Source organism: Ornithorhynchus anatinus, chromosome 2 (genome assembly GCF_004115215.2).
Source record: "Ornithorhynchus anatinus isolate Pmale09 chromosome 2, mOrnAna1.pri.v4, whole genome shotgun sequence".
Taxonomy (NCBI): Eukaryota; Metazoa; Chordata; class Mammalia; order Monotremata; family Ornithorhynchidae; genus Ornithorhynchus; species Ornithorhynchus anatinus.
Window position 1 is genome coordinate 65,084,240 of NC_041729.1, and position 72,089 is coordinate 65,156,328.

Genomic DNA, 72,089 nt, shown 5'->3' on the forward strand with positions numbered 1-72,089 from the left:
TCTCGCCTATTCCGCCGTTGACCCCTGGGCCACGTCCTCCCGCGGTCCTGGAATGCCCTTCCTCCTCACTTCAATCTAATTCTCTTCCCCTCTTCAAAACCCTACTTAAAACTCACCTCCTCCAAGAGGCCTTCCCAGACTGAGCTCCCCTTCTCCCTCTACTCCCTCTACCGCCCCTTCACCTCCCTGCAGCTTAACCCTCTTCCCCCCCCATTTCCCTCTGCTCCTCCCCCTCTCCCTTCCCATCCTCTCAGCACTGTACTCCTCTGCTCAACTGTATATATTTACATTACCCTATTTATTTTGTTAATGAAATGTACATCGCCTTGATTCTATTTAGTTGCCACTGTTTTTACGAGATGTTCTTCCCCTTGACTCTATTAATTGCCATTGTTCTTGTCTGTCTGTCTCTCCTGATTAGACTGTAAGCCCGTCAAATGGCAGGGACTGTCTCTATCTGTTGCCGACTTGTTCATTCCAAGTGCTTAGTACAGTGCTCTGCATATAGTAAGCACTCAATAAATACTATTGAATGAATGAATGAATGAATGTGGGAGAGTTGTTTGGTCACATACATCAGTGCTTTTTGTCCCATTCGCACCCATGGATAGGAAGGATCTCACAGTTAGTAGCAGGATCAATTTTAAAAACTAAGGACAGCTAGTAATATACATAGTAAACTATAGAAGTAATGGAGAAGGTCTAAATAGCTATTGTGGAAGAAAACTGACTTGATAGTTTTCTGCAGAATCCTTAGTTGGCTTCATAGCGGCTTTCCTCTGTCTTTCTCTTATGAGAAGTAGCATGGGCGTAGCAGGTAGAGCACAGGCCCGGGAGTCAGAAGTCATGGGCCCTAATCCCGGTTCTGCCACTTGTCTGCTATGTGACCTTGGACAAGTCACTTTACTTCTCTGGGTTTCAGTTACCTCCCCTGTGAAATAACTGTGAGCCCCTCATGGGACAGGGATGGTGTCCTACCAAATTTGCTCGTATTCATCCCAGAGCTTAGTACAGTGCCTGTCACATAATAAGTGCTTAACAAATACCACAATTATTATTCTTATTCGTCCCATCAGATTTCCCAGTTCTTGCTTTCTAAGTGCCAGAATTGTTCCTTATTTTATTTATTCATTATTCCTTTATTTCAGGGAAGCATCTAATAGATGTCCTTTTGAAAAGCCACTCTTGGGCTGTGTTTGTAGAGTGAAATCTCTTGTGGGCAGGTATCACATCTCCCAATTCCATTATATTGTCCTCTCTCAAGCGCTTAATATCCTGCTCTACACATAGTAAGCACTCAATAAATGCCATTTATTGACTCAATCAAGATAGTCCACCACATCGACTTGGGGGTGCTCTTATCATCATCTGCCATGTGAGCTGTGATAGACTTGTAGCCAAGGTGGGATTCTCCAGCACACCTGTGTCATTCTATAGAACTTCTCCCTGCCTGATTATTGGTGAACAAATGTCACGGTTTCCCATAAATCGCACCATCTGCTAGTGACTATCATCATCATAATTCATTTAATCACATTTATTAAGCACTTACTGTGTGCAAAGCACTGTACTAAACACTTGGGGGAGTACAACATAACAATAAACAGGCATTCCCTGATAATTGTGGTATTTTTCAAGTACTATGTGTCAAACATTTACTAAGGGTTATATAAAAGATATTCAGGTCTCACAAGGGGCTTACAACCCAAGTAGGAGGGAGAACCTGCCAGGTTTCTTGTGAAAGTGTTTCTGAGGAGATGATCTAAGTGCTGTTGGATCAGATGGGTATGTTGGGAGGACTTGGGGATACTTTTTCAAGGTCACCCATTCCCATGTTCTTACAAATTTTCATGTCAGATTTGGATTAAGAGAATGCCGCCATCTAGACTCAACTTACTGTGGAAGGGGAACATGTCTACCAACTCTGTTATATTGTACTCTCCCAAGTATTTAGTACAGTGCTCTGCAAACAGTAAGCACTCAATAAATACAATTAATTGATGGATGTCCAAAAAATTGCTGATGCAATCCAGCCATTTCACCAAAATGTCCTGCCCTGCTTTTGTAGCAACATCCCTGATTAATAATGTTGTCTTCCCTCTAGTTAGTAGAATATTTTATTTCATATTTACTTGGTTTAAAAATTTGGTCTTCCTTGCCATAAAGTGTTGGAACCAATCTATAGCATGTAGTGAATTTTCCAAAGATTCCTTTAGATTTTTAGAAAAGATGCACATATTAATGTAGGGTACTTTGCCATTAAAAAATAGTGTATATTCTCAGTTAATATAAAGTACTATCATTCGTATGGTATTTGTTAAACACTCACTATGTGCCAGAAACTGTACTAATTGCTGTACCAAGCATTAATGTCCAAATCAACTTTGGATTATGATTTAACATCATCCAGGACATTTTTCCTTTTCTCCATAAAGAGCTTGGTTTAAGGGCTACTGTAGATTTGAGCTCTTCTAGTCTCCAGAATAAAACTAACTTCAACTAGAGTTCATAAGGCACATAAGCTCTGAAATGCAGTTCATTTTCAAGTGAAGAAAATGACTACACAGACTACATGAACTACATAGGAAACATTTTTGTAGGATGATAGATAATAAAATCTCCTACTTTGTAGTTAAATATGAAATGTTTCTGGTGCAGTGAGAAACATTCTAGAAGCAGGTGAAAGAGTATGTGCCTGGAAGTTAGAGTACCTGTGTTCTAATCCTGACTCCGCCACTTGCCTGCTGTGTGACCTGGAGTAAGTCACAACTTTTCTGTACCTCATTTACCTCATCTGTAATATGGGAATTTAGCCTGAGAGCCCCATGTGGGACATGGATTGTGTCCAACTTACTTTTCTTGTATCAGAGCTTAATACAGTGCCTGGCCCATACTAAATGCTTAACAAATACCATGAAAAACAACAACATTAAAATGTGCACATGGAATGATTTAGCATGCTGATTTCAAATTACTCCAAGAGCTACCCCCACCTCTAAACTACCATTGCTTCTTTTTCTTATGGTATGTGTTTACTCTGTGCCAGTAATAAGCCTTGGGATAGATTCAAGATAATCAGTTTGGACACAGTCCATGTCCCAAGGGGCTCACAGTCCTAATCCCCATTTTATAGATAAGGAAACTGAGGTAGAGAAAAGTTAAGTGATTTGCCCAAGGTCATACAGCAGACAAGTGGCTTCTTGTGTAGCTTAGCTGCTGCCTTTTTGAGGCTCTTCAGACTCCATTCTCAGGCTATACCAAGGTGGTCCTTTATGCATGGAAAAAACTGTTGTGCTTTTCTCCTACTTCCTCCTTTCTTTCATGGCCCACCTCCGCCAGGGAGCTTTCCATGACTAAATGCATCCATTCTCCTCCTGAGCTCTAATCCTGACTTTTCCACTGCTGTATGACTTGGGCAAGTTTTGCTTAACTTGTCTATGACTGAGTTTCCTCATCTGTATAAAATGAAAAATAAGTACTCGTTCTCCTTCCCTTTTTGATGGTATTTCTTATATTTCTTATTATGCATCAAGCACTGTTCTAAGTTTTGGGATATATACAAGTTAATCAGGACAGACACAATCTCTATTCACCTGAGGACAGTCAAGTAATAGGGAGAACAGGAAGTGAATTCCCAACTTACACTTGAGGAAACTGACACAGAGAAGTTAAGCGATTTGCCCAAAGCCACACAGCAGACAAGTGGTGGATCTGGGATTAAAACCCACCTTCTATGGCTTCCAAGTCCATGCTTTATCAACCAGACCACGTTGCTTCTCTTAAGCTATGAGTCTCATGTGGGATAGGAATTGGATTTGATTTCATTACCTTGTATCCACCCCAATGCTTAGCACATAATAAGTGCTTAACAAATCCCATTGTCATTATTATCATTGTTATTATTTTCTAAACCACCATTACAATCTATGGCCCTCAACTAATCTTCTTGTAACTATTTCTTATTATTTATGCTGGTTGTCTGTCATCTTCCTTTTCAATCTACAAACGCTTTGGGACAAGGGCTGAGTCTTTCGTGTCTCAAATAGTAAGTACTTTGGACCCTGAGGCCTCTCAATAAATTCCCTTAACCGAATGACTGAGTTTAAATTCATTGAGGGCTCTGTAAGCAGCTGAGTTCACTCACAGTCAAAAGTTCTCCCTAAGCATAAAATAGAATGTTATAGTGACTATTTTATAGTGGCCTGCACTGTGAAAACAGTATTACACCTTTGGAATGCTGGATGATCTGAACATAGGTTCACTTTAGATGGAAATGAGCAGGGAAAAGGAGAGGTTGTCAGTTGTAGCCACTATCATTTGTACAAACTTGTGCATAAAAGATATGTGAAGTATATACAATTACATTTTACAATCAGTTTCCGGGAATATGAAGATTGTTTTACTAAAAAAAGTTCATTTGGAGTAAATATATTAGCAAATGACAACAATTTCTTGTTGTTGGACCCTAATTAATTTGCCACTTAGGTTCCTTATTTTTTCTGGTTGCTCTCTTTCTGTATAATGATTGTTTGGACTCACTCCCTTTGCTCTAACCACCCCCCACCCCCAGCACTTGTGTATACATGTAAATATCCATTACTCTATTTATATTAATGTTTTGATGTTTATTTTTCTACAATTCCATTTATATTGATACCTGTTTATTTGTTTTGATGTCTGTCTCCCCACTTCTAGACTGTAAGCCGGTTGTGGGCAGAGATTGTCTCTATTGCTGCACTGTACTTTCCAAGCCCTTAGTACAAAACTCTGCACACAGTAAGTGCTCAATTAACACGACTGAATGAATGAAAAGTTTGCCAAGTCACATCTGGTTTACTCTACATAGACAATACATTTTACTGAATGCTGGTTTAGCTTTAAGGGAAATACATTATTCAGAACCAAAACCTGTGCAATCCTTCCTGACACTTCACTTTCCTTCCTTCCTTCCTTACTTTCTGTTTCTCTCTTTCTCAGAGGCAGGTCATGGGCAAGGGGTTGAAGGGAGATAAATGAGAGAGAGGGACAGTGAGTTGAGTGGCATTGGATGATGGAAGTGAGTGTGCTGAGTTCTAGTAGAAAATCAGTCAGGTATAATAGGAGAGAGGAAGGTGATGAAATGCTTTAAAGGTGATGATAAGGAGTTTGTTTGATGCAGAGGTGGATGTACAGCCACTGAGAAATTCTTGAGGAATGGGGGGAACTGATTTTTTTTTTTTAAGAAAAATGATCTGGGTAGCTCAAGTGTGGACTGGAGTGGGGAGAGAAAGAATGCTGGGACATCAAGGAGGCTGCTGCAGAAATCAAGGTGGAAATGGACCCGTGCTTGGTTAAGTGTAGTAGCAGTTGGGATGGAGAGAAAAGGGCAAGTTTTGGCAATGTTGTGAAGGTAGAACTGAAAGGATTTGCTGGCAGATTGAATGTGTGGGTTGAGCGAGAGAGATGAAATGAGGATAATGCCAAGATTACAGGCTCGTGAGATAGGGAGGATGGTGGTGCTGCCCACAGTGACGGGAAATTCAGAGGGAAGACAGGGTTTGGGTGGGAAGATGAGAAATTTTGCAGCAATTGAGGTGCTATATGACAAGTGCTTAGACCAGCATGGTGGAAGCTTGGGTAGCAAGGAAGGTGTAGATTCTAGAGATGTTGTGAATGTAAAACTGACAGAATTTGATGACTAATTGAATATATGAGTTGAATGAGAGAGTTGAGCTGAGTTAAGGCTTGTGAGACCAGGAGGATGGAAGTGTTGTCAACAGTGATGGGAAAGTTGTGGGGAGGAGAGAATTTGAGGTGGGGAAGATGAGTAGTATTTTGGTCTTGTTAAATTTGAGGTGTTGGTGGACCATTCAAGTAGAGATGTCTTGAAGGCAGGAGGTCAGAGGGGACTGAAGAGAAGGAGAGAAGTTGCGGCTGGAGAGGCGCAACTATGAGTCATCTTTGTAGAAGCTATGGGAGCAAATGAATGCTCCAAAGGGAGTGGGGGAAGATGAAAAATAGAAGGGACTGAATTGAGGTACTCCTATTGTCAGAAGGCGGGAGGCAGAGGAGGAACCTGTGAAAGAGACTGAGAAGGAATGGACAGAGAGAGAGGAGGAGAGCCAGGAGAGGTCAGTGTCAGGGAAACCAATATTAGAAAACGTTTCCAGGAATAGGAGGTGTTCTGCAGTGTCAAAAGGCAGTTGAGAGGTCTAGGAGGATTAGGATGGAGAGGAGGTTGTCAAAGCTGGTGAGAACAAGGTCATTTGTGATCTCAGAGGGGCCTGTTTCCAAGGAGTGAAGGGGGAGGACACCAGATTGGTGAGGATCAAGGAGGGAACTGGGGGATAGGAAGTGGACAGTGGTTGTAGACAACCCTCTCAAGGAGTGTGGAGAGGAATGGATGGTAGGAGGGAGATGGGGAGATAACTGGAAGGTTCAGTGAGGTCAAGAGAAGATATTTTTTATAAGGGGTAAATAGGCATGTTTGAGAGCAAAGGGGATGGAGTCATTGGTTTTATGGAACGGTTCTCACAGCCAAGAGGAAACGTGATTGTCTGGAGGAATTTTAATTTGAGACAAGAGGCAATCCTTGGAACTGTTGATCAAAAGCCAACCTCATCTGCTTTGCTAGACAACTCACATATCAAAGAGGAGATAAAAATATGTATCTTTCAAAAATTTAACAATGTTAGGATGCTTGGCTGAACTCACACAGAAAATTAAGGAGAATTAATCATAGAAAGAATTAGGGAAGGGGGTGTGAATTAATCAGTACAGGAGATTAGGGAAGAATGGTATAAAAATAGAATTTCAGATCACACGATCTTCCACTGAGAAATTTGCAGACCCCGAGAAGGAGGAACTAAAGCTCACTGAGGAATGATGACCCAGAATAGGTACTGGCCAGGGACCCCAAATTTATTCATTCATTCAATGGTATTTATTGAGTGCTTACTGTACACAAAGCACTGTACTAAGTGTTTGGGAGAGTACAACAATAAACAGACCCTCCCTGCCCACAACAGAGCTTACACTGTAGAGGAAGGGAGACAGACAATATAATTAAATAAATGACATAAGACATAAGTGCTGTGGGGCTAGGAGGGGATATCAACAAAGGGAGCAAGTCAAGGCGAGGCAGAAGGGAGTAGGAGAAGAGGAAAGGAAGGCTTAGTCAGGGAAGGCGTCTTGGAGGAGATGTACCTTCAACAGGTTTTGAAGGGGGGAAAGTAATTTTCTGTCAGATTTGAGGAGCGAGGGTGTTCCAGACCAAAGGGAGGACATAGTTGAGGGGCTGGCGGTGAGATAGATGAGATCTAGAAGGTTGGCATTAGAGAAGCGAAATGTGTGGGGTGGGTTGTAGTAGGAGAATTAAAAAGAAGGTGTAGAGAAAGCAATAATGCTAACGGAAGACTGCAAGAATGATGGCAGCAACAGAAAGCATTTTCTTATCCTTAATTCGATCTTAACTGGTCTTCACTTAGGCTGCCGAGTCATTTCTGACCCATGGCGACTCCCAGAACAGCCTGCCTTCATCGGCAAAAGTTCTGGTAGTTTAACGACTGAGCTTTAAGTAGCACCTTTAAAAAAAAACACCAAAAACTGGGAATGCGCAACAACATGGCCTAGTGCGGGGACCCTGTATCTAGGTATAAGATGACCTGGGTTCTAATCCTGATCACTTTCCTGCTGTGTGAACTTGGGCAAATCACTTAACTTCTATGTACTTCAGTTTCCTCATCTGTAAAATGGAGATTAAATTCCTGTTCTCCCTCCCATTTAGAATATGAGCTTCAAATAGGGCAGGGATTTTATTTGACCTGACTGTCACATCTATTTCAGCTCTTAGTTCAGTGCCCAACATATAGTAAATGCCTCAAAAATGTCATTATCTTCAAAATCTTGAAATTAAAATTTTTGTGTAAAATGAGAGTAACATTTCTAAAAGTTTCAGTGGAGTGCTTTTTTTTTCCCCATGGAAATTAGGAAGAGCCAAACTCTAGAAGGAATTGTAAACCTTATTTGTCTGTTTCCTAAGGTTTATGTTATTTCCTTTGCTATACTAATTGAATTATTTTATCTCTTGTTGGGGTGATTTGTTTTTTATTGAATTGAAATAAGTGCCACTGGGCTCCTTCCTATGAATTAGCATTCAGCTACAAAGTCTGCAACATCTGGGTGGCGGATAAAGTCTTCCCTGTTCTCCAGACACCTATCATAAATATTTAACAAATAAAATAATTAAAGAATAATTGGATTTACCAACCTTAGTCATTCCCCAGCAGCACGTTCCTAGGTGATTACCTTATTTTCTTCCAGAACAGACCTGTTCTCTAATTACCCAGGGTGCAAGCCCATTTAACTCATGCTTATGATCCAATAATGCACCAACTGCAGCAGTTAGAACCGCAGCATCGACAACAATGGAAAATCCCAAAGTAAGGTCATTTTCACATTGCTGTTTGGCATGGCTGCCTGGAAATGGGAGTTCTCTAAATTCCAAAATTACAAGAGATTGGTAAAAATTTCGATTATGGTTCTCTGGGATCTTCGTTGGAGAGCTCTGAAATGAACTCAAGCCCCTGACTATAAAGACCTGTCTACTACAGCGTGGCTCAGTGGAAAGAGCATGGGCTTTGGAGTCAGGGCTCATGAGTTCGAATCCCAGCTCTGCCACTTGTCAGCTGTGTGACTGTGTGCAAGTCACTTAATTTCTCTGTGCCTCAGTTCCCTCATCTGTAAAATGGGGATTAAGACTGTGAGCCCCACGTGGGACAACCTCATTCCCCTGTGTCTACCCCAGCGCTTAGAACAGTGCTTGGCACATAGTAAGCAGTTAACAAATACAAATACCAAAATACTATTAACAAAACAGACATTTTTACAATTCAAGCATTTGTCACTTGTGTATGTGTGAGAGAGAGAGAAAGACAGAGAGAGAGCATGCAAATGTATGTTTTTACACACGCATTCATGCACACACAAAAGCATATTTATTTCTGGCTAGTCTCCATATTTCAAAATGACATTTCAGTACATAGTTGGAAGACAGTCTCTTACATTCCGTACCCATTAAAATAAAAAATAAAAAAATGGTGGTATTTGTTAAGCGCTTACTAGTAAAAAACAGAGTAGGACATATTTCCTAAGTCATTGTCCCATCTGGGTGCACACTGTGACTCTTTTATGGTATTTGTTAAGCTCTGACTATGTGCCAGGCCCTGTTCTAAGCACCGGGTTGATACAAGCTCATCAGGTTGGGCACGGTCCCTGTCCCAAATGGGGCTCATAGTCTTAATCCCCGTTTTGCAGAGGCAGTAACTGAGGCACAGAGAAGTGAAGTGACTTGCAGACAAGTGGTGGAGTCAGGACTAGAACCCAGATCCCTAGGACTTCTGGGCCCGTGATCTATCCATGAGTCCATCCTACTTTTCTTCTGCATTTCTATCCAGGTACCGATGAAGATGCCAAATGACACTTCTGCCTCTTTGACCAGGAGACTAACATGGGACTGTATATTCCCACATGTTTTTGCTTTAGGATTTGGACAAAAGGGGAAGAATATCTTCTCTCCCCTTCTAGGTTTACAACTCAATGAGGGGCAAGGAACTTGTCTACCAATTCTGTTTTACTACACTCTCCCAAGCTCTTAGTATGGGCCTCTGCACACAGGAAGCGCTCATTAAATAGCATTGATTGATGTCTGCCAACAGGAAGTAGTTTTCAGTCATTTTTTGCTACAGTAGGGAGGGATTATGCTGAACCAGTCAGCATTCACTAGGAGGAATCTGGAAGGGGTGGTGGCTACATATTTGTGGTTGTGCAACAGAATAGCTGTGGGAAATTCTTCATCAGCAGTCCTTGGGTTATCCTCCCCCAATTCAAAAGCCATTATTAAATGTGGCACTTACCAACCCATCAATTGTATTTATTGAATGTTTATCATGGACAAAACAGAGAACTGTATATCCCATTCCATAAAAGGTTTTGCTATTATTTTAATAATAATAATTATGGCATTTGTTAAGTGCTTACTATGTGCCAGGCACTGTACTAAGCACTGGGGTGGGTACAAGCTAATTGGGTAGGACACAGTCCCTGTCCCACAAAGGGCTCCCAGTTTTGATCCCCATTTTACAGCTGAGGGAACTGAGACCCAGAAAAGTAAAGTGACTTGCCCAAAGACACATAGCAGACAAATGGCAGAGCTAGTATTAGAACTTATGACCTTCTGACTCCCAAGTCCATGCTCTATCTACTACATCATGCTGCTTCCCTATGCCAAGCTGCTTCCCTACTATCTCACCATTATGTGATTATTTTTGACTCCCCTCTGCTCCCTGCTTTCTACTTTTGCCTTATGACAATTTAGGAATAAAGGTAAAACTATGTTTTGGGTCTCATTTAGTTAATAATATCTCCACGTTCATGTTATTGCTGTCTTCTTCAGTCAAACCTCCCCATCACCTTCCACATACATACATACCCACACACCTCTTGTAATGTTCTATTAATTGAGGCTCCCAGGCCTTTGTGATATGTAAAAGTAGAGGGAACGGTGATTTTCAATGACAAGCCACCTTCTTGAAAGTTAGACTCTGTACGGAATGGAAAACAAACCTATTATATGTCTCTGATGTTTCTTATCCAGAACAAAAAAGGACAGGCACTCCTAACTGAAGTGATGGCCTGAATATGAACGTGAACAGCTGGGTAATAATGCATCAGATGGCAAAATGCTGATTTCTGCATTGAATACCATAGATGTTTTATTTCAAGCTACCCTCTCTAAACAGAAAGCTCGAGGTGGTCAGGGAACATGTCTACCAACTCAGCTATACTGTCCTCTTCCAAGTGTTTAGTGCAGTACTCTGCACATAGTAAGTGCTCAATAAATAGAACTGATTAATTTATTGATTGACAAACTATGTGAACAGCCACTGCTACTAAATATGAAAACTTTGGTGAATGCGTTAGCACATTTAGTTCTCACACTGTATGCTAACTGCAAACAGTGATCATTCAGTACAGTTCTGCACGCTTTGGGAGATGAATTCCTTTATTTTCAGATTAAACACACAATTTATTAGTTTTTTGGTTTGTTACTTTTAGCACCCAAGCTGCAGTGATCTATATACAGGTCTCTACTCCCAAGAGGGATAAATGGATTATTTATTCCTACTGTATATTTACTTCCTTTCATCTAAGAGTGATGAAAGGAAATAGGAATTATAATAATGATACAGTGATGTCAGTTCTGTCATTCTAACAGCTCTGAGCTAGAAATACCTTCCATGAATAATCCAAGCTGACTGCTTGTTTCCATTTGATCCCTTTACATAAGACCCATTCCTCTTGTAAAAAATTAAAGAAAACTCTACATATTCCAAATTCCAAATCCAGCGGGGTACAGTCTACTGTGCATTTTAAACAGAAAATCTACGTGTTTAACAAAATACCATTTCCTTCCATCAACACTTAGTGCTTCCTAAGACAAGGATGAGGATTCCTTGATTACCTAAGCAAAGAAAGGATGTAGAAAATAAGAGTATGTTAGAATTTTTTTTACAGTTGGTACTTCAAACTACTCCTGCTTAGGGGACATCAAGGAGCTTGCCATCTCCCACATAATCTTCCATTTAACCAATAAGAAAAAGACATTGACTGTGCCTCACTCTCTCCCGTCCAACCGTCAAACCCTGGCCCACTTCAAACCTCTGGCCTGGAACGCCCTCCCTCCTCAAATCCACCAATCACACTCCCCCACTTCAAAACCCTACTGAAGGTTCACCTCCTTCAAGAGGCCTTCCCAGACTAAGGCCCTCTTTTCCTCAGCTACCCCTCCATGTCGTCCCAACTAGCTCCCTATTGCTCTATCCTTCTTCCCTCTACAGCACTTGTGTATATACTTTTAATTCCATTTATTTAAATTGATGCCTATGCACTTGTTTTTATGTCTCTCCCCCATTCTAGACTGTAAGCCTGATGTGGGCAGGAATTGTCCCTGTTTATTGCTGAATTGTACTTTCCAAGTGCTTAGTACAGTGCTCTGCACACAGTAAGCACTCAGTAAATATGATTTAATGAATGAATGAGTCTCACTGACCCTAGTAGAGGATGACCATAAGACATGAAAGATCTTCATATTACTGCCACTAGGGTGGTCCCAATAGAAGACATGGCCCTGGGAGTCAAAGGTCCTGGGTTCTAATCCCACTCTGTCAGAGTCTGCTGTGTGACTTTGGGCCAGTCACTTAACCTATCTGGGTCTCCATTTCCTTATCTGTAAAATGGGAATCCAATACACCTGATCTGATTACATCGACTCCAGTACTTAGTAGAGTGCTTGGCACACAGTAAACAATTAGCCAACAGTGCAGTTATATCATCTGTTGATACACTCCAAACTTTAGTTTGTGATAAACCATTGCCTATGATTCACAGAATAATACAATCTAGGCTTCTGAATTATCAAACTTCTAGTGAATAAAAGCATCTGCAAGAAGTTTCACAACAAAGTCAAAGTAGTCTTATTGCAGCTGGAGCCTAATCGGCAATCATTAAGACTACAATAAAATTAACTAAGTCAATAAGGATCAGTTTCACATGAATAGTAAGTTCATAATCACAGAGCCATACATAACCACAAATGAGGTAACTGAGGCACAGAGAAGTTAAATGGCTTGCCCAAGGTCACACAGCGATAAGCGATGGAACCCGGATTAGAACAAATATCCTCTGACTCCCAAGCCCATGGTTTTTCCACTAAGCTATGCTGCTTCTCTATTTACTATGTGCCAGGCACTGTACTAAGTGCCGGGGTAGATAAAAGGTAATTGGGTTGGCCACAGTCCCTGACCCACACAGGGTTTCAGTCTTAATCCCCATTTTCCAGATGAGGTAGCTGAGGCTTAGAGAAGTGAAGCAACTTGCCCAAGGTCACACAGCAGACAAGTGGCAGAATCAGAATTAGAACCCAGGTCCTTCCGACTCCAGAATCCATGATCTATCTACTAAGCTAAGAGTTCATTCAACTGATTAACCGGATGGTACTAATGTGTGTATTTCAGTTTTCTGTGTCTCCGGTAAGATAAATGTATATAATGTGTGTATAGTGATTTACAGAATAAACTAAGGACCATGTGAAATAAGTGGTTGAGCATTAAAATAGAAGAGATGCCAGATTTCACAGAACAAACCAAAATGGTCACCAAAACTTATTTATTCCAGGATTGTCTGTCTCCCCCCTCTAGCCTGCAAACTCACTTCGGTCCTGGAATCTGTCTACCAACTCTGTTGTACTGTTCATGCCTAAGAGCTTAGTACAGTCTTCTGCACACAGTAAACCCTCAATACATACCATTGATTAACTGATCGATTGAGGTATATCTGAAACATCTGTTGAGACTCATTCATTCAAGCACAGCATCATGGAAAGAAGGAGGTGATTTTGCTCTTATAGACCAGGAAGGAATCTGAAAGAGTGGAAAATGATACTTCAGTAATAATAATAAATATATTTATTAAGCACTTACTGTGTGCCAGACACTGTACTAAGGACTGGGAGAAGCAATCTTGTAAGCTTTCTGTGGGAAGGGAGCTTATCTACTAATTCTACTGTATCATACTCCCCCAACTTCTTAGTAGAGCATTCTGCACACCATAAGCACTCAATAAATACCACTGATTAATTAATTGAATGAGATCTGTCTGGAACATTTGTTAAGACCCATTTACTCAACCATGGCATCATGGAAAAAAGAAGATGACAGCTCTTCTTTTAGGCAAGGAAGGAATCTGAAAGAGTAGACAATGATACTTTAGCGATCCTTTAAGCTTGTTGTGGACAGGGAACTTGTCTAACTCTGCTATATTGTACTCTCCCAAGCTCTTAGAACAGTGCTCTGCACATAGTAAATGTTCAATAAATACCATTGAAGATGATGACTTATAGCCCCAGCCACATGTTTCACACACAGGGGCTGTCCCTACTTGCGTTGCCTGCTTAGTGTTTGCAGTTCCTCATACTGTTTTCTCTTTCGCCTCCTTGCCTCTCATTCCTGTATGATTATTATCAAATGTTGTCAAGTAGTTTCCAATTCTTAGTGACTATGGATATATTTTCTTCAGAATACCCCATCTTCTGCCACAATCCCTAACCTTGCTAATGGTTCTTCTGTTATTGTTGTAATGGTTTCTATCCATCTGGCTGCTGGTCTCCCTCTTCCACGTTTTCCCTAGACTTTTCCTAGCATTAATATCTTCTCCAGAGAATTAGTCCTCCTGATGAAGTGTCCAAAATATGCTAATCTAAGCTTTTCTGGTAAAAGAATCACCCTTCTTTTGATAGCCTACTGGTTTTTGGGAAGCAGCATGGCTCAGTGGAAAGAGCCCGGGCTTTGGAGTCAGAGGTCAGACTCCCTGCTCTGCCACTTGTCAGCTATGTGACTGTGGGCAAGTCACTTAACTTCTCTGTGCCTCAGTTACCTCATCTGTAAAATGGGGATTAACTGTAAGCCTCACGTGGGACAACCTGATTACCCTGTATCTACCCCAGCGCTTAGAACAGTGCTCTGCAGATAGTAAGCCCTTAACAAATACCAACATTATACTCCACAACTGACTCCTAGTTTACAGCTGGGGTGCAGCATTGTCTGAGACTGTTTTACTGCGTCCTTAAAAAGAATTTTATTTTCAGTGGTATTTGTAAAGCACCTCCAGTGGTTGCCCACCCACCTCCACATCAAACAAAAACTCCTCACCATTGACTTTAAAGCACTCTAATCATCTTGTCCCTTCTTACTTCACCTACTCTCCTACTACAACCGAGTCCATACACTTGGCTCCTCTAATGCCAACCTACTCACTGTACCACAGTCTTGTCTATCTTGCTGCCAATATGATCCCCCACTTTCTGCCTCTGACCTGGAATGCCCTCCTTCCTCATATCCTACAGACCATTACTCTTCTCCACTTCAGAGCCTCCCTGAGCCAACTCTAAGAACCATATCTTCCCCCATAGCCCACTAATCTCTCATCCAGGCCTGGATGTAGAAAGCAAGAATGCTAACACCTTTGCAGTAGAGAATAACTGTGGAATTTAAGCACCTACTACATGCCAACACTGTATTAAGCACTGAGGTAGATAGAAGGTCATCAGGTTGGACACAATCCCTGAAACACAAGGAGATGACAGTCTAAAGGAGAGAAAGAAAAGACATTTCCCCATTTAGCAGATGAGAAAGTTGAGGCACATAGAAATCAGATGTCTCCTCCAAAATCACACAGCATTCAATCATATTTATTGAGGGTTTACTGTGTGCAGAGTCTTGTATTGAGCACTTGGGAAAGTACCATATGGCAATAAACAGTGACATTCCCTGCCCACAAAGAGTCTACAGTCTAGAGTGGGGGAGGCAGACATCAATACAAATAAATAAAATTATAAATATGTGCATCAGTGCTATAGGGCTGGGAGGGAGGAAGAGAAAAAGGAGCAAGTCAGGGTGACACAGAAGAGAGTGGGAGATGAGGAAAGGAGGTCTTACTCTGGGAAGACCTCTTGGAGGAGATGTGCCTTCAATAAGGCTTTGAAGTGGGGCAAGAGTAATTGTCGGAATAGAGTAGGGAGGGTGTTCCAGGCCTGAGGCAGGACAAGGGCTAGGGGTCGGTGGCCAGACAGGTGAGATTGAGGCACAGTGGGAAGGTTAGCACTAAAGGGGCAAAGTGTGGAGGCTGGATACTAGGAGAGAAGCAAGGTCAGGTAGGAGGGGGCAGGCAAATGACGAATAGGGAATAGAACCCAGATCCCCTGATTCCCAGGCTCATGCTCTTTCTACTAGGCCACCCTCCTCCAGTACACCCCAAATTTGAATGGGATTGCAGCACCAAAAGAACACAAGGCAACCTGTCTTGATTATGTGATTCGAACTTGAGTATCTACATTGCCTTTCATTCTCTGATGCCCTCTGCACACACTGTCTTTGCCAGAAATTAATGTTGATTTAAACCACAGGCAAGCTAGGGCTTTGGGGCTGCTGTCTTGAGTCTTATAATTATAGGTAATAAATCTAACATCATTAAATTATGAGTATCCTACTCTCTAATGTGAAGTAACGTCAGTGGAAAATGCTCTGTGATTTACAAGGATGTTTGCATTATGGGGTGCGAGGCTTTCTGCCTCAGAAAAGAAAATTGGAGTTTCACTCCTCTGGAATCTAAATTGTGCAAAGGGACTGTAATTATCCACTGATCATTAATTGCTCTCCCCCATTTTTCATCACGATTAGTCTCTTCACCTGTGAAAATCAGGGTTAAGGTTCTGTCACCCGTCGTCTGGGGACAGGTTCAAGAATCGGCCCGTTGTGAGTGAGAGACCGGAGTCGGAAAGACAGAGTCATGCAAGATTTACTCCGTGTGTCAAACTGAACTTCCCTCTTGGGAGGAATACGCTTATTTAGTTACTCACACTTGGACAGGCACCTAGCACCCGCCCCACAAATGTTTCCCACTAAGGAGGAATACACTTACGTGACCAACTTCTAGCAGCTGGTGGACTGGCAAAGGAGACACCAGTTAGCTCAAATCACCCAGCGACTGAGCTCCTCCTCCCAGGGGATATTCACTTGTCCTTGTTTTAGCAAGGAGGGTGGATGGGTCACTTGGCACAACTCAGGGTCCGCCAAGTTGGGTATCCCTGACTCTGGGTAGAGGAGATTCGCCATGTCGGAGTGACAGAATTCCAACCTACTATCAGGAATTCAGAGAGACCCCTCCCTGGAGATACCCTGTTACTTCCTGATCCTCTTTTCTTCCGTTGGCCATATTTTTGGATGGGGCAGGGAAGGACTGTGTGACAAGACCCATCGGAATCTTCTCATTTCTAATTGTTTGGTGCTTTAGTTCAACCAATCCTCCAGGGTGATAAAGCACTGAGAGGTATGCCATGTGTTTGTTTAGCCAACTAAATTGTAAGCTTGCACTGGGCAGGGAATGTGTGTTTATTGTTATCGTGTATTCTACCAAGTGCTTAGCACACAGTAAGCACTCAATAAATATGACAGAATGAAGGAATGAACTGCCTCCTGTTGTTCCCAAATAACCCCTCTGATGTTAATGAGCTTAATCTTTTTAGCCTGTTCAAGGTCTGATGGGTCACAGGTTCTAGGCAATATTTTCTCATATTGTTGAGTGTCAACATAGGGGTTACAGGAATTGTATCATTTAATTTAATATTCTTTATCCAAGGAACCCTAAGTTGTGTTCTGAATGCCATATTCTTCTCATCCTACACTTACTTTCTCAGGAAACTCATCTTCTTCTATGGTGTCAGCTACTTACTCTAGATACCCAAATCTCTCTCTCTATTCCTGACCTCTCATTTCACTTGTCAATTTTTTTTTAAATATTTGCTATGCACTTATTATGTGTCAAGCACTGTTTTCAGTACTGGTGTAGATACAGGTAATCAGGTTGGACACAGTCCCTGTCCTACATAGGGCTCACTAGTTTAAGTGAGGGAGGAGAATTTAAGCCCATTTTATATGTCAGATAACTGAGGCACAGAGAAGTGAAATGACTTGTCTAAGGTCACACAGTAGACAAACAGTGGAGCTGGGATTAGAACCCAAGTCCTCTGACTCTCAGGCTGAGGGTCTTTATTCTAGACCAAATTCCCTCTCCCCTCCCAGACAATTCCACTTGGGTGTCCCACAAGCTCCTCCAATTCAGTAAGTCTAAAACAAACTCTCTCATCCTCTCCATAAGCACACACTTAGTCCTAAATTTCAATCAATCAATTGTATTTAATGAGCGCTTATGTGCAGAACACCATACTAAGCACTTGCAAGAGTACTCAATAACAGAGCTGGTAGACATGTTCCCTACCCAAAACAAGCTTATAGTCTAGAGGAAGAGACAGACATTAATATCAATCATTCACATTTGTTGAGCACTCACTGTGTGCAGAATAAGTGCTTGGGAGAGTATAACAGAGTTGGTAGATACATTCCCTGTCCACCGTGAGCTTACAGTCTAGAGGGAGAGACAGACATTATCAATCAACCGTATTTACTGAGTGCTTATTTTGTGCAGAGCACTGTACTAAGCTCTTGGAAGAGTACATACAATATAAGAGAGTTGGTAAACATGTTCCCCACCCACAGTGATCTTATAGTCCGAAGAGGGAGAGATTTTTTAATCTCAGTCAGTAACACCACCACCTTCCTAGTCCCCAAAAGCCCACAATCTCCTTTCCAGTCCTGACTCCATGAGCTTTCTTTCTCTTAATTTTTTTAATGGCATTTGTTAAGTATATACTATGTGTTAAACACTGTTCTAAGGGCTGGAATAGCTACAAATCAATCAGGTCAGACACAGTCCCTGACCCTCACGGGGCTCACAGCCTAAATAGGAGGGAGAACAGGTACTGAATCCTGATTTTAGAATTGAGAAAAACCGAGGCACAGAGATGTCAAGTGACTGGCCCAAGGTCAAACAGCAGGTAAGTGGATGATCCAGGATCAGGACCCAGGTCCTCTGACTCCCAACCCCAGGATCTTTCCACCAAGCAACGCTGCTTCCAATTAAAATTTTCCCATTCAGCCGGTTTACCAACAAATTCTGCTGGTTCTCTTTTATAGCATCTCTGAGCTCTGTTCTCCCTGGTACAAGTTCTGGTCATATCCTGGCTAGACCTTACTGGTCTCCCTGCCTAAGACATGTCCACTCTCCAATCTATATTGGTCAGAAGGATCTGGGTTCTAATTCCTGTTCTGCCATTCATTCATTCAATAGTATTTATTGAGCGCTTACTATGTGCAGAACACTGTACTAAGCACTTGGAATGTACAAGTCAGCAACAGATAGAGACAGTCCCTGCCCTTTGACGGGCTTTCAGTCTAATGGGGGGAGACAGACAGACAAGAACAATGGCAATAAATAGAATAAAGGGGATGAACATCTCATTAAAACAATAGCAAATAAATAGAATCAAGACTAAAATCTAGGGACTTAATCTCAACCATAGAATTATTAGGTAGTTTAAATACCCAGCAGCGTCATATAATAAAACCACTGATGCAGTTTGAAATCAGTTATTTCAATAATTTTTTTTTACAATAAAGTGTAATTTGGTTGCTTTCAAGTCCTTGATATAATATGTCTAAACTTTCCAGGTCTCTTTAAAAAAAGCAACACAAGTGTGAAGGCAAACAAATAAACATTCGGCCCTTTCTCTTCCTTCCTATTTTTATTATTAGCCTGTGGGTCCTTTTCACCACCACACATGGTCAATTCCATAGCGAATATCTCAAAGCAGGATTCCTTACTCAAACTGTCATGTTAGCAACTGGGTCGCCATCCCTTTAGGCCTTCTTGCGGGGGGGGGGGGGGGGGGGGGGGGGAAGGAGAGGGGGAGAGGGGGAGAGCAAATCACCGCTTTTGCATTTCTATACCTTAGTTAATGGCAACTAATCCATCCAACTAGGAGATCCACATTTCATAGTAAGGGAGTTAACCATTTGCTTTAGGGAAGCTTCTTCCCTCAAATTCCCCTTTTCCCTCAAATGAGAACTCCTGAACTGTGGAGCTACGTAGTTTTCCCCTTAGGGATTTCTCTCACCATGCACAATCCCCATTTTGAAAGCTCTTCGCCACCTTGGACAGTTCATCTAACCACAACTTTTCCTGTACACACTTTCACACAGATGAGCAAGTGCAACCCCATCCCAACACATTCATACAACCCTTTTGCTTCTTAAAACCCAATGGAGATGGTTTCAGGTCACCAACAGGAATGGTAAGGATCAGGGTTCATCCCTAGAGATCTGTCTCATAGAGGTTGATGGAGTTCGAGTTGCAGGTACCCAAACTTGAGTTAGTACCTCTTTGCAGATGTATTTCATGAATAGTAATAATTATAATAATGTTGGTATTTGTTAAGCGCTTACTAGGTGCGGAGCACTGTTCTAAGCGCTGGGGTAGATACAGGGTAATCAGCTTGTCCCACGTGAGGCTCACAGTTAATCCCCATTTTACAGATGAGGTGACTGAGGCACAGAGTAGGTAAATGACTTGCACACCATCACACAGCTGACAAGTGCCAGAGTCGGGATTCGAACCCATGATCTCTGACTCCCAAGCCCGGGCTCTTTCCACTGAGCCACGCTGCTTCTCTATGAATGGAACGTCCTGGGGATCTGATGGGAAAAGAAACTATTTTAGGAGTCGGGGTCCTAACTCCGGGACTAAGGGTCTCCCCTCGAGACCTCCCAAATCCACTTTTTGTTTTTCAGGCTTCCAGGCAAAGGCAGAGGGAAGCAGAATGACGGTTCCTGGCTGCTTGCTACCTGGATGTTTGGCTTTTCTTCCTCTCTTCCCCTTTATTAGGGTCCGGGAGATCCCTTTTAAGACCCAATCTGTACCGTCCATATTCTCAGGTCTAAGAGTTGGCACCCTACTGTCCTGCGGTGTGGGTTAGAGCTAGGGGCCCATCCTTGTCTGCTGCCACTTGACTGCTGTGTGAGCTTGGGCAAGTCACTTTACTTCTCTATTCCTTGGTTATCTCCTCTGTAAAATATGGATTAAGACTGTGAGCCCCATGTGGAACATAATTACCTTGCATCTACCCAAGTGGTCAGAACAGTGTCGGGCACATAGTAAGTGCTTAACAATTACCATTAAAAAAATAAGTCCATAGCAAATGGCAAAGTCTGAATTAGAACCCAGGTTCCCCGAGTCCCAGGCCCCTCCTCTTTCCACTAGATCACTGATGCTAATTAGGGGTCAGAAGTTCTCTGTTGAATCAGACCTTTAAATGCACAATTTATAATGCAATAAAGCAGCCTGCTTTCACAGCTTTCTCTCCAGAACTGAACTTTGTGCTAATGAATGAATGAATCTCTTGGGAGAGATGAATGGTGTGACTAAAATCTGAATTCCATGACTTTCCCCCTTCTTCGCTTAAACTGACAAACATGATCAAACATCTTTTTTTTTAATGCAAGATCCATTAACCAGCCCTGCTCTGGCAATCTGCAAATGGGTGTTCTAATCAAACTGGATTTCTTTTCTTCTCTTTTGGGTCCTTCCCAATGAAAGGTTACTTCGAGTCTCTACATCTCCCTAGTTTAGCTTTATAGGTCATTCCTTCTCCCCATTCCACCTTAAAGGCAAATGGTGCAGTAGCCCAGTATTCAGATCAATACTACCCCTCTAGACTATAAGCTTCTTGTGGGCAGGGACCATGTCTATTGTACTCTCCCAAGTGCTTAGTAGAGTGCTCTGCCCGCGACAAGAGCTCAATAAATACCGTTCAGTGATTGATCAATAGTGGGATATCTATAAATCAACTGTGGGTAGCATTTTTTAATAACTTGTTCCTGTTCAGGATAACTCATATTTATTCTTCTGTATTGATGTTGTAATACACATGCTCATTGATTTTATAGATAGATGATCACAAACTCCGATTCAGAGAAAGGGATAAAGATGTGAAACCCAGGGAAGAAGGCGAATCCTTAGAAAAACCCTAGTAAATCAAAAGCCTGACTTGTTATATCTCCTCCAGGAAACCTTCCCTGACTAGCTTCTCATCTCCCTTCTCTAGTCTCCCTCCCTACTGCATAGCCTAGGAATATCAATCTGTACCTCTTGAGCACTTTGGTTTTTTTTAAATGGTATTTAAGTGCTCACTATGTGCCACGCACTGTACTAAGCACTGGGGTAGATACAAGGTAATCAGGTTGGTCATAGTCCCTGTCCCATGTAGGGCTCACGGTCTTAATCCCATTTTTCAGATGCGATAACTGGAGCTCAGAGAGATTGTTATTTGCCCAAGGTCACATAACAGACAAATGGCAGAGCTGGGATTAGAACCCAGGTCATACTTTGATACTCATCCCTCCCCACAGCTCAGGAAAACTACTCACTGTACTTCAATCTTGTCTATCTCAGTGTCTACAGTGTGGTTTAGTGGAAAGAGCCTGGGTTTAGGAGTCAGAGGTTGTGGGTTCTAATCCCAGTTCCTCCACTCATCAGCTGTGTGACTTTAGGCAAGTCACTTAACTTCTCGGTGCCTCAGTTACCTCAACTGTAAAATGGAGACTAAGACTGTGAGTCCCAAATGGGACAACCTGATTACCTTGTTTCTCCCCTAGCGCTTATAACAGAGCTTGGCACATAGTAAGTGCTTACCAAATTCCTTCATCATTATTATTATCATTCCTTGCCCACGTCCTCCCTCTGGCCTGAAGCTCCATCCTCTTATTTATGACAGTCCACCACTCTCCCCACCTTCAAAGCCCTCTTAAATCACATCTCCTCCAAAAGGCCTTCCCCCAACTAAGTCCTCATCTTCCCTATTTCCACTCCCTTCTGTGTTGCTTATGCACTTGGGTCCATATCCCTTAAGAGCTTATTATTCAGCACACCCTCAGCCCCACAAACCCCATGTCCATATCCTTATGGACATACTAGGGCAACTCATCCACCTCCGCATCAAACAGAAAGTCCTCACCATTGGTTTTAAAGCAGTCTATTACCTTGCCCCCTCCTACCTCACTTTTCTACTCTCCTCCTACAACCCAGCCCACACACTTTGCTCTTCTAATTCCAGCATTCTCACTGTACCTCCATCTTTTCTGTCTCACCTCTGGCCTCTCACCCATGTCCTGCCTGTGGCTTGGAAGACTCTCCCTCCGCGTATCCAACAGGTAATTATTCTCCCCCCATTCATAGCCTTATTGAAGGCACATCTTCTCCAAGAGGTCTTCCCTGACTAAGCCCTCCTTTCCTCCTCTTCCACTCCTTTTGGCCTCTCCCTGACTTGAACCCTTTATTCATCTCCCCTCCCAGCCCCACAGCACTTACGTACATATCTGTAATTTATTTATATTAATGTCTGTGTCCTGCTCTAGTCTGTAAGCTTGTTGTGGGCAGGGAATGAGTCTGACATATTGTACTCTCCCAAGCAGTTAATACAGTGCTCTGCATTCAGTAAGCAGTCAATAAATGTGATTGACTGCCTGAATTAAACGCTGCCATTTTTCCTACCTGTATTTCATTTCAGTGACTTTCTACCCTACTATATTGTAAATTGCTGGAGAGCAGAGTTCATATCTACCAACTCTATTGTGCTTTTAGTATAGTGCTCTGCCCGCAGTAGGCACCCAATAAATACAATTGGTAGATAGATCAATCCATAGTGAGATGAGACAGTACCACAGTTTCCTGGTTTCACAGTTGCATCTTTCTCTTCACAGAGGGGGTTATTTGCAATTGCTACTTCTTGACTCATTCTGTTAAGGGTCAGGATGTAAAAATCCCTCTGCATTTCACTGAAAGTTTACATTGGCCACAGGGATACTGTGAAAGAGCTCCAGGCCACATCAGATGGAATCCATTCATTCAATCGTATTAAGTGCATACTGTGTGCAGAACACTGTGCTAAGCGCTTGAGACAGTATAATATAGCAATATATAAGTACATTTCCAGCCCACACAGACGTTAATATAAATTAACAGATATGTATTTAAGTGTTGTGGGGCTGTGAGGGGGGAGGAGATGAATGGAGGGTGCAAGTCGGGGTGATGCGGAATTGAGTGGGAAAAGAGCAAAGGAAAATAGTCAGGGAAGGCCTCTTGGAGGAGATGTGCCTTCAAAAAGGAGTCACAAACATATATATCCTTTCCCCATTTTGATTAGCCAACTGCTTCAAAACTGCTTTTGATTTTCTTTCCCATCAACTAACAATCAGAAGTAAATTACAGATATTAACATAAATGCTGTGGGGCTGGGATTGGGGGGGGGGGGCGAAGGGGGGGAGCATGAACAATGGGAACAAGTCAGGACCACACAGAAGCGAGTGGAATAAGAGGAAAGGAGAACTTAGGGAAGGCCTTTTGGAGAAAATGCACCTTCAGTTAGGAATCACACACAAATATAGCTTTTCTGAAACTGGTTTTGATTTTCTTTCCCTTCACCTAGAAATCTGTCAATCAAAAGGATTTAATAAGTGCTTCCTATGTACAGACCAGAGGCCTAAGCCCTTGGGAGAGTACCATAAACCCAAGCCTCAAGGAACTGACACTCATGTATGAGACTGACCAACAAAATTATGAACATTTAGGAGCAAAAGACAAATACAATCAGTCAATCATACTGATTGAGTGCTTACTGTGTGCAGAACACTACACTAAACACTTGGGAAAGTACAACTGTAGAGTTGGTAGACACGTTCCCTGCCCACAGTGAGCTCACACCAGAGGATTGATTATTCAAGAGAAGGAAAGAATGTTAAGTTGGTAAGTGAATCAGTGCCTAAGTAGTAGAATTTATCAAACTACCAGTTGTATTCTTTCAGCGACTGCTGGGTGCAGAGCAGTAACCTCTGTTGGACTTGGAAGAGTACAATTGATTACAAACACAGGCAGTTTACCATCAATTGAAGGAGACAGACATGAAATACATTATAGCTATTAGGAAGAAAAAAAGGGAAAGATGGAGGAAGAAGTCCTTAGTAAAGTATGTAAATCAATACCTATGGAAATGTTATGGGCGATTTTAGCACAAAGATACAGGTGTGGGGCAAAAGCACTGATGTAGCTGTTGGGAAGGATATGCTGGAGAAGAAAGATTTACTGGGGAAAGTTTTCTGGAGGAAGTGAGATTTCAGAAAGGGTAGGAAAATGGGGAGAGCTGTGGTGGTGCTATTAAGTGCTTATTGTGTGTCAAGCAGTGTACTCAACATTGGGGTAGACACAAGATGATCAGGTTGGACACAGTCCTGTCCCACATGGGGTTCACAGTCTTAATCCCCATTTTACAGATGAGGGAACTGAGGTGCAGAAAACTTAGGTCACGTCCAAGGTCACACAGCAGAAAAATGGCAGAGCTGGGATGATAAACTAGGTCCTTCTAACTCCCAGGTCCATCCTCCGGACACTAAACCACACTGCTTCTGTGGTGTAGCCGATGTGAAGGGTGGGGGAGTTCCAGGTGAGAGGAAGGGTGTGACCAAAGAGTCAGAGGCAGGGCTGAATCAAACCCATCAGTGACTGGAACAATTCAAATTTGAGAGGCCCCAATGTGAGCTATTACATCGTGTTATGTGGCATATGACATCACTGGGCAGACACAACTTCTGCTAATCCATTGGCTGGTGGAGCAGATACATTATATCTACCTTGGTTGTGGGACCTGTAGTTGAGACTTTCTCTTGCCTTGAAGTTGAGCAGGTGATGAAAAAACTAATAGCCTTAATGGTTCACAAGAACAATCCCTCATAGCAAACTGCAAAAAATATGAGCCCATGCATGTAGAGAGCCACATATATGTCCTAGTACCATGTATTTCCTTCCCATCTTACACAAAGTTGGATTTTCAATCATAATAATCAATAATCATAATAAAAGACCATAATCAAACCACTAAAGCATTCTATAAACTCCTTTAGTAAAGGAGTGTGTCTACCAACTTTCTTGTATTGATTTCTCCCAAGAGTTTAGTACAATGCTCTACACATTAAGTGCTCAGTAAATACCATTGTTAGATCGATTGCAACTTGAAAGGTGCCTAGAGAAGCAGTATGGCTTATTGGAGAGAATTCAGACCTGGGAATCAGAAGGACCTGGGTTCCAATTCTGCATCCGCCACTTATCTGCTATGTGACCTAAGGCAAGTCACAACTTCTTTGGGTCTCAATGACCTCATCTGTAAAATGTGGAAAAACTCTGAGTCCCATGTGGGATAGGGACTGTGTCCAGACTGATTAGCTTAGCACTGGCTCAATGCCTTGCACATAATAAGTGCTTAACAAATACCATTAAAAAAATAATTAACTGAAATAAGTTAATGCCCTAAGCTTCTATCCTTGTACCCTCTTTAACATCTGTGGTGGTCTAGTGGAAAGAGCATAGGATTGGCTGAAGACCTGGGTACTGGTCTTGACTCTGTCAGTTTCCTAGGTGAAGTCAGTGACTTACAGGAAAGTCACTTCACAGCTATGTGCCTGTTTCCTCATCTGTAAAATGGGTCTTTTACTCTCTTTCCCTTTTAGACGGTGGGTCCCATGTGAGATAAGAATTGTGATGGATCTGGTTAGAGTATATATAATTAATCCCAGTGTTTAGCTCACGGTTTGGCATAAAATAAGCTCTGAATAATTACCATCACCTTCAATGTAGTATTTTCAATACAGTTTAGAGAAGGAGGATTGCCTAGTGGATAGAGCACAGGCCCAGGAGTAGGAAGAATTTGGGTTTTAATTCCAGTTCTGCCACTTGTCTGCTTTGTGACCTTGAGCAAGTCACTTCATTTCTCTGTGCCTCAGTTCCCTCCTCTGTAAAATGGGGATTAAGACTGTGTCCAACACAAGTAGCTTGTACCTACCCCCCGGCTTAGTGCAGCATCCGTCATGTATTAAGAGCCCTGGCCCAAGACCTACCTCTGGCTTGGAATGCCCTCCCTCCTCAGATCAGCCAAACTAGCTCTCTTCCCCTCTTCAAAGCTCTACTGAGAGCTCACCTCCTCCAGAAGGCCTTCTCAGAGTCCCCCTTTTCCTCTGCTCCTCCGCCCCTCTCCATCGTCCCTCCCTCTGCTCTACCCCCTTCCCTGCACCACAGCGCTTGTGTATTTGTACACATTTATTAGTCTATTTTATTAATGTGTATAAATCTATAATTCTATTTATCTATTTTTGATGCTACTGATGCCTGTCTACTTGTTTTGCTTTCTGTCTCCCCCTTCTAGACTGTGAGCCTGTTGCTGGGTAGGGATTGTCTCTACCTGTTGCCGAATTGTACTTTCCAAGCGCTTAGTACAGTGCTCTGCACCCAGTAAGCTCTCAATAAATATGATTGAATGAATGAACCAATACCCTAAAAAATAAATCACATCTCACTGACAACACTGAAAGTAGGGGCATGGACTGTGTCCAACATGATTAACTTGTATCTACCCCAGCACTTAGGACAGCGTCTGTCATGTAGTTAGAGCTTAATGAATACCCTAAAAAAAAAAAGTCACATCTCACTGACAGCACTGAAAGTTACTGATGCATTCGGAGTGCTTTCTACTGCTTCCTGGACAATCTTTGTGAACCTAAATTTCCCCAAATGTGCACACCCTTAAATAAGTTAATGTCCTAAGCTTCTATCCTTGTACCCTCTTCTTTAACATCTGTGGTGGTCTAGTGGAAAGAGCATAGGATTGGCTGAAGGGAGACCTGGGTTCTGGTCTTGACTCTGTCAGTTTCCTAGGTGAAGTCAATGGCTTGCAATGTTGTAATGAGAAACAGTTAAAAGGTTGTGCAATTCCAGAAGTTCAATCCCCAGCCATTTTCCTCCAAAGCCAGCAGATGGTAGCAGAAGATTCAGTTCCAAAAGATCTAAGCCCATGCGCTTTGAATATGGTAACTGCCCTCATTCATTTGCCATTTGTCTTCACTTGTCAGACTCTTCATAAGTGCCTTCTGTAGTGCTGACCCTGAAATTGCATCATTTAATCTGTAATCATGTATTGCCAACATTTCTCCTTTTTTTACCGCTTATCAACCGCATTAATTCAGCTACACTCCAGCCCAACGCTAGCTTTAGGCAACGCTGCAGAAAAGAGATATTCATAAAGCGCAGACAATTGTCCAGAGAAATTCCACTGCATGAGCTAATGTGGGATTTTTATAAGGAAGAGGAACTGGAGGAAAAAAGAAATCTAGGCTCTTGTTTTTCTTCTCGTTATTTGCAAGCTCAAACACTGTGCCTTGCATTTTCAACTGACAACTTTGGCTCAGAGATGAAATTGCCCAACAAGATCACTTGTTGAACTTTTCACTCCTTTGGCTAGATTCTGTCTGCTTAAATATAAAGTTTTCCTGTATATATGTGCATATATGTGTGCGCGTATATAAATAAAATCAGGACTAACCATTCAGGACTAAATTCCATACTCCAACAGGAAGATTCAAAGTAGGCAGTGATAGACTATGTTTCCTCTAGTGTCTTGCCAAAGGGGCACACAGAATGTCCTGAAGGTGGTGAGAATGGGTAAGAGGGGAAGTATTTTGGAAAACGCGATAAGCCGCAGTTCAATTACAAAGATGTCAATTTTTTTTTCCTCTGTATCTGCATTTCTATTTGTATCTCTGGAAAAAGGGAGAGCATTATTTACACTCAGGAAAGGTGTCATGGATGGTCTTGGGCTCTAGATGGTACTACATAATCACTATGGAGTCTGTGTCTTACCCTACTACAGAGCTAGGACTGTTGAGGGGAAGGGAGGTGATCTGTAAAATGTAGGCAGAGGAGCAAGTCTGGAGGAAACACAAGGGAAGGTTAGCAAAATGAAGACAACAAGAAATGAGACAGAAAGAGAAGGTCATGGATTTAATTTCAGACTACCTGTTTAAATTGACTTTCATTTTCAGTGTAGCGGCACTACAAGTGTTAAAATTTTGACAGCATTTGGTGGCTTCTTTGGTATTATGCTCTATTGAATTGAAATTTTCAGGAACTTTAGTGACAGATAGAAAAGAGGTAATGCATTATATAATACATGATTTGTCTCTGTGTTATTTGCCTTCATGTGTATAGGAGCTGTTGGTGCCATGTGACAGCTTAAGACCAATACCCTCCCCAAACTCTACTATTTGGGCAAATCAATCACATTTATTGAGTACATTGCAACAGTATACCAGACACATTCTCTGCAGTGATCTTACAGTCTAGAGGACAAGCTTACATGGTGGGGTGGACTAGAAAAGACAAGAAAGAGAGAGGGAAAGAGAGAGAGGGAGTCTGATGTTGGAGTCTTCCATGCGAAAATATGGATGAGGCTTGATACTGATGCCATACAAAGAATTGATTCTATCTCCAGTTGCCTGTGGCACTCTCTGGTCAATACGGACACACGGAGGCCCAGCAGGCAACATATAAGTGGATATTCGTGCAGGACATTTTGAAGTGTGATTCCTTTTTCCAGTGTTACCCAGTGATGGCCAAAACCAGGACTTTGGATTCCCAAGGCAGTGCTCATTTCACTGAACCAATAGCAGGGTTCGAGGGAAAGAGAGAGAAATGGAGAATCAGAAAGAGAGATGCTATTTTTGCTAGATTTTATATGACTATCAGTGGATTCAGCCAAACTAAGAACTTGCCCTCATGTGACCTATATCAATAACCCCGACAATATGATATTGTTTTTATCCCTTCATCTGACATTCTATGCCCATCCCATCTCCCACTCGCTTTCACAACATAGAAGAAAACACCCCTAAACTAATGATACAAAGAGACCCTCTGGCATAATCTTCAACCATTTTCCCGCTTGTCCTCATCGTAAATATTTTGAGCCTGCCTGCCTTTCCAATTAGATTAGAGGTATGTTGAGGGCATGAACTGTGTGTTCTTGACATTTATTAATAATTATGGTATTTATTAAGCTCTATGTGCCAGGCACTGAACTCAGCTTGGGAGTGGGTACAAAGAAATCAGGTTGGACACAGTCCCTCTCCTGCAGAGGACTCACAGTTTTAGCCCCCAAAGCCACACTGCAGACAAGTGGTAGAGCTGGAATTGGAACCCATGAGGTTATGAGTCCTAGGCCCAGGGTCTACCACCTAGGCCATGCTGCTTCCCATTTAGGCACACAGTACATATAAAATACAGTTTCTGCACACAGTGGACATTGTTTGTCGATGGGCCTTCAAGGGGCACACAATAATAATAATAATGAATACCATAATTAAGTATTTACTATGTGTCATGCCCTGTATTAAGTGGTGGGGTGGATATAAGCAAAATGGGGTGGACACAGTCCCTGTCCCATGTGGAGCTCACAGTCTCAATTCCCATTTTACAGATGAGATAACTGAGTCCCTGAGAAGTGAAGTGACATGCCCAAGGCCACTTAGGTGACAAGTTTCAGATCTGGGATTAGAATCCAGGTCCTTCTGACTCCCAGGCCTGTTGCTCTGTCCCCTAGGCCATTCTGTTTCTACAATACTCTGCATAAAGAGTCCAGTGAATACTGGTGAGAACGCTCAGGACAATGAATGTCAGGAGAGACCATTAGGGAACTCGTGCCCATGGCTAGTAGATTCTGGAAATCTGAATTGAGTCCAGGGACTCAGACTCAAGGACTCTGGTGAATCATTTTGTCCTGGGCCTCTTGACAACTTCGAACCCTTCTGACCCGGAGGGGTTGGGGTTATTCTATATCATTGGAGAGGTTGGGGTTATTCCAGATAGGTGGAAAGAGATACAGAGACAGACAGACAGAGAAAGGAGCATGGCCTAGTCGAAAGAGCACAGGCCTGGGAGTCATAGGACCTGGGTTCTAATCCCAGTTTTGTGCTGTACCTGCTGTGGGACTTTGGGCAAGTCAGAACTTTTGTGCTCCAGTTCCCTCATCTGCAAAATGGAAGTTCAGTACGTTTTCTCCCTCCTACTTAGACCGTGAGCCCCATGTGGGACCTGATTATCATCTATCTCCCATAGTGCTTAGAACAGTGCTTGGCATATAGCAAGCACTTGATAACATAACTGTCGCTATTATTAGAAAGACAGGGAGAAAATGACTGATTCAGAGTTGGAGACAAAAAGAAAAAAAAAGGAGAGACTGAGGGACTGAAATACAAAGACCAAAAAAAAAGAGTTGATTAGAAAGCCAGTGCACAAACACTCATACAAATAGACACTTAATCACTGAGTGTCTACTTTGTGCAGAAACTTAACTAAGCATTTGAGAGAAGATAGTAAAGATCCTTGCCCTCATGAACCTTACAGTCCAGTGAGCACAAAAAATACCAATAGGAAGAGAAATAGAGTGTTTAAGTTTACTTTTGATACAGTGTGGCTTAGTGGAAAGAGCCCAGGCTTGGGAGACAGAGGACCGGGGCTCTAAATCCTGCCTCTGCCACTTGTCTCCTGTGTGACCATGGCCAAGTCACTTAACTTCTCTGTGACTCAGTAAACAGGGATTAAGACTGTGAGCTCCAAGTGGGACATCCTGATTATTTTGAGTATTCACACAAATACATACACACTCACACAAATACAGAAACGCACATACACAATTACTTATACAAACATGTACCTACAAAGTCACTTTTTTATGGTACTTGTTAAGCATGTACTATGTTTCAAGTACTGGTTTCAGCACTGGGGAAGGTAAAAGGTAGAGAAGCAGCGTGGCTCAGTGGAAAGAGCAGGGGCTTGGGAGTCATAGGTCATGAGTTCGAATCCCTGCTCTGCCATTTGTCAGCTGTGTGACTGTGGGCAAGTCACTTGACTTCTCTGTGCCTCAGTTCCCTCATCTGTAAAATGGGGATTAACTGTGAGCCTCACGTGGGACAACCTGATTACCCTGTATCTCTCCCAGTGCTTAGAACAGTGCTCGGCACATAGTAAGCGCTTAACAAATACCAACATTATTAAAAGGAAGCCTTATTGGACACAGTCTGTGTCCCACATGGGGTTCACAGTTTCAGTAAGAGGGAGAACAGCATTTAGTACGGTGTCTGGCACAGACTAAGTGCTTAAAAAATACCGTGAAGAAAACAGCCATCTAAACAAAAAGCTAATGGGGATTGAATCCCCTTTTGCAACTGAGGGAACTGAGGCACAGAGACGTTAAGTGACTTCTCCAAGGTCAGTCAGGCAAGTGGCAGAGCCGGGATTAGGACCCAGCTCCTCTGGCCCGTGCTTAATCCACTAGGCCCTGCTGCTTCCTCTTTGCCCAGATGATCTCCAAAATGCTCATAGAAACACTCACACCAATTAACAGGGACAGAAATCAAGAGTCATTGAGGCAGTCATCTTTGGTACAGATCAGAAAGCCATAGTAGGAGCAGGTGAGAACAAGATGCAACTCCCATGTGCTCTGCAAATACTAAGTGATCAGTAAATACCATTAATGATGATGAATTCCCACTATCACTTACACTATGCACTTGAAACAGTGTTTTTAGATAGTTATTTGCTCCATCCTCAGATCCACAAGAACTTACTCATGTATCTATACATTATATATTATAAATTATTTATTTATAGTAATATCAGTGCCCCCCTCTATAATGTAAGTTTGTTGTGGGCCGGGAATGTGTCTACCAATTCTATTGTATTGTTCTCTCCCAAGCACTTAGTACAGTGCTCTGCAAATAGAAAGTGCTCAATAAATGCCACTGATGTTATCACAGCTACTGCTGCCTTCTGCAGAATTGCCACAAGGGCTTTCGCTGCTTTTCCAGATCTCTCTGGCTGCAAAGACAGCCAGACAGAGGTAGTGGTTGAAGAAACTTTTTTTTTTTTTAAATGTCATTTATTGAGCACTTACTAAGCGCCAAGCATAGTATTAAGTTCTGGGATAGGTACAAGATAATCAAGTTAAACACAGTCCATGTACCACGGGGGCTCAGATTCTTAATTCCCATTTTACAGATGAGGTAACAGGCTCAAAGAAATTCAGTAACTTGACCAGGTTGAGAAGCAAAGTGGTGAAGTGGATAGAGTGCAGGCTTAAGATTCAGAAGGACCTGGGTTAATAATAATAATGTTGGTATTTGTTAAGTGCTTACTACATGCCGAGCACTGTTCTAAGCGCCGGGGTAGATACAGGGTCATCAGGTTGTCCCTCGTGAGGCTCACAGTCTTCATCCCCATTTTACAGATGAGGGAACTGAGGCCCAGAGAAGTGAAGTGACTTGCCCACAGTCACACAGCTGACAAGTGGCAGAGCCGGGAGTCGAACCCATGACCCCTGACTCCGAAGCCCAGGCTCTTTCCACTGAGCCACGCTGCTTCCCGGCTCTTCCATTTGTCTGCTGGGTGACCCTAGGCAAGTCACTTAACTTCTCTATGCCCTGTTACCTCATCTATAAATGGGGATTAAGACCGTGAGCCCCATGTGGGACAGGGACTGTGTCCAACCAGATTTGCTTGTACCCATCCCAGCACTTAGTACGGAGCCTAGCACATAGTAAACACAACATATACTACATTTATTATATTATTACACAGTAGACAAATTGCAGAGTCACAATTAGAATCCAGGTCCATTTACTCTTAGGCTGTGCTCTTTCCACTAGACCACATTCCACTAGACATGTCCCCCAAGACAAGCCTTCAGATCAGTTGTAATACTAAGAGGCAATCTTGAAAGCAGAAAAAGACCTTGAAGAGGACAAATCTATTAGTGAAACAAAGATGGGTACTTATGTGCAAAAATTATAGAAAAGACTTTTGGTTTTATATCTATTCAGTTGATCAGTATTACTTTTTGAGCTTATATTGGGTAGAGCAGGTAAATGCTTTTTTTTAAAAAAATGATATTTGTGAAGTGCTTACTATGTGCCAGGCACCGTACTAAATGCTGGGGTAGAAACAAGTTAATCAGGTTGGACATAGTCCCTGTCCCACATGGGGCTCACAGTCTTAATCCCCATTTTACAAGTGAGGTAACTGAAGCACAGAGAAGTGAAGTGAAGTGACTTGACCAAGGTTACACAGCAGACAAGTAGCAGATCTGGGATTAGAACCCAGATCCTTCTGACCTCCAGTCCCGTGCGCCACTGCTTCTCTCGGAAGATGCCTGCCATTACGACTGGTATCAGTCTAATGTGAACAGAAATCTCACCAGCCCATTAGATTTCATGTTTCATCATTTGGAATTCATCACACAAAAAAAGAACACAAAGAGACCTGACCTTTTTCCTTGTAGCTGCAAAATTTTGACAGTAGTCAATAGTAACAGCTAATAATTGGGCAATTTAAGATACACTGTAAACAGTGTTTTTTTTCTAGAGCCATTGGAGTAGCAAATGATTGGCCACAGGTCTATAAATGAATCAACCCCTTTTCTAGAATAAGAATTTGTCGGGGAATGCACAAAGTGAATGCACAAAGGGGGTCTTGAGAAAAAGTAATAAATGTCTGCAAAGTAGGATTGGAATCCATCGCAGGTGTTCAGTCTTTATCTATCTTTAGATGGTGAGTTTTAAAATGTTTTGAATGTGATCTACCCTTCCCTTGACCCTTCCACCAAAAGGGCAGGCGGACAGGGAGTGAACATATTGTCAAAAGATCCATTGGTTCAGCAGGCATACTTGAGGGAGCTTTGGAAGGAGGGGAGTCCTTTGCTAAGATGCTGCTTTGACCATGCCACCCTGAAAGGAAGTGCGACTTCTGAGCCCGTTGTTGGGCAGGGATTGTCTTCGTCTGTTGCCAAATTGTACATTCCAAGTGCTTAGTACAGTGCTCTGCACAGAGTAACCACTCAATAAATACGATTGAATCAGTGAATATGAAGGGCGACCCCTTTTGGCAGATGCCAATTCTCTCAGTGCTCCTCCGTTGGGCTCAGTTGCTCCTAGAGATATAGCCAATTCATTCATTTAGTTGTATTTATTGAGCGCTTACTGTGGGTAGAGCACTGTACAAAGCACTTGGGAGAGTGCAATAACAACAAGCAGACATTTCCTGTCCACAATAAGCTTGCAGTCTGTGGTGACCATTTGAAGTTGCATGTGGTTCATAGGTGGCAGTGGAGAAAATGCTCTAGGAGATGGATATGATAGGTGGAGTAGGTGGGAGACAAATCCTTGAGGACATCAGTTGTCCACCAGTGAATACGCAAGAGGACACTCATCAAGCATAATTTCCTTCAGGATGGATAGAGGTGGTTCTGTGTTTACACAACAGGAAACAGACTTTGCCTCCTGTTATCTACCAGATCGTAGTTGGGAGGTTTGATATCAGGAGTCTGCACATTATTATTTGATTAATTATGCTTTCTGCTGAATTAAAAAAACAACTATACACAAGACATGAGATTAAAGGAGCAAGGAAACATGATCTCTGACAGTGAAACATAGGAGTTTACTGCTCGGAGAACTGTGCAGTAGAGAGATGAGTGTAACAGACAGCAATTGAGGGAGTGATTATTATTATTATTAAGTGTTTACTATGTGCCAAGGCACTATACTAAGCATTGGAATACATATAAGAGAATCAGATTGGATACAGTCCCTGCCCCACATGGGGCTCACAGTCTAATTAGGAGGGAGTACAATTTAATCCCCATTGTACAAGTGACAGAACTGAGATCCAGAGAAGTAAAATGACTCACCCAACAGGTAAGTAGCAGAGACAGGATTAAAACCCAGATCCTCTTACTCTTAGGTCATTATGTCAGTGCTCTTTCCACCAGATCAAGCTGCTTGCCACAATTTCTTCCTTGAGCAAAGCCTTCACATAAATTGGGATACTAAGAGGCACAGTCGAAAGCAGAGAATGGGACAAGTCTATTAGGACAAGAAGAATCTACACTTATGTGCAAAAACTGTAAAAAGGAGTGGTGATCCTGAATCTATTCAGTCAATTGGAAGTTAAGCCCCTACTGAGTATAGAACAGTGTACTTGGGAGAGTACAAGAGAGTTAAAAGATAGGATTCCTGACTTCAAGGTGCTTTTGATCTAGCCGGGAGACAGAAAGTGAAGTAATTTATGGATGGGAAAAAGAAAATAAAGGGGGTATGAATATGAGTTAGTGTTTGTCAAAGGTGCAGAAGACTACAGGAAATTGTGACTAATAATAATAATTATTATTATGGTATTTGTTAAGTGCTTACTATGTGCCAGGCACTGTTCTAAGTGCTAAGGTGTATACTAGGTGACTACTAGGTGGTGTGGAAGTTCTGTAGTGGCAACTGTGAGGAATAATATCTGGAGAAATGAGAAAATAATCTGGAAATGTCTCCTAGAGGAGGTGGGATTTAGGAAAGGTTTTGACACTTTGAAGAGCTGTTTAGTCTCACTGGTTTGAATGGGAAGGGAGGTCCAGGCAGCAGGGAAAGAATGAGCAAGAGGTCAGTGATGGGAGAGGCAGCAAAACAAGACACAGTAGATAGGGTAACTTGAGAGGAGCAAAGAGTGAGAGCTGGGATGTAGTGGGAAAAGAGAGTTTATACACAGGAGGGAGAGACCCAATTGAGGGCTTTGAAGTCAATAGTCTCAACTGTAAACTCAACATCAGGGAACCTGTCTACCAACTCTGTTATATTGTACTCTCCCAGGTGTTTAGTACAGTGCTCTGCTCACAGTAAAAAGACCATTGATGATGATGATGATGAGTTGCTGAAGGAAGGAATGAATAACTGTCAGCAGTGTTTGAGAAGTTTGGAGATGTGTGAAGAATGACATCTTAGAAAAATCATCTGGGCAGCACAGAGAGAAGCATGATCAGGATAAAGAAGAGAATACAGGCAGAAGAAAGGAAGAAGGGTTGTCTCCACTCCATGCTCTGAGTAGTACTATGAAAGTCGCAGTCTTGTGGGTTCTGTGGTGTTGTTCTCCACTGCCAGGCTCAGACATTCTTATTAATTATTGTACTTGTTAAGCTCCTATTGTATGCCAAGCACTGTACTAAGCACTGAGTAAGATATGAGAATATCACACTGGACACAATTCCTGAACCACAGGGGGCTCAGAGTTTAAGTAGGAGGGAGTACAATTTAGTCCCCATTTTACAGATGAGGAAACTGAGGCATTGAGAAGTGAAATTACGTGCCCAAGGTCATACAGCAGGAGCCGGGATTAGAACCCATGTCTGACTCCCAGGCCCATGTTCAGATTAACGGTTCAGAAACTGTCTATGGATGAGAAGCAGCATGGCCTAATGGAAAGAACATCTCGGCTTTGCAGTTTCACCCACTCTCTGAAACTGGCATTTTTCCATCCCAGAACATTTAGGAGCAATATTAATTTCTGCTTTTTCCTGTTGCAGCTGAGAACAACAATAATGGAAAAAAAAGGTCACTTTTCTACCCCGGCAGGCTAGAACACACATTAATTTATCACTAGATTAATTTAATGATCAAAGACTGAGAAACCTTCTTTGCAATGACCTACAGTAAAACAGAGAAGGAGGAAAGTAGAGTTTCCTCATCTGCAAATCACCCACTTTATTCAGTCCCTTTACTAGTGATTAAGCATAGAAAGTGCTTAGTCCAGTGTTCTGCACACAGTAAAGGCTCAATATATATCAACTGATACACTTGAAGGTACCTCCCTTGGCATCACAGGGCATTCCTGGGGCAAATCATATTACTTTGGAGCCTGGGTATTACAGTGTGAATTTACCTTAATGTGAGATTTTGCCAGGAATAATAATAATTGTGGTATTTGTTAAGTGCTTACTATAGGCCAAACACTGTATTAAGTGCAGAGATAGATACAAGATAATCAGGTCCTATATAGGGCTCACATTCTAAGTAGGAGGGAGGACAGGTACTGAATCTCCATTTGCAGATGAGAAAACTGAGGCATAGAGAAGTGAAGTGACTCATCCAAGGTCACAAAGCAGCTAAGTGGCAGAGCCAAGTTTAGAACCCAGATCCTCTGACTCCCAAACTCATGCTCTTTCCACTATGCCAAGTGGATTATTTATGAGCATTAGCCCCGAGTAATCTCACTGTCGGTACGACATACGCCTTCTTTAGTTGCTCTCTAGTAAAGATGGTTTGCTGTCAATAAACTACACTTTATCTAGTCCCCCAACAGCCCAGTGAAATATATGGCAAGGTGAATGGTTATGGTACAGATGCGGCGGTCATGAAATGGCTGATCTCCCTGTCTCATTTCAGCAGTAGATTCTACTGGGCCTCATCCAGTTGGGCCCAGGGACATCTTCACTTTGGTTATACCAGTTGAGGGGTCTGCACGGGGAAATTTGATAAACGCGGGGCTGTGAAACGACTGCTGGAGGCCTATTGTTGACCAGGTAATAATCATAATAATAATAATTGTGGTATTTGTTAAGTGCTTTCTATGTGCCAGGCACTATTCTAAGCACTGGAGTGGTTACGAGCAAATCAGATTGGACACAGTCTCTGACCCACATGGGGCTCACAGTTTCAATCCCCATTTAACAGTTGAGGGAACTGAGGCTCAGAGAAGTGAAGTGACTTGCCCAAGGTCACACTGCAGACAAGCGGCAGAGCCGCAACTAGAACCCAAGTCCTCTGACTCCCAGGCCTGTGCTTTATCCACTAGACCATGCTGCTTCTCTGCTTCAGGGGCTCCTGAAGTCACAGTGTGACTTCAGACAAAAGCATGGCAAAGCCAGCACTATCTTTGCAAAGAATCAGCCTCGTAAAAATGGTAGAGTGCGACACCAGTGTCTCTAAGTGCTTTTCATAGAGCTTACAAAAGCCCTTGATGTCCTCAATAATCAATCGATAAGTGGTATATTTTGAGGTCTTTCTATGTGATGTGTAGAATTCTGTCATGAGCACTTGGGAACAAAGAGTAGATAGAATCCCTGTGCTCAAGGACCTTACAGTCTAACAGGGATCTGAAATTTGAGGTGGCCTTACGTTTCTGCTGCTCCTCACCTTCCAGGACAAAGAGGGAGAGGATGATGAGAGAGTTAATTAAATGTTAATTACCCAATGTGGATCAAAACCTTCTTGTAGTATGGCAGCGACATATGGATTCAAATCAATTACTCCAATGAAATCTTCAGTTGAGCAGATCCATTACCACTCTTAGGACACTGCTGTCCCTACCCAAATGTGCTTGCATATTCAGTCTCAGTGTTTTCTTGAGCAAGTGTTTTAGGTATGACTTCAGACAGCAAGCTTATTTGGAGAGAGAAGTGTCCTTCTAATGAGATTCCTGCTCTAAATGTATTACAAAAAAGATTGTGAGATGATTTTAAGTAATGGTTCAGAAATTGCATATGGATGAGAAGCAACATGGCCTAGTAGAAAGAGCATCTGCCTGGGAGTCAGAGAACCAAGCTGGTAATCCTGGCTCCACCACGTACCTGCTGTGTGATCTTGGGCACGTTACATACTTCTCTGTGCCTCAGCTCCCTCATCCGCAAAATGTGTATTTCACGTCTATTCTCGAGGCTTAGATTGTGAGCCCCATGTGGGACCTGATTTATCTCATATCTACCCCAGGGCTTAGTACAGTGTTTAGGTCACTGTAGGCAGGGAATGTGTCTGTTATATTGATAGTCACTTCACTTCTCTGTGCCTCAGTAACCTCATCTGTAAAATGGGGATTAAGACTGTGAGCCTCACGTGGGACAACCTGATTCTACCTCCGCGCTTAGAACAGTGCTCTGCACATCGTAAGCACTTAAATACCAACATTATTATTGTTGTGTTGTCCTCACGCAAGGACTTAGTACAGTGCTCTGCATACAGTAAGTGTTCAATGAATACAATTGACTGGCACAGACTAAGTGCTTATAAATTATTCATTCATATTAATATTTGTTTCCCCCTAGACTGTAAACTCATTAAGATCAGGGGACATGCCTGCTAATTTTGTTGTATTGTACTCTCCCAAGCACTCGGCACAATGCTCTACACAAAGTAAGCACTCAATAACTACCATTGACTGATGAACAAATATCATAATCATTATATCCTTTGAAATCCTTCTAACAGCCCTCCAAAATAAAAGATGTCATTTGATTCCAAAATATTTGTTCTCTGTCTTTCCAAATCCCTTTGGAGACTAGAAAATACTTATTTGTTGAACTGCCTGAGAAGTGCAGTTGATATGTGGAATAGTTAATAGAAGGGAAGACTTCCATCTTAATTTGTTGGTGACCTCCAGAGTAATAGATGGTTCATATGGTTCACATGGTTGCAAAAGACAATTACATATCATCAGTATTCCTTATGGGAAACAGCTAAATTCTAATTATATTTACAGGATATATAGAAAACCAGGATCCACCATTTATCTGACAGTCAGTAAGGAAGACATTCAGTTGCAGTTTCCACCTAAGATTCTCAAAGGAGCTTGAGAAGCAGCATGGCCTAGTAGATAGAGCACGGGCCTGGGAGTCAGAAGGACCTGGGTTCTAATTCCCACTACTCCATTTGTTTGCTGTGTAACCTTGGGCAAATCACTTCACTTCGCACTGCCTCAGTTCCCTCATCTCTAAAATGGTGATTAAGACTGTGTCCAACCCAATTAGAACTTAGCACAGTGCCTGGCACTTAGAAAGCACCTAATACAACAATTATTATTATTAAAGCCTATAAAAATGATCATCAATTCAGAATCATGACAACCTGATAATAACAATGATGCTATTTGTTCAGCACTTACTAAGTGCCAAGCACTGGAAATTCCTATCCAAGTTTAGGTGTGAAGGGAGTCTTTGGTGAATTGATTAGCTTAGAGAGCACAGGACAGGGATTCAGAAGACTTAGATTATAATTCTGGCTTCACCACTCATCTGGGACCTTGGACAAATCATTCCACCTTCCTCCCTGCAACCCCATTTATGGTATTTGTTAAGTGCCTAGTATAATGGTGCTGGCATAAAGTAAGTGCTGGGGTAGATACAAGCCACTCAGGTTCAACCCACTCCATGTCCCCAGTAAGCTAGAAGTCTAAAGGCCCATTTTTAAGATTAGGTAATTGAGACCCAGAAAATTGAAGTGATTTGCCCAAGGTCACACAACAGACAAGCAGCCGGGATTAGAACCCAGGCTCTTCTGATTACCAGGCCTGTACTCTATCCACTAGGCCATGCTGCTTTTTGTGTCTCTCTCATCTGTTAAATAGGATTCAAAACGTGTTTTCCTTCCCTCAAATGGCTGTGAGCCCTATAAGGGACAGGGACTGTGTCTTCTCTGATCCTATCTTCCCAGTGTTTGTCACAGAGCCTGGCAAAAATAATTAGTTTTATTATGTTGTGCCACTTATTTTGGGGGTCTGGTAGGGATAACAAGCTGCCTTTAGCAGGTGCTGTTTCACCACCTGGGATCAGGGGAAAAAGCATGGCCTTGTGGATAGATCCCAACCTTGGGAACGTGAAGGACCTCGGTTGCACCTACCCCAGTGCTTAGAATAGTTCTTGCCTCATAAATAAGCACTTATCAAGTACCATAATAATTATTATAAATGCAGAAATTTCTTTTTTTGCAGAATGCCAGATGTAGGAAATGGTGTGATGAAGTCCTCACTCCAGGCTCTATACTGGGAGTCAGTTAAATCAGTCAATTACATTTATTGGGCTCTTACTGTGTGCAGAGCACTGTATTAAGCACTTGGGAGAGTACAATATAATAATTGAATAGTCGCATTCCCTACTCACAACAAGCTTACAGTTTAGAGGGGGAAACAGACATTAATATATAAATAAAATCACATTTAAGTACATAAGTGCTGTGGGGCTGGGAGGGGGGATGAACAGAGGGAGCAAGTCAGGTGCAAAAGGGAGATGGAGAAGAGGAAATGAGGGCTTAGTCAGGGGAGGCCTCTTGGAGGAGATGTGCCATCAATAAATAAGGCTTTGAGGGTGGGATGAAATATGAAGAGGGGAGGCATTCTGGGCCAGAGACCAGACATAGAGGAACACACAACTTCTTTTTTTTCCCTGAAACTGGTCACGGTGAATCGAGAAAGGCTGCACTGTTGGGAAACGTTCCCTAATTGTGCCACTGAATTGTAACTAAAATAGTTTGTGAAAACATGTGTCCTACCAGAACTAGCATTCACTAAACAGAGGATAATGGGTAAAGGTCAAAACGTCCTTAAGTACTGAGTGTTCCTTGATAATGAGATAAAATCTATTTCAAGTATCTCCCCTAAAAGCAATAGCCAAGAAAAGGGCACCCAGAACAGTATATGTAATTAAACCAGTATATATACACACACCTACTTAGGGAAAGCATTAGATGCATATGGATCTTCTTATTTTCTTTCTTTTAAAGTTCTATGAGTCAAGCTAACCAACTGCTGAAAATGATTTTTTACAAAGAGTGCAAATAAAAATGCCTGACTTGCACACATTTTGATTGATCAATCAAAAACATTGAGGAGCAGGTTGTTAGATAGGAGAAATCAATGCAGCTCGTGACCAACTCTGTTGTACAAAAATGAACTCCAGCATTCGCCAGCCCCAGATCAGATTAGACCAGACTCCCTGGGCATTGGTCAGAAAGAAGTTTCGGCATAAAGAGGCCAACAGGAACATTTATCCTGGGACACTTAGCATTGGGTCAGATCTCAACGAAAGTTGCTCTCCAATATCGTTGGCAAACCACAAATACTAAAATGGTCAGAAAGCTCATCACTTCCACTCTGTACCTGGTTAAGTCAGTAGGGAACCTTATTTTTTATGGTATCTGTTAAGTGCTTATTATGTGTCAGGCACCATTCTAAGCGCTGGAATAGATACAAGCTCATCAGGTCCGACACAGTCCCTGTCTCACATGGGGCTCACAGTCTTAATTCCCATTTTACAGATGAGGCAACTGAGGCACAGAGAATTTAAATGACTTGCCCAAGGTCATACAGAAGATAGGTGATGGAGCTGGGATGACAAGCTAGGTCCTTCTGATTCCCAAGTTTGTGCTCTACCCATTAGGCCGTGCTGCTTCTGCTTTTCTAGTGTCTTCCAGAGGTAAAGGTCCAGGGCTCTCCAAAATAAGACTACTCCGACTCCATCAACCAGTCAACCCATCAGTGATATGCACTGATTGCTTACTCAACATTCAACACTGCACTAAGCACTTGGGAGAGTACAATTGTTAATAGACACAGCTTTTGTCCTGCATAAAGTTGTTGCTGTTTCTTGAGAGACCAATAGGATTTTGCCTACCAACTCTGCTATGCTGCGCTCTCCCAAGAACTTAGTACAGTGCTCTGCACACAGTAAGGATTCAATAAATAATATTGATTAATTAAGGGGCAATCTACATACCTGGGCCTTTGGATTAGGGTTGGTGATGGGGGAAATCAATCAATGGTAATTACTGAGTGCATGATGTGTCAGAAGACTGATTTAAGTACTTGGTAAAAAAATACAATTTAATAGCATTGATAGGCACAGTATCTGCCCACAAGGAGAGAAAGATATGTTCCTGCCTCCAGCTGAGAAGCAACATGGTGTAGTGGATAAACCACTGGCCAGGGAGTTAAAAGGCCTAGGCTCTAATCCTGGCTCCTCCACTTGTCTGTTGTGTGACCTTGGGTAAATCAATTAACTTCTCTATGCCTCAGCTACCTCTTCTGTAATATGGAGGATTGAGACTGTGACCCCTATGTGGGACAGGGACTGTGTCCAACATGATTTGCTTGTATCCACCCCAGCACTTAATTCAGTGTCTGGCACATAGTAAGTGCTCAACAAGTACCATAATTATTATTATTATTAGCTCTTGTGCCACACTCTTGTCTCCAACTCCTGTGACCCAGTGCCCCCTTTGTGTCACACCTGACTGGGGCATCTGGGATCTCTGTGACACATTATTGAGCTCTCCTAGACCACTGAGGATTGTGGTCTCTCTTCAGACTACTGCATCTGCCTCCTCGCTGACCTCCTGGTTTATTTCTTCCCACTCCAGTTCAAACTGCACTCTGCTGCAAGATTCATTTTTCAACAAAAACTTTCGGTCCTTGTCTCCCGACTCCTCAAGAACCTCCAATGGCTGCTCATCCATCTCTGCATCAAACAGAAACTCCTTAGCTTCAGCTTTAAAGCACTCATTCGGCTTGCCCCATCCTACCTCACCTTACTGATCTCACATTGCATTTTTCAGGGAACTTGAAGTGAATTCTAACATCAATTTCCAGTTTGGTTATGCCCTCAAGCATGACTACAGCAAATATTTTGGATGAGTCCAGACCTATTAAATAAGCCCACTTCCTTCCATTGTTGACATGTCATCAAGACACCTTAAATTATGACACTGCCAGGAGTGTCATTAGATAACATCAGAGATCTGAGAGCAGACTAATGTGCACTCTGCGAGACCCAGAAGCCCTGATGGTGTCCAAGACATTGGTGAGATCTGCAATGTAGCAGAATGAAGACCCTCCTCAGCTATCTTAGTTATGTTACCATCCTTTGTTGATCCTGTCTGCACAATTCTTAGAAGTATTGATATACAGCTCACAAATGTAAAAGATCAATTCTCCTTGGTGCTGTAGTTAGACTGATGGCTTAAGCTAGCTTTCAAGTGGAAAAAGGAAGGTCTTTTCTGTGATCACATTATGGGCAGGGAACAGGGCTATTTATGTTCTACTATACTCTACCAAGAACTTGCTACAATGCTCTGTACATAATAAGTGCTCAATAAATACATTTGACTGAGTTTCTCCTGCAGCTAATGCAGAACAGCACAACCACTGTGAGAGAGACCAAATCATTCTTCTTAATCCCAGTCTCTGATGACTACTCCCTCTCTTCCGCTTCCTCCTCCTGGACCTGCAGCCCATTGTAACATCTGGTAATGACAGCCTTGTCTCTTTACAACATCTTGCCTCCAACCCTCCCTATCCTAAGACAGATCAAACTGCCTTCCCCAGCCTGCTGCAGGAAAGAGAAGTGGCAAGAGTAGCCAAGTCATTGCTGTAGCTACAGGTATGTTGGGGGACTCTGAATTATGAGGAGCCTGAAATTCTGCTCCTCTAACCACAGCTCCCTACTGACTTCTGTTTTTATTTTGTGCACTGAGTATTTATCCTTGTCTTAATGTTGTCCAGAAGGCTTTGTCCTTCTGTCTTAATGTTTTATTGTTTCATTGCTCCCATCTTATATTCACAAATCATAAGCCACTTGACACAGTGTCCATGTCTAATTTCCACCTGCATACTCATTCAATTATTCAATCATATTTATTGAGCAAATACTGTGTGCAAAGCACTCTAAGCTCTTGGGAAAGTACAAAACAACAGACTTTCTCTGCTCACAACGAGCTTACAGTCTAGAAGCGGGTAGGTCGATATCAATACAAATAAGTTACAGAAATGTACATAAGTGTTGTGGGGATGGGGGGGGGGGAGGGAGAAAAGAACCAAGGGAGGAAATGCATAGTACAGCGCTCCATAAACACTATTACCACCCCTCCTCCTGCTCCTCCCTTTTCCTTCTCTGCATCATCATCTCATCCTTTTCCCTTTCCTTCTCATTGACTCCATCAATGAATAGTATCTTTTGATTGCATACTGCGAGCCAAGCAGTATACTAAGCATTTGGAAGAGCTTGATACAATAGAGTTGGTAAACATAATCCCTGCTCAGAAGAATTTACAGTATTGAGGAGGGGACAGACCAAATAGGAGCTTGGGTTGGGGTGAATATGCAGTGCTTCAGGACAAAAAAATCGAAGTACATAGGAAAACGGGGGAAAGCGAGTTTAGTCAAGGAAGACCTCTTGGAGGAGATATGATTTTAATAAGGCTCCAAAGGTGGGCAGAGGACTTGGATTCTAATCCCAACTCTGCTACTTCCCTGCTGTGTAACCTTGGGCAAGTCGCTTAAATGTTTCTATGCCTCATTTTCCTCATCTGTAAAATGGGCAGTAAATCCTAGTTCCTCTTCCTTAGACTATGAATCCCTTAGAGAACAAGGACTTTGTCCAACCTGATTATCTTATTTACTTATGCTGCTTGTTAAGTGCTTATTATTACCAAGTGCCAGGAACGGTACTAAACTCTGGGGAAGATATAAGCTAATGAAGTTGGACACAGTCCTTGTCTTACTTGGGACTCACAGTCTTTTTATGGTATTTGTTAAGCACTTACTATGTGCCAGGCACTGTTCTAAGTACTTGGGTAGTTACGAGCTAATGAGGCTGGACACAGTCCCTGTCCCATATGGTGCTCATAATCTTAACCCTCATTTTACAGATGAGGTAACCATCACAGACAAGTGAAATGATTTGCAGGCAAGTGGCAGAGCCGAGATGAGAACTTAAAGTGTCTTGCACATAGTAAGCGCTTTACAAATACCACTATTAATCTACCCCATGCTTAGTTTAATGCTGGGCAGATAATAAGCACTTGATAAATACCATTATTATAAAACTATACCCAAACAACTGCCATATGAAGAGCTGAAACAGTAAAGCAAGAAGGGCAGATGAAGCATTTGAAGGACATGGAAAAACAAAGCCTTGGATAATGCTACATCAGCCCTGAAAACTGGGAAACAATTGATGAGAATATTGTTGTTCATGATTAACATGATGCATTGTCACCAAGAAGAGAGTGGCTCTCTTTGAGCAAAAGTTTTATTAACATAGCAATCAATGATATTCATTAAGCACTTGCTGAGCTCATTGAGCCACTGTGGGCAGAGCACTATATTAAGCACTTGGGGGAGTACAATACAACACTAAAAAGACACATCCCCTGCTCAAGGTGAACTTACAGAGGATAGTATGAAGCACTCGGAAAAGGACACTCGACAAAGTTGGCGGGGGTTGGGGGGAACCTCTAATAGATTATAGATAAGGAAATACTACTATTAATAATAATAATGTTGGTATTTAAGGGCTTACTATGTGCTGAGCACTGTTCTAAGCGCTGGGGTAGATACAGGGTAATCAGGTTGTCCCACGTGAAGCTCACACTTAATCCCCATTTTACAGATGAGGTAACTGAGTTCCAGAGAAGTTAAGTGACTTGCCCACAGTCACACAGTTGACAAGTGGCAGAGCCAGGATGCGAACTCATGACCTCTGACTCCCAAGCCTGGGCTTTTTCCACTGAGCCACACTGCTTCTATTTACCTAAGTGTTGTGCAGCTGGGATGAGTATCAAAGTGATTAAAGGAATATACAACCAAGTTCTTCATGTTGAAAAAGAGACAAGAAAGCAAAAGAAAGAAACAGCACCAGGCATTGCAAAAAAAAAATTCAGCAAAGCAACAACGGACAACCTCATTTTGTAGCCAGAGAGTCCCATATTGTTAACCTCACCTAGGCCACAGGACTCATGGATGAACTTTACCATCAGTGGTATCTTCTTCAAATACAAAGTATAACTATATAACTCTGAGATCAGAGAATGAACTTTTCCCCAACCACATTTTTCCAGTGATAGTTATCCTATCCAAATGATAATCAGTCAATGATATTTATTGAGTAGTTGTATGCAGAGTATGTATTTATAGAGCTACCGAATAATAATAATGGCATTTGTTAAGTGCTATGTGCCAAGCCACTGTTCTAAGCAATGGGGTAGATACAAGTTTATCAGGTTGTCCCACGTAGGGCTCACAGTCTTAACCCCCATTTTACAGATGAGGTAACTGAGGCATAGAGAAGTTAAGTGACTTGCCCAAAGTCACACAGCTGACAAGTGGTGGAGCCATAACCTCTGGCTCCCAAGCCCATGCTTTTTCCACTAAGCCACGCTGCTATATTAAGTGTTTGGGGGAGTATGATACAACAGAGTTGGTAGACACATTGCCTGTCTACAACAAGATCAAGGTCTAGAGGAGCTTGTAGTCCAGTGGATGAGTTAAATGGGATTTCAAATCCCATTTCTAGTGATGCAATAATTTAAGCCTGTACTTGGGCCCTCAAGGTCAACCCTTACCTCAACTTAATTTCCACATACTGGACAATAGGGAGTGGGGACAAGAGGGATGCACAGAAGTCAGGGATGCTGGGAAATGGAAGGCTGAATCACTGCTCTAAAAACAGAGCTCCACAATAATAATAAACCAGAACTTGCGACATCATCTGTGTTTTTCTGGGGTTGACAAAGCATCCCAGATTGTATCCAGCTCTCACAGTCCCTCCTGAGTCAAGTGTAGGTGGTAAATAATGTGATACATAATACTTCCCTGATATGGGGAGACGGAGGAAATGGGGTCAGGTTGCACAGAGGACACCAGCGTGTGTTGAATCGGTAAGATTAAGCAGCCTCAGTAACAATAATCATGATAATCATCAGTGTTAGAGGAGAAAGCAACTTATAATTCATCTTCCTAATGGTATGGGATGTCACATTCATTTGACGTATTAGGGGTATTAGCTTCTTGGGCAGAGGGCCAGTGGACGGGTAAGGTGTTAGTATTTGTATTTTAAGCTTAATGTGAAATATAAAACATGAAATGCAAATAACACATTAAAATAGCAAATTAAAATATTTGCATTTGAACTAGGAGTCTTCTTAGAGGAGACAGGGGAGAATTCTTGGAGAAAACACCCCCCCTCCAATAAACTGATGTCCAGGCAAGTTATGCTATTAAAGATAATTAACTCTATCATCCTCTCTCTGCTCACTGCTTATTTTTATCCACATTCTTCCCTCATTTTTTAAAAAGTAATTTGTTAAGAGCTTACTATGTGCCAGGCACTGGACTAAGCACTGGCGTAGATACAAGGTCATCAGGTTGGACACAGTTAGTCATATTTACCTCATCTGTAACATGGGGATGAAGGCAATGAGCCCTATTTGGGACATGTGATTGCCTTATTTTGTTAGACCATACTCTCCCAAGTGCTTAATTCAGTGCTCTACACACAGTAAGATGCTCTACACACAGTAAGAGCTCAATTAATATGATGGATTGATTGTCTTTGTAGCTAAAAAAAAAAAGCCAGCATGCTTTTCTAGTTGTGTTAATTTTTTTTTGGGGGGGGGGGTTGTGAAAAGATTCAGGCTTCCTTTGGAGAAAGAGCTAAGGGATTGAAGCAAGTCCTCTTTCAAAGAACCACATCTCCCCGAAGGCAAAAAAGACTCATTTCCGGAAGCTTCAGTGGGAAGAACCTTTCAAAGGTCAAGCGGTGAGGTTGTTAGACTCTTCTCTTTTCTCCCTCTAGGCTAAAAGCTCTTTATGGGCAGGTGATGTGTCTCCTAATTCTGTTGTTTCGTACTTTCCCAAGTGCTTAGTGCAGTGCCCTGCAGATGTGCTTAGTGCAATGCCCTGCAGATGTATTCATCCATTCAATTGCACTTCAGTGCTTACTGTGCGCAGAGCACTGTTTTAAGTGCTTGGGAGAGTACTACAGTAAACTGGCCCATTCCCTGCCCACAGCAAGCTTACATTCTAGAGGGGACAGACATTTATATAAATGAAGAAATTACAGATATGTACTTAAGTGCTGCGGGGGGGAGGGTCTGGGGGGAAGGGGATTGAATTAAGGGAGCAAGTCAGGGCAATGCAGAAGGGAGTGGCAGAAGAGAAAAGGAGGGCTTAGTCAGGGAAGGCGTCTTGGAGGAGACCGGCCTTCAGTAAGGTTTTCAAGTAGGGTAGAGTAAAATTGTCAGTCGGATTTAAGGAGAGAGGGCATTCCAGGCCCAAGGCAGGATACGGGCCAGAGGCCGGCAACAAGATGGACAAGATTGAGGTTCAGTGAGGTTAGCATTAGAGGAGCAACATGTGTGGGCTGGGTTCTAGTAGGAGGTGAGTTAAGAGGGGACAAGGTAATTGAGTGCTTTAAAACAAATAGTGCAGAGTTTCTGTTCGATGCAGTGGTAGAGAGCAACTACTGGAGTTTTTGAGGAGTGGGGAAACACAGCCTGAACACTTTTGTAGGAAAATCATCAGGACATCAGAGTGAAGTATGGACTGGAGTAGGGAGAGACAGGAGGCAGGGAGGTCAGCAAAGAAAAAAAAATACCACTAATTAATAAATTACAGCTCCTATCTCTCAGGGTGAAAGATCTTTACAACCTTGCTAAGTGAAAAACAACCTGGCTTGTTTTCCCAAATAAAGTGCTTACAATGAAAAGGGCTTCAATAGTAAGAACGACCCAGTGTCATTTGGATTTTTCTGTAGTCTCTTCCCCTACTTTAATTCTTCATTGCTCCACTTTGGAATTTAGCTTTGTGTTTCCATTCTGGTTATTTAGAATAATGGCTGTCTTTCAGTAACCTTTGTCGATTAGCTAACATATTTGTTTTCATGGAGCTATTTGTAAATTTCTTCTGTTCAAGGATAGTGTCTGTTGCACTCTCCTAAACACAGCACAGTGCTCTGCAGAGAGTGAGAGCTGATGATACTATTGATTGATTGGATATAAACCACAGATATCTGCATGTTGGGATGAAAATTTTACAGGTTGGCAATCAAAATAATAATTAATGTTGGTATTTGTTAAACGCTTACTATGGTATTTGTTAAACACTGTTCTAAGCTCAAGGGCTGATGCAAGCTAATCAGTTTGGACGCAGTCCCTGTCCCACATGGGGCTCACAGTCTTAAACCCCATGTTACAGATGAGGGAACTGAGACAGAGAAGTGAAGCTACTTGCCCAAGGTCACACAGCAAACCAGTGGCAGAGCTGGGATTGGAACATGTGATGGACCATCCCAGGTCCTTCTGTCTTCCAGGCCTGTGCTCCATCCACTAGACCATGCTGCTATCAGCTTGTTAACTGTGAAAAAAGCTCTCCTAGAGAACATTTTGCATTGTACTCTCCTGAGTGCCTAGTAAAGTGTTCTGAACACAGTAAGTGCTCAATAAATACCACTAATTGATTCATTTATTTACACACACTAAACAGATTCAGAAACTTGCATGGATGGTGATCTTGTTCCTTCAAACATTCTCAGGCAGGAGGAAAATCATGAGCAAGGCCTTAGAATTGATGCCTCCACAATACTCAAAGAAATTTTTCAAATTTTCTGATGGTTGTCTGCCAAAAGCTTAGCCTGAACTCTCAGAGGATTACAGTCCATTTGGGGAAACTGAGATTAATAGGGGAGAGAATTGCTCTCAGAAAATACCATCTTCCATTTGTGTTTGCATACTCTTTGGATTAAAATGTTGGTGATTATAACATTTCCAGACTGCAAACTCCTCAAAAGAAACAACCGCTTCCGCTAATTCTGCTGAAAGTTTCCAAATTCCTAGTTCAGTGTTTGGCTCACAATGGACAACCAAGACAAAACTCTGCACATAGCGGACACTTGGTACAGGATTCTATCCCCAATAAGTGCTCAACACAGAACTTGGCATGCTGACTATTAAAAATCCTTTTCTGGGGTATGAAGAAATAGAAGATAGTAAGGTGGTTTCTTATTTCTTTCCATCTTGTTTCTATTTTTTTTTTTTTTTTAGGAAGAGTCAGTATCAGATGGGTAAACAGGACAGTGTATGACATTTTCAAGTAATCTTGTCATGTGGAGTTTGTGGCTGCTGTCCTGGCTCCCAGGAATCTATCATTGGTATTTTAGCAGGGAACATATCTACCAACTTTCTTATATTGAACTCTCCCAAGCACTTAGTACAGTGCTCTGCACACAGTAAGCAAATACCATTGAAGGTTTGATGGAATCAAGGGAATTGAGTGCTTACTACAAGCAGAGCACTGTACTTAAAAAGTCACACCATATAGCAGCTACTGGATAGGCACAGGAAAAAAATGTAAATTAGGTGTAACTTTTTTTTTTTTAAAAAAAGTGATATTTGTTAAGGGCTTACTACGTGCCAAACACTGCACTAAGAGCTAGGGTGGATACAAAATCATCAGGTCAGACATAATCCCTGTTTCACATGGGGCTCACAGAATAGGTAGGGAGGAATATGAATTAATCCCCATTTTACACAAAGTAATTGAGGTAGAAAGAAATTAAGTGACTTGACCAAGGTCACACAAAACAGATGAGTGGCAGAGCTGGGATTAATAATGCAGGTCCTCTGAATTCCAGGCCGGTGCTCTTTCCAGAAGGCCACACTGCTTCCCACTGATCAAACCGGTGTATGTCTGAGTACGTGGGGCTAATGATAATCATTATGGACATTCATTCATTCAATAGTATTTATTGAGCGCTTACTATGTGCAGAGCACTGTACTAAGCGCTTGGGATGAACAAGTCGGCAACAGATAGAGACAGTCCCTGCCGTTTGACGGGCTTACAGAGCTAGGCTTTGTGGCTTTAAACTTCAAAATTGTAGTTTTTCCTAGAAAATGTGTATAGGGAACTTGGATGTGATTTGATTTGGTACTTGATGGCAGAGGGTAGGCGAGGGTAGTACCAAAGTGCTTAGGGGATATAGACTCAAAGGTGGAAAGATGAAATATTAGGCAGGGAAGGCTTCTTGGAGGAAAGATATTTCAGTAAGACTTTCAAGATTAGGAGAGTGCTGGTTGGTTATATATGAAGTGGGAGACGGTTCCAGGATGGCAAGACACGAGTAAGAGATCAGCAGTGAGAAAGACAAGAGTGTTGCACAGTGAGTAGATTGTGTTAGGGAAGCAAAGTACATGGGCTAGGTTGTAGTGGGAGAGCTGATTGAGTGCCTTATAGCCAACAGTGAGGAGTTACTCCATGTTTTTGAGGATTGGGGAGATGAACAGCGACTTGTTTTTGTTTAGAAAAGTGATTTGGGCAGCAGAGTTAAGTATGACCTTAGGAAGGGAAAGGCTTGAGGCAGAAAGGCCAGGGAGAACACTGATGCGGTAGTGGAGATGGAATATGACAAGTGTTTTCTTTGACCAGTGTGGTCGCAATTTGGATGGAGAAGGGGAAGATTCTGGACATGTCATGAAAATCTCTCTCCCTTAGAGAGATGGAGTAAATCAAAGCCTTTGACCTCTGCCCACAATCTCTGCCACTGACATGACTTTACCATCTTTAGAACATCACAAAGTGGGAGTTAAACACTATCAATGGTATTTATTGAGCACTTGTTTTACCAATCAGTGGTATTTATTAAGTGTGTACTGTGAGCAAAGCACTGTACTAAGCACTTAGGAAAGTACCATAAAACAGAGTTGGTAGATGTAAACTCTGGCTAACAGTCTACAGGAGGAGTTTACAGCCTACAAACTGACTTCTAGACTGTGAGTAGGGACTCTCACTTGTGTTGTACTGTCCCAAGTGCTTAGTACAATACTCTGCACACAGTAAGCGCTTAATAAATATGATTGAATGAATGTAGAGTTTACAGTCTATAATCTATTTGCTTTGTGAAGAACACTGAACTACACCCTTGGAAAAGTATAATAGCATTGCTAGACATGATCCTCTCCCTCAAGAAGTCTACAGTCTAATAAAGACCAGAGACCAGAAGTTATCATCACTCACATTTAGGGACCGGAAGGTGTAGACACTCAGGACCAGGAACCAGAAGTTGTCATCATCCAGAGATAGAAACTGGAAGCTGTGATCATGCAGGGCTATCAACTGGAAGGTGTGGTCAGCCAGGGCCAAGACCTGGAAACTGTGGTCACTCACAACTAGGGGATTAGAAGCTGGGGTCACTCAGTTCCTGCCTGAACTCCTGGAGTGGGTCATTTATCTCTGCTGCCTCTGCAATCAATGAATGGTATGTATTATTCACTTACTGGGTCCCAAGCACTATTCCAAGTCCTTGGCAAAGTACAGTATAGAGTAGTTAGACCAATCATTGCCCTCAAGGAGTTTATGCCTCCAATTCCTCTCATCCAACTCCTATCCGGATCCCATGCAATCTCCTTCTTCCCCTGACATTCCACCGAGACAGCAATCTTTCAGGTGGTCGAATTCCTCCCAGCCAAGTCAGTCAGTCGATGGTATTTGTTAAGTGCTCACCTTGTACTGAAGTAATTGATTTGTAAGCGATAATAGAGTCCGTAGACCACCCCCACCCACAGGAAGCGTTCAGTCAAGAGGAGAAGGCAGACATTAAACCTAATGAATCATAAGTCATTCTTGTCAGGAGATCCTGTGGATCAGCAATATTTGCTCATCCATATTCACGAAAAAGGGAGAATTCACATTAAGATATAATCTGCTGGCATTAATAATCTATACACATGAATGATGAGCAACACACCATCAGTCCAGATTGCTTCAAACCTTTAGCACAATAACCCAACAATTATATAAGACAATTGTCAAAGGGAAAACTGTCAACACATGAGTAATATCACCATCAATTCCTTCAATAGGGATTTTGCTACACAAACAGTACAGTAAACCCAACAATTGTATAAGAACAATCTTCAAACAAAAAAGAATAACGTTAACACATGAGTGGTGATCAGTATCACTCATCCCTTCAGTTTCCTAAACTTGTAGTATAATAAACCCAATAATTGTATAAAACAATTTTTAAACAATAGGGGGAAAATGTTCTAATGGTCATGGAGTCCCCATCTCCACTCAAGCACTGGTGTCCAAATCCTCTGAGGACCAGGTATTCTGGTGGGAAAATGTCTCTTCTGTGGCTCAGACTGTAAACAAGCTCTCTGTCAAGCAGCTGAGAGATGGTCCCTTCCTTCAAGCCCCTGTATTCATTCAATAGTATTTATTGAGCGCTTACTATGTGCAGAGCACTGTACTAAGCGTTTGGAATGTACAAGTCAGCAACAGATAGAGACAGTCCCTGCCCTTTGACGGGCTTTCAGTCTAATGGGGGGAGACAGACAGACAAGAACAATGGCAATAAATAGAATCAAGGGGATGAACATCTCATTAAAACAATAGCAAATAAATAGAATCAAGACTAAAATCTAGAGACTTAATCTCAACCATAGAATTATTAGGTAGATTAAATACCCAGCAGCGTCATATAATAAAACCACTGATGCAGTTTGAAATCAGTTATTTCAATAATGGTTTTTTTTTTTACAATAAAGTGTAATTTGGTTGCTTTCAAGTCCTTGATATAGTATGTCTAAACTTTCCAGGTCTCTTTAAAAAAAGCAACACAAGTGTGAAGGCAAACAAATAAACATTCGATCCTTTCTCTTCCTTCCTATTTTTATTATTAGCCTGTGGGTCCTTTTCACCACCACACATGGTCAATTCCATGGCGAATATCTCAAAGCAGGATTCCTTACTCAAACTGTCATGTTAGCAACTGGGTCGCCATCCCTTTAGGCCTTCTTGCGGGGGGGGGGGGGGGGGGGGGAAGGAGAGGGGGAGAGGGGGAGAGCAAATCACCGCTTTTGCATTTCTATACCTTAGTTAATGGCAACTAATCCATCCAACTAGGAGATCCACATTTCATAGTAAGGGAGTTAACCATTTGCTTTAGGGAAGCTTCTTCCCTCAAATTCCCCTTTTCCCTCAAATGAGAACTCCTGAACTGTGGAGCTACGTAGTTTTCCCCTTAGGGATTTCTCTCACCATGCACAATCCCCATTTTGAAAGCTCTTCGCCACCTTGGACAGTTCATCTAACCACAACTTTTCCTGTACACACTTTCACACAGATGAGCAAGTGCAACCCATCCCAACACATTCATACAACCCTTTTGCTTCTTAAAACCCAATGGAGATGGTTTCAGGTCACCAACAGGAATGGTAAGGATCAGGGTTCATCCCTAGAGATCTGTCTCATAGAGGTTGATGGAGTTCGAGTTGCAGGTACCCAAACTTGAGTTAGTACCTCTTTGCAGATGTATTTCATGAATAGTAATAATTATAATAATGTTGGTATTTGTTAAGCGCTTACTAGGTGCGGAGCACTGTTCTAAGCGCTGGAGTAGATACAGGGTAATCAGCTTGTCCCACGTGAGGCTCACAGTTAATCCCCATTTTACAGATGAGGTGACTGAGGCACAGAGAAGGTAAATGACTTGCACACCATCACACAGCTGACAAGTGCCAGAGTCGGGATTCGAACCCATGATCTCTGACTCCCAAGCCCGGGCTCTTTCCACTGAGCCACGCTGCTTCTCTATGAATGGAACGTCCTGGGGATCTGATGGGAAAAGAAACTATTTTAGGAGTCTGGGTCCTAACTCCGGGACTAAGGGTCTCCCCTCGAGACCTCCCAAATCCACTTTTTGTTTTTCAGGGTTCCAGGCAAGGGCAGAGGGAAGCAGAATGACGGTTCCTGGCTGCTTGTTACCTGGATGTTTGGCTTTTCTTCCTCTCTTCCCCTTTATTAGGGTCCGGGAGATCCCTTTTAAGACCCAATCTGTACCGTCCATATTCTCAGGTCTAAGAGTTGGCACCCTACTGTCCTGCGGTGTGGGTTAGAGCTAGGGGCCCATCCTTGTCTGCCTCTCTTGTTTATGGCACCTGTGTGGATCTGGGCAGGAGAAGGGCAAGTTCTTCCCCCAGCCATGAGCCAGACCTGCACCTCGCCCATATTATCTAATGCCAGGCCAAAGGTGCCATCCCTCCCTAATCTCATTAGACCATTTGCCAGGGTACTCCGAGATGAGGTAAGGGCCAGTTCATTCATTCAATCATTTATTGAACATTTACTGTGTACTAAGCGCTTGCAAAGTACAATTCGGTAACATAGAGACAATCCCTACCCAACAACGAGCTCACAGTCTAGAAGGGAGAGACAGACACCAAACCAAAAAACAAGTGGACAGGCATCAATAGACAGGCCAGTTAAGTTAAGGTTCTCAGCATAGCTTTCTTAAAGGGAGCTTCTTCGGGCGCTGGGTCAGGCTCACAGGTATAAATGCGCTCCAAATTTTCTACCCTAAACCAAGGCGCAGAATCCGTTTTGCCTCACTCAGATTTTTCCAGGGTCTAGGGGTGCGAGAGATTTCTCCAGGGTCCTTGTACGTTTACTTGAACGCTGCCATTATCCCATTCCAAAAGAAAACTCAAATCGCATGAAAATAGTCTTATAGTCTTGTTCTATAGTCTCATAGTCTTGCTTCGGAATTTGCCCAAGTCACGTACACCCTTTGTTTCCTCCTTCGTTAGAATAAATAACGCTGCTCCTTCTCTTCCCTCCCAAGCCCGGTCCTCTCCCAGACTTCCCTATCACCGTGGATGGTACGACCATCCTTCTCGTCTCTCGGGCCCGCAACCTCAGTGTCATCTTTTGACTCGCCTCTTTCGTTCACCCCACACATCCGATCCGTTACCGAGACCTGCCGGTCTCACCTTTACAATATCGCCAAGATCCGCCCTTTCCTCTCCACACAAACGACTACCTTACTGCTACAGGCTCTCGTAATATCCCGGCTAGATTACTGTGTCAGCCTTCTCTCTGATCTCCCTTCTTCCTCTCTCTCCCCGCTCCAGTCTATTCTGCATTCCCCTGCCCGGCTCATCTTCCTGCAGAAACAATCTGGGCATGTCACTCCCCTTCTTAAACAACTCCAGTGGTTGCCTATCAATCTCCGCTCCAAACAAACACTCCTCACTCTAGGCTTCAAGGCTCTCCATCACCTTGCCCCTTCCTACCTCTCCTCCCTTCTCTCTTTCTACTGCCCACCCCGCACGCTCCGCTCCTCTGCCGCCTCCCTCCTCCCCGTCCCTCGGTCTCGCCTATCCCGCCGTCGACCCCCGGGCCACGTCTTCCCGCGGTCCTGGAACGCCCTCCCTCCTCACCTCCGCCAAACTAATTCTCTTCCCCTCTTCAAAACCCTACTTAAAACTCACCTCCTCCAAGAGGCCTTTCCAGACTGAGCTCCCCCCTTTTCCCTCTGCTCCCTCTACCCCCCCGCTTCAACTCTCCGCAGCTAAACCCTCTTCCCCCCTTTGCCTCTGCTCCTCCCCCTCTCCCGTCCCATCCCCTCAGCACTGTACTCGTCCGCTCAACTGTATATATCTTCATCACCCTATTTATTTTGTTTAATGAGATGTACATCACCCTGATTCTATTTATTTGCTACTGTTTTAATGAGGTGTTCTTCCCCTCGACTCTATTTATTGCCATTATTCTTGTCCGCCTGTCTCCCCCGATTAGACTGTAAGCCCGTCAAAGGGACTGCATCTGTTGCCGATTTGTACATTCCAAGCGCTTAGTACAGTGCTCTGCACATAATAATGTTGGTATTTGTTAAGCGCTTACTATGTGCCGAGCACTGTTCTAAGCGCTGGGGTAGACATAGGGGAATCAGGTTGTCCCACGTGGGGCTCACAGTCTTAATCCCCATTTTACAGATGAGGGAACTGAGGCACAGACAAGTTAAGTGACTTGCCCACAGTCACACAGCTGACAAGTGGCAGAGCTGGGATTCGAACTCATGAACCCTGACTCCAAAGCCCGCGCTCTTTCCACTGAGCCACGCTGGCTCAATAAATACTATTGAATGAACGATCTGCATCATTTGGCTCCAGTTGTCTCTGTTCTCACCGTTAGGGTCACACCTACCTGAAACACTTGCTCCTAATTTTGCCGGGCTGATTTCGCCCCACGTGGCCTGCGAGATGAACTCAACCATTCTCACGGGTTCGTTAGCAGTCTGGCTTCTTCAGCAAGTCCAAAACGCTTAGTTTGAGCCCTTAGTATGTTTCACATGTCATACAGCCAGAAACCTATATTACACCCCACAGTTGAGGATTACAGCTGGGTACCAACATTCCAGAAACTTTAGCCTACCCCAGAGCAACATGAGAGAGGAAAGAGAGAGAAGAACTGAGTAAGGGAACTAACAGACCACAAAACAATAAGCACCAGACCGTAGTGATCAATGCCCACTCTCCCATTCTCATTGCTAGTTTTTACCACAAACCCCCAGCTCGTAGCAACCGGGATTTTCCTAGGCTGGATCACCCTCAGTGACAAGATAATTGCGAAACCGCCAAAGTTCCAGTGAAAAGTTTGATTTACCATTTTTAACCCAGGTGGGGAAGAGTGACACATACACACACTTAATCACACACGCTCCAACCAGAACTCCATGCCTGTTTGCCCAATCTTCGTGAACAAGTTTAGAAAACAATAAGTTAACCTAACAAAAAGAATTTCTCCAAAAAGCAGCCAGAGCGACCGCCTTTTATCCGCTTCGGGCATCGCCCCCGGATGACGTAACAGTCGTTGATTGGTCCAGACCCGTTACTAGGAGAAAAGGGAGAAAAGGCCATGGCCAGGCAATAACCTGTCTTGGAGCAGAAAAACCAAGTTTCTTTGTGAATTTCCTCCTCCTCCTCATCATAATAATAATGGTATTTGTTAAGCGCTTACTATGTGCCAGGCACTCTTCTAAACTCTGGGGTAGATACAAGGTAATGAGGTTGGCCCACGTGGGGCTCACAGTCTTAATGAGAAGCATTAAGATGAGAAGCAGCGTGGCTCAGTGGAAAGAGCCGGGCTTCGGAGTCAGAGGTCATAGGTTCGAATTTTGCCTCTGCTGTTTGTCAGCTGTGTTACTGTGGGCAAGTCACTTAACTTCTCCCTACCTCAGTTACCTCATCTATAAAATGGGGATTAACTGTAAGCCTCATGTGGGACAACCCGATTAACCTGTATCCACCCCAGCGCTTAGAACAGTGCTCTGCACATAGTAAGCGCTTAACAAATACCAACGTTATTATTAATCCCCATTTTACAAATGACGGAACTGAGGCACGGAGAAGTTCAGTGGCTAAGGTCACCCAGCCCAAAGTCTTCTTCTCTGTTGCTGTCCACGAGATCACAAAGTCACTAATAAAGCCGCTTGCTGCTGGCTCACCATAATTCTTCTCTCCCTGGACTTCTCAGTCTTTTTTGACACCAAACCACTCACTTCTCCTGAAGACGCTGTCCAAACTTGGTTTTATAGAAATAGTTGTTCCCTGGTTTTTCTGCCACCGCTCTGGCTGATCTTTTTCATTTTGCTGACTCTTTTTGTCTCCTTTCCCCTAACTGTGGACGTCCCTATAGACTATATTTTCCTCATCAGTAAAATGGGGATGAAGACTGTGAGCCTCATGTGGAACAACCTCATTCCCTTGTATGTAACCCAGCGCTTAGAACAGTGCTCTGCACGTAGTAAGCGCTTAATAAATACCAACATTATTATTATTCTGAGTCCCCACTGTTCTCAGTTTACACTCATCCCCTTGGAAAACTCAGCTTCTACTAGCACTTTTATGCAGACAACTCCCAAATCTATCTGGCTACTCCTGAAATCTCCAATCTGCAATTTCACTTTCCTCTTTCCATATGCATGTCCCGTCAGCACCTCAAGCTATTTTTTTTCCTCCTAAACCTTCTCCCTCTCGCTCACCCACTAGAGCTGAAAACATCAATTTCCTCCCATCTCTGAAGTCTGCAACTTTGGCATCATCCCTAATTTATCACTCTCTTTCAATCAATCAATTAATGGTGTTAATTGAGCAGTTACTATGCGCAGGACAAGGTACTAAGCACTATTCCTTTTAACAGTATTAAGTGTTTACTATGCACCAGGTAATGTATGAAGTGCTGGGGTAGATACAAAGATAATAGGGTTAGACACAGTCTCTGTCCCTAACAGTGCTCACAGTCTTAATCCCCATTTTACAGATGAGGTAACTGAGCCACAAAGAATAATAATGATAATAATTGTCGTATTTCTAAAGTGCTTACTATGTACCAGGCGCTGTACTAAGTATGGGGATGATATGAGATAATTGAGTTCGACACAGTTCCTGTCCCAGCTGGGGCTCACACTCTTAACCTCCATTATACAGACTAGATAACTGAAGCATAGAGAAGATAAGGGACTTGCCCAAAGTCACACAGCAGACAAGCGATGGAGCTGGAATTAGAACCTAGGTCCTTCTGACTGCCCAGTGCTTGGGACAGTACAACAGAGTTAGTAGATGTGTTTAAAACACTTAATCACCTTGCCCCCCACTACCACATCTCGCTGCTCTGTTACTACAATCCAGTCCACACACTTCGTTCCTCTGGAACTAAACTTCTCACTGTACCTCCATCTCGGTTACCTCGCCACCTACCTCTCACCCACATCCTACCTCTGGCCTGGAACATCTTCTCTCTTCATGTCCGACAGATAATTAATCTTCTCTTCAAAACCTTATCGAAGGCACGTCTCCTCCAGGAAGCCTTCCCTGACTGAGCCCTCCTCTCTCCCCTACTCTCACTCCCTTCTCCGCTGCTCATACTCTCTTCTCCACAGCACATATTATATATGTATATATCTTTCATTTATTTATATTAATGTCTTTCCCTCTAGACTATGAGCTCCCTGTGGGCAGGAAATGTGTCTGATGTTATATTGTACTCTCCTAAACCCTGAGTACAGTGCTTTGCCAACAGAAAGTGGTCAAAAAATATGATCGAATGAATGAATGAACATGTTCCCTGCCCACAGTGAGCTTACTAAAGCTCTGGTAATTCTTCCTCCACAATATTTCCAGGATCTGCTGTTTTATTGCCAGCCAAACCACCACCAAACTGATCCAAGTGTTCATCATAATGTTGGTATTTGTTAAGCACTTACTATGTGCAGAGCACTGTTCTAAGTGCTGGGGTAGATACAGGGTAATCAGGTCATCCCACGTGAGGCTCACAGTCTTATTCTCCATTTTACAGATGAGGTAATTGAGGCACAGAGAAGTTAAGTGACTTGCCCACAGTCACACAGCTGACAAGTGGCAGAGCTGGGATATCCTGGCTGGATTATTGTGCTGGCTTCCCACAGCACAGGTAGGCTTTCCCTACCTCCACTTTCTCCCTTTTCCAATCCATATTGTATTCTGCTGCCTGGGACAACATCATTCTGCACTCACATCTTCAATCAGCAAAGCTCCAAATTGTTGTCCATTCCTCTCTGCATCAGGCAGAAACTGCTGAAAATGGGTGTAAGTCTCTCTCCTACATTTCAACTCGCACTGTTGGTTCCTCCCAAGCTTATCTTCTCACTGTGCCTGGACTTCTTTCTTGACTCTCCTGCTTCTGACACCTTCCTCTTTCCTGGAGCTCCTTCCCGACTTCAAATCTCTCAGACAACAGTTCTCCCTATCTTCAAAAGCTTCTGGAATGCTTTCACTGACTAAGTTTTCTTCTCCTCCAAGACACTATTACATCAACATTTTTGTTCAGTGCTTAGAACAGTGCTTAACACATAAGTACTTAAATACCATTATTATTATTATCTAGCACCTTTGAACTCCCTACTTCTCAGTGCACTTCTGTATATACTGTCCTAACAAATACTATTTGAAAACTTCTTCTTCATGTTGTTAACTATTTTATGCCTCTTTTCCCAGTTAGACTGTAAGTTTCTCAAGAGCAGGTTTCTTGTCTACTAATTCTATTATACTCTGCTGAGTAGTTAGTGAACACCAGGCACAATAAATAGTTATAATTCTCACATGAATACTATCTCCTAGTGCTTTATGTTTTGCACACAGTAAAAGTACTTTATAAATTTGATTACTGCTATTGCTACTGCTTGATTGAGTGATGACATTGTGAGATTAATCATCAGATCATCAACAGGGATGGGAGATAGGAGATAATTACATTGAGTTTCTTATTTTTCTAACATTAAAAACTATTTGCAATTCCTTGCAGCTTCTGCCTATACTACTTATCTTAGGATCTGCCCAAGACTAGGCTAAAATGTCTCTCACATCCAGCCTGCACTCACAAATTACCCAAGCAATTAAAGGCTGAAAAATGTTTGAATCTCATTTGCCTGACATTTAGGGGAAAAGGTTTTTATTAAAAAAAAATTAAAGTGTACATTTGCATCCTGGACTACTGAGATAATATGCTAGTGTGAAATGTCATTCAGAATGCTGCTCGTAGATTAAATGAAAATGAATGGAAATAGGTTGGAAAATCAATCAATCAATCAATCAATCAATGGTATTTGCTGAGGGCTTACTCTGTGCAGAGCACTGTACTAAATGCTTGGGAGAATTGTCTACAACAGAATTAGAAAAGGTTCTTAAGACACATAACCAGTACTATTACAATGTAATAAAAACCCAGCCTGGGCCCCTGAGATGATGATCCCATGAAACTTGAAAAAAAGTCTTTTTCTAGAGATTGCATGTGTTGAATGGAATTATGAAGGGACTGGATAAATAAAAGTTGAGCTAATGTAGTTGCAGCCCCTATTGGAGAGTTTCAAGTTCTTGTGGGGAAAACAGGCTGAAATTCCATCTTCCCCTGCCTTGTTTAGCATTCTGCCTGCTTAGAAGAAGGCTTTATTATTCACCAGAAGCTTTAAAACGTGGTAATAGAATAGCATTATTCCATCATGTTCCAGTTGTCATTACTGGGCTCGGTCGATGCAGTCTACTTCCCATTCAGAGAACTCCAAGGATTTAGGTGGATCCCAGAAAATCTACTGGGCAAGGAATGTTTCTGTTTGCTGAGTGTAATCTCCCAAGTGCTTAGTAGAGGGCTTTGCACCCACTAAACACTCAGTAGTGCTTAGTACAGGGCTTTGCACCCAGTAAACACTCAGTAAATATGATTGAATGAATGAATGAATTACTACAGAGGGAGAATAACAACCTGCATGCAGTACTCCAAAGTAGATGGTAATGTCCAGGTAGGAGAATGAAGAGAGAGGTAAGTAGGGAGGCTGAGTTTTCTATTTTTTATTTTTTTTTTGAGGAAGCTAACCTGACTTTCCAAAGATTTTTCTGCAGTGTACTGTCCCCACTCCAGCATTTAGAGTGGAAAAAAAAATGATGCCAGAATCCATTCTGATCTTTGAACGGACAAGGAGGACCCTCTGATCACAGGCTTTTAAGTGTTATGGGATTCTTCATTAAAAAATAAAATCTATATGGAAATAAATCAAAGGGGGGGTCGAATACGAGTAATTTCTCTCATTCAGATAATTTAAATACCAGCTGTCTCTGTTCTGAATCATATTTTCTCATAAAAGCTTTTAGGCTCTGTCTGATGACCAGGCAACTCAAGGATTTATGGATAGGGTGCGATCCGTCTAACAAGGGTCTGCATTTAGATTGCAAACTGCAAATCACTTAGGTTAACGTCTGAAATTCGGGAAATGGAAAAACTGTCCAGTGAAGAGACTAATGAGTAAACTTTGCCCTGACTATTCTCCATCAGATATCTGTCACCAACAGCAGAATACCATGCAAAAGCCAGGAGAAACTTTGACTTCACCAGGTGTTATTCATCCTGGATTTGTCTGGTGAGGCCAGTGAGAAAGGCGTGAAGGACTCAAATTGACGACTAGTGTTGGTCTAGTGGAAATAATAATAATAATATTTGTGGTATTTGTTAAGCGCTTACTATGTGGTAAGCACCATTCTAAGTGCTGTGGTAGATAAGAGATAATAGGTTGGACATAGTTCACTTCCCTCATGGGGCTCACATTCTTGATCCCCATTTTACAGATAAGATAACGGAGGGCCCGAGAAATTAAGTGACTTGCCCAAGATTATAGTACAGACCGTGGGAGAGCTGGGATTAGAACCCAGCACCTCTGACTCCCAGGCCCATTCTCTAATCACTAGGCCATGAAAGAGTACTGGCCTGGGAGTCAGAAGACCTGGATTCTAATCTTAGCTCTGCCATTTGCCTGCTGTGTGACCCTGGACAAATCACATAAGAATAATTGTGGTATTTGTTAAGTGCTTACTATGTTCCAGGCACTGTACTAAGCGCTGGGATGGGTGCAAGCAAATCAAGTTGGACACAGTCCCTGTCCCACATGGAGCTCACAATCTCAATTCCCCATTTTATGATTAGGGTCCTTATGCGAATATCGATGTAAATGAGGTCCAGAGAAGTAAAATGACTTGTCCAAGGTCACAGAGTAGACAAGTGGCAGAGCCACAATTAGAATGCATGACCTTTTGATTCCCAAGCCTCTGCTCTATCCACTGCACCACTTAACTTTTTTGGGCCATAGGTTTCTCCTTGGAAAAATGAGGATTCAGTATCTGTTCTCCCTCCTACTTAAACTGTGAGCCACATGTGGGACAGAAACTGTGTCCGGCCTGATTAAATTAGAGGTATAAAAGTAGAATGGCCTAGTGGCAAGAACACAGGTTTGAAAACCTAGAGGACATGGGTTCTAATCCTACCTCTGCCACTTGTCTACTGTTTGACACTGGGCAAGTCACTTAATTTTTCTCTGCTTCACTTACCTCATCTGTAAAATGGGGATTAAGACTGTGAGCCCCGTTGGGGACAACCTAATTACCTTGTTATTACTTAGATTAATTAATTAGTACTAATTAATACTTAGAACAGTGCTTGGTACATAGTAAGTGCTTAATAAATACCATTATTCTTATTAATTTGTATCTACTCTAGTTCTTAAAGTAGTTCTTGACAATAAAAAGTTTTTAACAAATCAATCCATCTATCAATGATATTTATTAAGGACTTACCTTATGCAGAGCACTGTACTACACCCTTGGGAGAGTGCAATACAAAGGAATCTGTTACAGTAATGATTGAGGAGGAGTGCTGACTTTTTTAAGCCTTTAGAGCTTCTATAAAAATATGCTTTGGCCAACAAAGGAAAGCAGGGTTGGCTTAGTGAGAATTATCCAGTGGGAATCTGGGCTAGTAAAGGAACTCTGAGAGGGTCAGTCACAGTTCAGTTCACTTCAATCTTATTTACTGAGCACTTACTGTGTGCAAAGCACTTGGGAGACTACTATATAACACTAAGCAGACAAATTCCCTGCCCTCAACGAGCGTACAGTCTAGAGAGTAGCTAACATTCAACCAGCGCTTAGAACAGTGCTTGGCATATACTAAGCACTTAACAAATACCATAATTATTATTCAGTCATGTTTACTGAGCGCTTACTGTGTGCAAAGCACTGTACAAAGAGCTTGGGAGAGTACAATATAACAACAAACAGGCACATTCCCTGCCCACAGTCTACAGCTGGTTTATGTGTTCTCTTAGACAAGTAATTGAGTCGACATCTCTATCTGAGATGTTAGCTAAAGTCACATAGTGGATGCCCCTCGAGTGGTTGCTAGTGATTCTATGTGATACCCTATTTAAGTGCACATGATACGGTTTGTGAAGATATCAGTGATGCGCGGCACCCAAAGGCTACGTTTAATAAGTAGATTTCTCAGGGAAGGATATTCACAACTCGATCTGAGATGCCGACACAGCCGCACGGGAAGACTACAGGGACCACCACAGGTCAAGTCTGGCATCTCTCGTAGTAGTGTCTCAACGGACCAAGTTCAGGGGTCTGGTTAAATAGGAACTGATATGATAGTATGGTCCACGATAACATGACAGGGGTGTAGTTGGAATGTGAAGATAGAGATCGGTCGTCATAGTAATGGATAGGGCCCTTACACAAATATGGATAACTGGGGGGATGCAGGATACTGGTAAAGGGAAAAGGGTCTGGAGCACTTCCAATGCACCCTTTGTTCTCTATGAATCCCTGCAGGACAGATATATACCTTGGTGCAGGACAGATTGTGGTGTGTGAGAAGCGGCATGGTACAGTGGGTAAAGCACAGGGCTATGAGCCAGAAGTTTAGGGGTTCTAATCCTGCCTCTACCATTTTTCTGCGGTGTGACATTGGCCAAGTCATTTTACTTCTGGCACATAGTAAAATGGTATTAAAACTGTGAGCCCCATCTGGGGCAGGGACTGTGTCCAGTGTCCACCCTGATTTGCTTGCGTCTACCCCAGCGCTTAGTACAGCACCTGGCACTGTACTTAACAAATACCATTATTACCATTAGTACTCCTCAAAGGAACTGGGACATTTTATGACCATTCCCTGAAAGCACTTGGAGGGTCCCACATACATTCTAAGCCTCCTCGCTTAATTTTTCTGCCACCCTCACCTGCAGAGGGTTCTATTGCTGCTCTGTTTTTTTAAATTAATTAATTATTCATTCATTCAATCATATTTATTGAGCACTTAATTCCTGCTTTCCTGCCTACTCTTACTCCTCCCACTCTGTAGGCAGCAGCATGGTGTAATGGGTATAACACAGACCTAAAAATAAGAAGGTTGTGGGTTCTAATTCCCCCTCTGCCACACGTCTGCTGTGTGACCTTGGGTAAGTCACTTAAATTCAGTGGGCCTGTTTCTTCCTTTATAAAATGGCGATTCAACACCCATTCTCCCTCCTGTGATGGTGACCCCCTTGGGAGATAGGGATTGTGTCCAATCTGATTGATTTGTATTTTTTTCAACAGAACACAGTGCTTTGCACATAGTAAGCATAACCAATACCATTATTAGAATGATGATGATATGTCAGAATTGGTAGCCACAATGAGAAAACTGTTATATTGCTATACTGTACTTTCCTAAGTGCTTAGTACAATGTTCTTACTAAGCCAGTGCTCATTAAATATGATTGATCTATTGGAACATTATGGTTCCCCAAGAAGTAAAATTCTAGCAGAGATTCAGCCAGCTGCTCTCCTCCTCCTTATTGTTATTGGAGGGATAGTTTGGAATAAACCATCACCCAGGGACAAGTTTTTATTTAGCGCCATTGGAATACAAATGTAGAAGCGTCTTTCTTGGCACAGAGCATGATGGGAGCATCAATGGATAAAAAAGACAGTGGTCTGCATCCTAGTCTTGTTCAGGGCATATGGTATCTGGTAGAGATTTCTCCTTATGAGTTCCTCTGAAAAATGGAAAAGAGAAAAAGATTAAAATAGCTCTGAGCACTGCCATGAGAGTAACTTTAACTTGCTTAACTGCATTAGTTGAGCGGAAAACATTTTAAAAGAGGTCAGAAGCAGTACAAGGCAAGTGTGTGTCATAAGCTATCAATTCACACCTGTTAACAACTGTGAGCGACTTGTAGGTAACATTAGGTGTGTTATTTAACTGACTCTGAATGTCTTTTATTCATTGTTTAAACTATTGAACTACCCTGCAGCAAATCTGTCTCCGACAATCATCTTGAGTAAGTGGCAGGACTATTTATCAGGATGCTAATTAAATAAATTGGATTGTATTAAGCTCTGGGCAAAACTTTCCTAGTGGCACAGTGCAAGTCTCATCAGACATAAATGAACAATCTTATTCTGAGAGAATTCCTCGATTTATTTTATTTCAGGACTTCGACAGCATTTTTGGAGGGGAAATGTTCTGACCACAATTATGGAGAAAGGCAACTGTGAGTAATCCTACAAACAAATAGAAGGAATAATCTAATCTTGCCATAGCAAGCCAGAGGAGTTTGAACAACACAGTTCAGAACGAGGATTAATGTTGATGTCATATAAAATCAATCGATCAGTTGCATTAAGTGCTTACCATGTGCAGTGCTCTGTACTAAGCACTTGGCATATATACCAATTGGCATATACAATATAACAGAGCTAGTAGACATGTTCCCTAACCACAAGGAGCTTATGGTCTAGAGGGGGAGCCAGATGTGTAAAAAGGGTATAAATCCAAGTGCAAGGGTAACGCAGAAGGGAGAGGGAGTAGGAGAAATCGGGATTTAGTAGGGGAAGGCCTCTTGGAGGAGGTGTGATTTTAAGAGGACTTTAATAGGATTTTAATAGGACTTTAAAGATGGGGATAATGAAGATCTGTCAACATGAAGGGGGAGGGAGTTCCAGACCAGAGGCAAGATTTAGGTGAGGGGTTGGTGGTGAAATAGATGAGATAGATCAAATCTAAAGGGGTATCCTAGAGCATTGAAAATCTGGAGTTCCAACTTCTATCTCAGGAGAAATGGGGTTCATCCTTAGGGCTGTGCAGGACTTCACTGGGCCTCAGTGATTCTGTCCCCATAGTCAATAGAATAAGAAAGGTCTTTGTGCTTTGTCTATCTTGAAGTTGCAACTAAGAATCTGAAAGTTATTCATTCAATAGTATTTATTGAGCGCTTACTATGTGCAGAGCACTGTACTAAGCGCTTGGGATGAACAAGTCGGCAACAGATAGAGACAGTCCCTGCCGTTTGCCGGGCTTACAGTCTAATCGGGGGAGATGGACAGACAAGAAGAATGGCAATAAATAGAGTCGAGGGGAAGAACATCTCGTAAAAACAATGGCAACTAAATAGAATCAAGGCGATGTACAATTCATTAACAAAATAAATAGGGTAATGAAAATATATACAGTTGAGCGGACGAGTACAGTGCTGTGGGGATGGGGAGGGAGAGGTGGAGGAGCAGAGGGAAAAGGGGAAAAAGAGGGTTTAGCTGCGGAGAGGTAGAAGGGGGGTGGCAGAGGGAGTAGAGGGAGAAGAGGAGCTCAGTCTGGGAAGGCCTCTTGGAGGAGGTGAGTTTTAAGTAGGGTTTTGAAGAGGGAAAGAGAATCAGTTTGGCAGAGGTGAGGAGGGAGGGCGTTCCAGGACCGCGGGAGGACGTGACCCAGGGGTCGACGGCGGGATAGGCGAGACCGAGAGACGGTGAGGAGGTGGGCGGCAGAGGAGTGGAGCGTGCGGGGTGGGCGGTAGAAAGAGAGAAGGGAGGAGAGGTAGGAAGGGGCAAGGTGATGGAGAGCCTCGAAGCCTAGAGTGAGGAGTTTTTGTTTGGAGCGGAGGTTGATAGGCAACCACTGGAGGTGTTTAAGAAGGGGAGTGACATGCCCAGATCGTTTCTGCAGGAAGATGAGCCGGGCAGCGGAGTGAAGAATAGATTGGAGCGGGGCGAGAGAGGAGGAAGGGAGGTCAGAGAGAAGGCTGACACAGTAGTCTAGCCGGGATATAACGAGAGCCTGTAACAGTAAGGTAGCCATTTGGGTGGAGAGGAAAGGGCGGATCTTGGTGATATTGTAGAGGTGAAACCGGCAGGTCTCGGTAACGGATAGGATGTGTGGGGTGAACGAGAGAGACGAGTCAAGGATGACACCGAGATTGCGGGCCCGAGAGACGGGAAGGATGGTCGTGCCATCGACGGTGATAGAGAAGTCTGGGAGAGGACCGGGTTCGGGAGGGAAGATGAGGAGCTCAGTCTTGCTCATGTTGAGTTTTAGGTGGCGGGCCGACATCCAGGTGGAGACGTCCCGGAGGCAGGAGGAGATGCGAGCCTGAAGGGAGGGGGAGAGGACGGGCGGAGATATAGATCTGCGTGTCATCTGCGTAGAGATGGTAGTCAAAGCCGTGAGAGCGAATGAGTTCACCGAGGGAGTGAGTGTAAATGGAGAACAGAAGAGGGCCAAGAACTGACCTCTGTCTCTTTGTCATTCCCAGCCCCTCCAGACTGTAAGCCAGTTGTGGGGGAGGAATGTGTCCGTTTATTGTTATATTGTACTCTTCCAAGCATTTAGAAGAAGCACACAGTAAGTGTTCAATAAATACAATTGAATGAATGAATGTCTGTCAGCTCCTTATAGTATTTATTCATGTTTTTAATGGTGGTGTTCGTTAAGCAATTACTGTGTGCCCAGAACTGTATTAAGCACTGGGTAGGTATCATTGAGAAAGATCAGGCACAGTCCCTATAGCTATCCCACATGGGGCTCTCAGACTTTCAATCAATCAATTGTATTTATTGAGCTTTTACTGTGTGCAGAGCATTGTACTAAAAGTGCTTGGAAGAATACAGTATAACAGAGTTGGTAGACATGCTCTCTGGCCATATCGAGCTTAGAGTCTTGGGGGAGGGAACAGACATCAGTATAAATGAATGGAACACAAAGATGGAGGGAGGACAGAGTGGGAGAGAGTTTTTCCAAAGAGTGTCCATATTATGTTCATGTAGGTACTCATAGCTGCACTTTTCTGTTCCCTGGGGTTGCTGGGTCATTCATTTATTCTTTCAATTGTATTTATTGAGCACTTACTATGTGCAGAGCACTGTACTAAGCACTTGTAAGAGTGCAATATAACAATAAACAGCCACATTCCCTGCCCACAATGAACGTACAGTCTAGATTCACACTGTGCATCGCAGGAATTCTTGTCTTGGCTTGGTTGTCCCTTTTCTAAATATTGGCTGCATTGCTTACTGTAATTTGAAGAATGTGAGACAGAGGAGCATTCCAGAAATGTACTGATCTTTCTGGTTCCCCACCCAGAAGACGTGATGATCAGCAAAATCTTAGGTCTAACGAGCATTGCTGTAGCTGACAAGCTTGAATCATCTTTGCACTGGAAATCTTGCAACAGGAAGAGGCACCTTTTTGTGGACAGGAAATGTGTCTACCATCTCTGTTTTATTGTACTCATGTTGTCTTGCTTTTGTTTTGTTCTGTTTGGCTTTGCTGTCTGTCTCCCCCATTTACACTATGAGCCCGTCACTGGGTAGGGATTGTCTCTATCTATTGCCGAATTGTACATTCCAAGAGCTTAGTATTCATTCATTCAATAGTATTTATTGAGCGCTTACTATGTGCAGAGCACTGTACTAAGCGCTTGGGATGAACAAGTCGGCAACAGATAGAGACAGTCCCTGCCGTTTGACGGGCTTACAGTCTAATCGGGGGAGATGGACAGACAAGAACAATGGCACTAAACAGCGTCAAGGGGAAGAACATCTCGTAAAAACAATGGCAACTAAATAGAATCAAGGCGATGTACAATTCATTAACAAAATAAATAGGGTAACGAAAATATATACAGTTGAGCGGACGAGTACAGTGCTGTGGGGATGGGAAGGGAGAGGTGGAGGAGCAGAGGGAAAAGGGGAAAATGAGGCTTTAGCTGCGGAGAGGTAAAGGGGGGATGGCAGAGGGAGTAGAGGGGGAAGAGGAGCTCAGTCTGGGAAGGCCTCTTGGAGGAGGTGATTTTTAAGTAAGGTTTTGAAGAGGGAAAGAGAATCAGTTTGGCGGAGGTGAGGAGGGAGGGCGTTCCAGGACCGCGGGAGGACATGACCCAGGGGTCGACGGCGGGATAGGTGAGACCGAGGGACGGCGAGGAGGTGGGTGGCAGAGGAGCGGAGCGTGCGGGGTGGGCGGTAGAAAGAGAGAAGGGAGGAGAGGTAGGAAGGGGCAAGGTGATGGAGAGCCTCGAAGCCTAGAGTGAGGAGTTTTTGTTTGGAGCGGAGGTCGATAGGCAACCACTGGAGTTGTTTAAGAAGGGGAGTGACATGCCCAGATCGTTTCTGCAGGAAGATGAGCCGGGCAGCAGAGTGAAGAATAGACCGGAGCGGGGCGAGAGAGGAGGAAGGGAGGTCAGAGAGAAGGCTGACACAGTAGTCTAGCCGGGATATAACGAGAGCCCGCAATAGTAAGGTAGCCGTTTGGGTGGAGAGGAAAGGGCGGATCTTGGCAGTGCTTTGCACATAGTAAGCGCTCAATAAATACTATTCAATGAATGAAACAGTGCTCTGCACACAGTAAGAGCTGAATAAATACCATTGATTGATTCATGACAAACTGTCACTCAAATGATCCTGTGTCGGTTGTCGATAGAAAATCTACATAATATTAGATCATTTCCTGGAATAATAACAGTTTTCTTGGATTTTATGAGCTAAATTTGCACTGACTCTTTTATGAAGTCTTAGTCAAAGAGCTCAAAATATTCAAGTTTTACATGAAAAGGCCATTAGCCACCTTTCTATGGGGAAAAAATTATTCAATTGGAAATGGTAAAGGAAGTTGAATACTAAGCTTAGTGCTCTGGAAGTTGCCCTAAATAATGTTTCTTTTGAAATACGTTTTCCATGACTTAACCAGAACTGATGTTAGTTCTTGGAAGGAACTGGGTGGATGCTGTTACAGTTATCTGAGAGAAAATAAATATTATCATCACAACTCTTCACAAACCCCAATGTATTCTCCGATTATGAGAGTTTAATCTTGTCCACTGTTCTTTAGATATCATGCTCAAATATCTGTGTTTCACTGTCTGTAATCA

The 72,089-nt window shown here is 42.7% G+C and overlaps 1 long non-coding RNA gene across 1 annotated transcript; it reads right to left on the reverse strand.

The window, feature by feature from the left end:
- Nucleotides 1-11,085: 11,085 nt before the first annotated feature.
- Nucleotides 11,086-58,295, reverse strand: LOC114809143. Its single transcript, XR_003756900.1, has 4 exons — nucleotides 58,217-58,295; nucleotides 57,758-57,981; nucleotides 13,343-13,457; nucleotides 11,086-11,500 (listed from the first exon to the last, which is right to left on the reverse strand). It is a non-coding gene; the product is annotated as an uncharacterized LOC114809143 (long non-coding RNA).
- Between the last annotated feature and the right edge of the window lie 13,794 nt (nucleotides 58,296-72,089).